The sequence below is a fragment of the Pollicipes pollicipes genome, unplaced genomic scaffold (assembly GCF_011947565.3).
Source record: "Pollicipes pollicipes isolate AB1234 unplaced genomic scaffold, Ppol_2.1 Scaffold_4295;HRSCAF=5057_pilon_pilon_pilon, whole genome shotgun sequence".
Lineage (NCBI taxonomy): Eukaryota > Metazoa > Arthropoda > Thecostraca > Pollicipedomorpha > Pollicipedidae > Pollicipes > Pollicipes pollicipes.
In genome coordinates this window covers 20,551,725-20,622,703 of record NW_023596461.1, presented here as the reverse complement: position 1 = coordinate 20,622,703, position 70,979 = coordinate 20,551,725, and the positions used below count along the sequence as shown (strand labels likewise).

The 70,979-nt window shown below is 54.5% G+C and overlaps 2 protein-coding genes across 2 annotated transcripts; one reads left to right on the top strand and one right to left on the bottom strand.

The window, feature by feature from the left end:
* Positions 1–2,900: 2,900 nt before the first annotated feature.
* LOC119097273 (uncharacterized) lies at positions 2,901–19,504 on the bottom strand. The gene is made up of 11 exons (XM_037220323.1): positions 19,490–19,504; positions 18,542–18,689; positions 17,746–17,914; positions 16,951–17,120; positions 12,845–12,936; positions 11,809–12,376; positions 11,238–11,384; positions 10,809–10,892; positions 9,949–10,081; positions 3,262–3,969; positions 2,901–2,908 (listed from the first exon to the last, which is right to left on the bottom strand). Exons 3-11 carry the CDS (start codon positions 17,909–17,911, stop codon positions 2,901–2,903), a joined length of 2,076 nt encoding a protein of 691 aa, XP_037076218.1. The 5' UTR covers positions 17,912–17,914; positions 18,542–18,689; positions 19,490–19,504.
* A 2,344-nt stretch (positions 19,505–21,848) lies between these two features.
* On the top strand, positions 21,849–59,060 carry LOC119096835 (RNA-binding protein 45-like). The gene is given in 13 exon segments (XM_037219796.1): positions 21,849–22,257; positions 24,822–24,936; positions 25,293–25,487; positions 26,068–26,225; positions 27,759–27,940; positions 28,291–28,415; positions 30,703–30,923; positions 31,244–31,409; positions 35,774–35,930; positions 36,267–36,275; positions 36,277–36,401; positions 40,555–40,619; positions 59,000–59,060. Coding segments are annotated over 11 exon segments (1,701 nt in total). The 5' UTR covers positions 21,849–21,989; the 3' UTR covers positions 36,382–36,401; positions 40,555–40,619; positions 59,000–59,060.
* Positions 59,061–70,979: the final 11,919 nt, after the last annotated feature.

Below are 70,979 nucleotides of genomic sequence, written 5' to 3'. Positions count from 1 at the left end.
CGTGTTATAGGTACATTCTTCTCTTAGTCTTCTCTTAAATGCACACCGTGTTGCAGACACACAAACAGCTTTATTGAAAAACTTCTGCGCAATCACAAAACGGTGGTATGATATGACTAGCCGCTGGCTCGCAATGACATGGGGTGAAGGCTATCACGTGACTTCTGGACCTAATGGCGAGATAGTACTAAAGCGCGGCATAGCGCAACACAACGAACAGCCACGAACGCTAACGAACAAGAGATTCGTTGGGGAGAACATCTCTTCCGAACCACAGTCTTATAATCGCCACACCGTCTTCGTTGCAGGAACTAACATTACCAACGCTAATGCTTAAGAGATCAGTTGGAGAGATCACTTCGCCTGAATCACAACTTTACAATCACCTCACCGTATTCGTTTCATGAATAAACGTTACGAAGGTTAACGCTTAAAAGATCAGTTAGAGGGAACCTCCCGTCCGAAGCACAACCTTAGAATCACCGCACCGTCTTCGTTGCATGCTCTTTTCCGACGGCTGCAGGACCCGTACAATCAGCCATACCAACCGGACATGGCGTTGTCATGGCAACCGCCATCGCGTCCCTCCCGCCTCTGCTTACTTTGGCGCGTGGGCGGCGGCGGATGGCGCGAACACGTCCGGACCGACTCACGGCCGCACTATCACTAGCCCGTGCGCGCGCGGCCAGCGGGAGCCGCCGCCCTCAGCGGGAGAGCGGCGCCACCGACGGCGAGTGCCGGTCTTCCCCGGGCAGGATCTGGAACACGGCCCGAGGAGTCACGAGACGCGCGGGGTGGCGGGGGCACCCGGCGAGCTCCCGCCCCGCCCCCATCGACAGCACGCAAACGCCGCGCTGTCAGCGAGCGCGACGAATGGACAGGGCGGGCGGGCGGGCTCCCGGCCAGTCCAGGCTGGGAGCTGGGGATTACCATGTCATCAGACAGTCGCAGCTCCACTGAAAAAATCGTCGTGCCGCAGGCGCTCCTGTGACGTCATGGGGACGTAGACAGCTCCTCGGCAAACGTCAGGTGATGAGATGTTCGGGTGCAGTGATGTTTTCCACAGCGTGCTATGCACATGAGGTCCCGTAGCCGGCCAGACCATACTCTCGCTCAGAAGACTGGGTATTCAATTCAGAGAGGAGACTTAGGTTAAAGAGCACCTTCTGCTTCGCAGACAGCGCCTTTAAAGAGTGCTTCTAACGTGGGTACTCTATGCGAGGCTGCACGCGGGCTCGTGGAACCCGGTGGTGTGCCGAGGGTGTAAGCAGAGACGAAGACAATGCCATCAAGGGAAACAACATTCAGGCACCCAAGCTGCAATGACTGAATAAGGCAAGAGATGTTCTCGAATGCTCAGTTAAATATATGCCCCTGGGCCGTTGCGAAGAGCGCTGCCATTCCACACAGCTTTCGGACAGACCTTTGAGGAGATCACTTCCACTGCGTTACACTCAAGCACTACACGAGCAAGCTCTCTTTCCGAGTAACCCCGTAACCGGAGTTAAAAGTAAAAAAGAGTACAAGTAACACGGAGTGACCGGAGCCCAAACTGGACCAGGACGTTCAGATGACGCAATGAGCCGGCCTCTTCCCAAAAAGCCGGCGGCCGGCCACCGGCCGAGGCGGGCTTGTTTACACCAGGCGAGCCCGTTCCGACACCATGTCCATGCTCGGCGGTAATGCGACACCGCAGCGTTGGCGGGACGCATCTGGGTCAGAAAGGCCGCCCTGGATCCGGCGCTGTCTCACAGCCGACTTGGGTGTCAAGGCCCCGTCCACGACGTGGCGGGGGACGCACAACACGTGCCAGCATTCTGAGATCGGCTGAGAGGCCGCCATGGAGTGAGAGAAGGCAGAGACGCTACGTTGGGGTCAGGGCCGGGACACGTTCGGACAGTTGATTATCATGAGTGTCCACATGTCATGAAACAGCAAGCCGGAAACACCGTACTGATTGACAATTACGAAAATGGTTGTCTTAGACCATTCACACTGCTTTAACTTCATGGATTGATAATGCAGAAAATGAATGTACGAAAAGAACACTTTCCCGAGGTCGCTACTGATGCAGCAGACAATTCGTGTACCAAAAGAACACTTTCTCAAGGTCACTCCTGATGCAGCAGACAACAATCCGAGAAGAAATATCGCAACGTACACACCCCAACGTTTGCAATACAATACCGGTTAAATACAGGTCAATACAGGTCAATTCAATTACAATACCGGTCAAGCTCATACATACACAAAATACGTCTGCCGACACGGGCTCTTTCCGAACTCCACTACCGTGTGGTGAGCCGGAACCACAGTACGTGTTCTACATAGCCCCATAACCGAACGGCACCTGGTACGAGCTGCCTGGCTGGCTGAAGAGGAGGGCCGCCTCGGCCACCGAGACCGCCTCGAAGCCTCCGGACGGCGTCTCGCGCACGAACTGCACCATCGTGTCGGCTCCTGTCGGGCGCCCGCCGCGGGCCGTCATCGACAGGCGCGCACAAGACGCGCAAGGCGGCGCATTGAACAGGGTGAACGCACCAAAACGTTGCAAAACGTTATTCTTCCTTGAACTGGGTTAAAATCATGGTAAGAGAACGCACTTTTAAACCAACGACAGGAATAGTGTTGCCGTTTCGTACTTCAATCAGGAGCAGTGATAACCCACCGGGACGATACGCCCAAGTCGCCATAGTTACCGTTGAGGACCCAATCTGCCTATGGATCACAATCTGACAGAATTTATCCCCGCCTGGCTGAGAAAAGTTAACAGGTTGTCCTTTTCGTCAACAGCCTGTCTTCTCCCATCTCTCGCCCGCGGTGGAAAAGGAAGGTGCGGCAATGGTCACAGCTGTACCCTGTCCAGACCGAGCCCCCTTCCCCCAACCCCGCACCGCGCGTCAGCCGGCTGTGGAGCGGCGGTCCGTGTTAAGACCGACAACAGGTCAGCTCCGTCTGACTCACTGGCCGACAGCAGGTCAGCTCCGTCTGACTCACCGGCCGACGGCAGGTCAGCTCCGTCCGATTCACCGGTCGACAGCAGGTGAGCTCCGTCCGACTCACCGGCCGACGGCAGGTCAGCTCCGTCTGACTCACCGGCCTACGGCAGGTCAGCTCCGTCTGACTCACCAGCCAATGGCAGGTCAGCACCGTCTGAATCACCGGCCGACGGCAGGTCAGCACCGTCTGACTCACCGGTCGACAGCAGGTCAGCTTCGTCTGAATCACCGGTTGACGGTAAGTCAACACCGTCTCACTCACCAGCCGACAGCAGGTCAGCTCCATCTGACTCACCGGCCGACAGCAGGCCAGCTCCATCTGACTCACCGGCCGACAGCAGGTCAGCTCCATCTGACTGCCCCTCGGCTGCTCCTGCCAGCACGGCGGCTTCCTCGGCAAGAATTGCGGATCCTCTCGGCAGCATGTCGGCTCTCAACAGCAACATGTCGGCTCCTAACGGCAGCATGTCGGGTCCGGCGGGCAGCGAATCGGCTCCCCTTCGCGGCATGTCGGCTCCTAACAGTGGCATGTCGGCTCCGGCGGGCAGCGAATCGGCCCCTCTCGGCAGCATGTCGCCTCCTAACGGCGGCATGTCGACTCCAGCGGGCAAGGCGTCGGATCCTCTCGGCAGAGCGTCGAGCTCGGTCGGCAGCTGCAGCTGGAGCCCGCCAGGCAGCAGGCCGGCTTCCTTCGGCAGGACCTCCGCGTCCGTCGGCACCACGCCGGCCTTTCCCGCCAGAGCGTCTGCGCCCCCCGCCAGAGCTCCGGTCGCTCTCGGCCGACCATCAGTCCCCGCCGTTCTGTCGGCTCCCCTCGACAGTATGTCGGCTACGCTCGGCGGCGGGACGGCCCGCCCGGGCCCGTCGTCGGCCGCGTTCGCCGGGCCGTCGGCTTCGGTGCTGAGGAGCTCGGCGCTCGTCGGCATCGAGAGAAGCTGCTCCCGTCGGCAGGAGGCCGGCGGCGGCCCGTCTGCAACGAACGGCAGCGCCGGGTGTCGACGCTGGAGAGGCCTCAAGGTTGGTGTGCCCATGAGGCCACATCACGGACGACCCAAGCTGTGTCAATGCTTATGTGCTATATCGTTAAAATTCCTCACCCTACAAATGGTCTTTAGTGTTGGAAGCACGTGCCGCGGCAGCGACGACTACGGGCAGAGAACTACTTGTGTTCTCAACAATTTCCAAGAAAGGACCATACCCTGGTCAGGGCTTTAAACCGATTTCAGAAATGTACAACCAACACCTAAGGCCCCCGGTAACAGGGAACCCAGGCACCGCCACAAGCTAGCAGCGGAACTGCATCCCAACAAACTATAAAATCGACATAGGAGTTTTTTTACTACACTGACAAAAAATCTGATCGCACGAGAGGCCGAAATTTTCGCGTCAAAAGACCGCCTACGAAAGCTGGAGAAAATGTGCGTTCCAGTCCGCCCGTGGTGATTTTCTGAACGCTTCTTACAACGAATCGCTGCACAGCACTGCCACGCGAGAGCCGCGACAGGTAAATCCGGGCACGATCACATGCTGATAATGATGCCCAGGCCTGAGCTCTTGACGACGTGCAAATCGTAGCACAAAGTGCACAGAGTACCGGTGCGCGGGTGCGAAAATCGCTGCACGCAGCTCAGATGGGAATGTTTATATTCTGAACTTTGAGAGGCAGTGAATCTCTCTGCAAAGCTTTCAGGATTTGCGTCACGCGGACTGTGTATTTGCGTAGGCATGAGTGCGGCCTCTCATGGCGCGCGGGGGGCGGGGGGGGGGGGGTGGCAGGCGACAGCTGGTAAGGCTGGGCAGCACGCATGCCGTCCACATTGATCAATCAACACACAGAACGCAGCAATAACAACTCATGCGTCCACATTTCCCCCGACGTGTTACTTCTGTCGTTATCGACGCCGCCTTTGTCTGCGGAGAACGAAGTCGGAGAGATGAAAAATGAGGTACTGATGGCTACACTGTTCAGACCACCATTTTGAAACCGAACAACACAAACTTTCTGGTGGAGGTATCACTAATACTCATCCAAGGACACCAAGCGTCCCCCCCCCCCCCCATTAGCGGTGAGATATTGACAAATAAATGGTAGATGGGTGGCTCTTTCGGCTAATGCACTACCTACTATCATCAGTAGGTTCCGGTGCTCCCCGCCCCTCATTGCCAGCATTGCACGCTGCGGAAACAGCGCATTAGCCACTTATCAGTCCCATGTGTTGCCACAGTGGCGTGATATAGGCACTCTGATTCCTGTTCATGTAGTTGCGGTACGAATGGGTCCGTTCGGTCTCCGGAATCCGTCTGGTCCCAGTGTCTGCCTGTCTGGTCTGCGAGGGTCTGCTGTACACTCCCAGTATCTACCTGTCTGGCCTGCTGTCTGCTCCCAGTGTCTGTTTGTCTTGTCTGCGAGGGTCTTCTGTCTACTCCCAGTGTCTTCCTGCATGGTATGCGAGGGTCTTCTGTCTGCTCCCAGTGTCTGCCTGTCGGGTCTGCGAGGGTCTGCTGTCTACTCACAGTGACTGCCTGTCTGGTTTGCGAGCGTCTGCTGTCTGCTCCCAGTGTCTGCCAGTCTGGTTTGCGAGCGTCTGCTGTCTGCTCCCAATGTCTATTTGTCTTGTCTGCGAGGGTCTTATGTCTGCTCCCAGTGTCTGCCTGTCTGGTTTGCGAGCGTCTGCTGTCTGCTCCCAGTAATAATACGCAGGGACAGTGCAGGGGGGAAATTGGCCGAATTTCCCCAGCACTGACCACATACCCCACTAACAGCAGTCGCAGCCCGTGACAGATCCCGAGGGGCCACAGGAAATGCCGTGAACTGGGAACTGGGAACATACCTAACAGCAGTCGCAGCCCGTGACAGATCCCGAGGGGCCACAGGAAATGCCGTGAACTGGGAACTGGGAACATACCTAACAGCAGTCGCAGCCCGTGACAGATCCCGAGGGGCCACAGGAAATGCCGTGAACTGGGAACTGGGAACATACCTAACAGCAGTCGCAGCCCGTGACAGATCCCGAGGGGCCACAGGAAATGCCGTGAACTGGGAACTGGGAACATACCTAACAGCAGTCGCAGCCCGTGACAGATCCCGAGGGGCCACAGGAAATGCCGTGAACTGGGAACTGGGAACATACCTAACAGCAGTCGCAGCCCGTGACAGATCCCGAGGGGCCACAGGAAATGCCGTGAACTGGGAACTGGGAACATACCTAACAGCAGTCGCAGCCCGTGACAGATCCCGAGGGGCCACAGGAAATGCCGTGAACTGGGAACTGGGAACATACCTAGCAGCAGTCGCAGCCCGTGACAGATCCCGAGGGGCCACAGGAAATGCCGTGAACTGGGAACTCTGCAGCCATACCGCGTGATTGCGCGCGGCTTTTAACCCAACACGTCAGTGATCGAAAGCCTTCGGTTTCCAGTCGACCAAGAAAAGCCGGAAGCAAAAGTGGAGGACCAATGAGCAGAAAAGAAAATGATGGCATGGCTGATTCATGGGCTCTTCTCATTCACCGGGGAATCTCTGTCCGCTGTGGCCTCTGGGCCCCATATGTTAACCCGCTGGGGCACTTCAATTGTTCAGGTGCCCCGACGCCTTGGTCTTGGACCCTTCTCGTTTGCCCGTGGATTCCTACGCTGCCGTGTGGGGGGGGGGGGGGCTGTTTATGTAACTGCCGCTGCACCCTCGACCGCTCAGATGCCGTCCACATTGGCGTTGGGTTTTCTCATGGTTTGGAGGGCCTACGATGTTGATAGAGACCCTAGATGTTGATCGGCCGGGGCAACCCAGGTGGCCCCGGAGTCCTTCACATCGGTCTTGGGCTCATCCCATGACCTCAGAGCAACCTTACGCCGATGCCGAAAGCCAACATGTGCTCGCGCTTACCATCACTTCGTCACTCATGGTGGTGCTAGCGCGTGCGGAGAGTTCACGACTGGGCATCACGGTCAGCATGAGGTCGTGCCCGGATTTATTAAACGTGACTTTTACTGTAGCAATGCTGTAGGCAAATTGTTCAAATCAAGCGTCCAAAGATTAATCACCGGCCGGCTAAATTACACATTTCCTCAGCTTTCGTCAATGACTTTCTGAGTCGAGACCGTTGACCTCTCGTGCGATCAGTTTTTCAAGCTCAAGACATAAATACAGTACTTCGGTACGCACATAGAATATTTTCCGCATCTTTCAGGACAGCGGTATTAAAAATGTGCCTTCACCACAACAAAACTGTGGGTGTTTTCGGGCATTTTTGGTCGGATATAGGCCTTGTCAAATCCATTCACATTTAAAAATCTGAAATCTACATGACGATTTTCCGTAAGGCCTCGAGCTCAGTTTTTCTGGGCTATCGACTTTGTGACATTAAAGTACTTGGACATCATATTCTCAACACAGCCAGAGTGTTGGTATAGTTCCTACTCCTTCATTATACATGTGCAGCAAAATCTTTCCTGCTTTCCGCCTTGCACCGACATTAAGTAATTTGTTAGCACCTTCCACAGAGTCAAGTCCATGTTTTATTGCCGCGGAAATATAAGGCCTCAAGGCCTCAAAATCGCACTGGTTTTAAGGCATTCCGTTATCACCATCCACATAATAATGCCTGTGTACGCCACGTCAGTTGAGTTCTTACAATTAAGAACTCCTGTACAAGTTACTGCAATCGGTTTCAACCATTTCCTGCAAGGTCAGGGAACTGTGTACTTCCTTTCTTTCGGCGGTTTCGCTGCGCGTAACGCTAGCTACTCATTCAGACCAGCAAGGCCGGTTTTCGGCTCGCTTGCCAGCCGTCTGGCCACTGATCCATCAGCTGACCGCCGGGCCGTCAGCTGACACGGTCAGCCGGCCGCGGTGAACGTGTCTGACAAATACATGGGCACATGCCCGAGCTGTGACTTTGGGATGGGCAAAAATGCGTACCGTTTCGGTCATGATTACAACTTTTTGCACAGGCCAAATGTGTTGCATAGGTATATGCAGCTGTCAGTTCTTGTACGCATCCCTAGCTGTTAGGTGTATTGATAACAGGTACATGCAATCCATAACGCTGTCGGAAAATCACGGGATGTAACGGGAAAATGTTTGATATCTGCGTACAAACAGCAAAAAAGGGACACAAGGCAACGATCAGTGCTGCCATGGGGAGAAGTCTGTTGTCATATAGTCTAGAAAGGTTGTTATATCAAGTCCAGAGAAAGTCATATTGTGATTTCTGGTACTGCCGCAATCCCCTTCCACTTAAAAGATCTGGATCTGCCCGGAGTCCAGGGACGGGTGGACTAGTCACCTAGCAGGCTAGTCCCCGTTCGAGCTCCGCCTTACATCGCAGCCAGTCGGCCGCATTTCTCTTGTTTTTTTTTTCTTTGCACGCAAGAACAGCGGCTTTAATCTGAGGCGAAATCGCATTTCGGGGTATGTAACATGAATCAATGCTGGGCATTGGTCATGTCGTTGGGATGCTCCCCTCCTAAATCACTCTGACCATACGGTACACATGGTCATGGAGCGTGTGTGCTTGGTCTCCGAGGATGGATCTATCAGTCTCCGAGGATGGACCAAGCTGGTCTCCGAGGATGGATCTACCAGGTCTCCGAGGATGGACCAAGCTGGTCTCCGGGGATGGACCTCTCTGGTCCCCGATGGTGGACTTATCTGGTCTCCCAGGATGGCTTTATCTGGTTCCCGAGGATGGATCTACCCGGCCCCCGTGGGGATGTGTTCCCAAGCCCGGCGCCCACACAGCAGCTTCCCAAACAAGCGCCCACATATCCGATCGCAGACATACGGTCATCATCACGGCAGACGTTCCGGGACGTAAACATAACGGCGATCCCTCCACCGAACAGGCGCACGGGCGACACCAGCGCTAAACACGCCGCTGCGGGACACTCAAGCTATCAAAATGTCACACACAAACTCACAGAAGTGACGCCGGCGTGTGTGCGCTCTGTCAAGACCGACGGTGTTCTGTTAAACGGGGTAGAGCTAGGAGTAGTAATGGGGGGGAGGGGGAGGGCTACAAGGATTTGCGACGGGAGCTATTTTTTTTTGGGGGGGGGGGGGGCGAGCCTTACCCGCCTTGCCTTACCCCATCCACGATACCCACGCGCTGCGGACAGGCTCTACGCACTGCGCGCAGACCTGCGCACAGACCCTACGCACTGCAAACACACCAAAGCACAGCAAACAGACCCTGTGCACTGCAAATAGACCCTGCAATGCCAACAGACCCTATGCACTGCGAACAGGCCCTATGCACTGCGAACAGGCCCTATGCACTGCGAACGGGCCCTATGCACTGCGGACAGGCCCTATGCACTGAGACTAGACCCAACAGTCGCCAATAAGTGCAGCACCTATTGTGTCAATGGCTGTCGATGTCGGTTTCCTCCCCTGCAGAACACGATTGTCTAAGCTCCGCACCGTACATGTCCACTTCGCCACCCGGTGACCTCGTCATGACTGTCTCTCCGTAAAGTACATGTCCACTTCGCTACTCGGTGACCTCGTCATAATTGTCTCAGCTCCGTACCATACATGTCCACTTCGCTACCCGGGACCTAGTCATGCTTGTCTCAGCTCCGTACCGTACATGTCCACTTCGCTACCCGGTGACCTCGTCATGATTGGCTCAGCTCCGTACCGTACATGTCCACTAAGCCACCCGGTGACCTCGCCACAGGTTCTTGCTGTTGAGTGTGGCATACCGTTGTCAATGTCCCATGGTGGTCAATAACATTAAAAAATACACAAATTTTCCAGAATTTGAAGCTATCAGAGCTAAAGCATATAATGCTGATCACGCTCACGTGAAATTCTTCCATTCGCCTTTAATAGGTCACCGTCTGGAGCCCGCGCCAGCAGCCGGCACCACTGAGAAGAGGCCAGCAGGTGGACACGTGACCTCAAACTGATCAGTCAGACGGTTGTCAGGACGGTTAAGTGACCTACCGTCCGTCAGCGGCACCTCGATCTGAGAGACGGCCACCTCCGAGCAGTCGGGACGCTCCGAGCTCGGCGGCTGCACGTGCAGGTGCGTGCCGTCGGAGCTGTGGTACTGCGTAACCACGGCAACCACCGGAACCTGGCGGGAAACGCCGCGTCACCCAACTGTGGTACCGCGTTACCACGACAACCATCGGCATCTGGCGGGAAACGCTGCGTCACCCAGCGGCCATTTTCCACCGGCAAAGCCCGAGGCGCTGCGCATGGTACGTCTGCCGTGCCGGGTTGCAGGAGAGGCTCGTGTGTACAGATCTGGCTCAAAGTTCATGTTAGGCGGACCTTGTTGCATGCGTTCTGAACCCGTCGGGCCCGTTAAGTGGCGCAGCTGTAGTCCGTGATTTATTTATACCGGATAATTAACCAGACAGCGTTAACCAATGCTGTTAGTGCAACACTGTCAGGCCGGCGCCCGTACCAGATAAAGTGTTCTGGTTCACTGTCAGCTGGCCCGCCTCAAGACGGTTGAGCTGTGTCTTGGAACCTTATCACAACGCCAGCCTTAAAATGGAATCATAATTCAGCGTCGCGGCACTTAAGTAAATAAGGCGACATCAGCTTCTAGGGCAGCGTCACAATCGAGACCTTCGCACCTTCCGGAGGAACGAGGTGCAAGTTAACTGGCGAAGCCCTCCTACACACCTTGCCCCGGCCGATTGTGTCATTTGTTCGAGCTGGCGCCAGGCCCTCCCAGCGATGCTGCTGCGCGGACGCGAGCTGCAGCAGCGCTTGCCTCCCAAGCGCCTCCCAACCCCCCCCCCCCCCCCTCCCTCCCCCATTTCATAGCATCTCGCCTAGCCCGTGCTTACGTCGACCCGGTCGTGCCCGGGGCCGCCGCCGCCCTGCTGCCGCTGCAGGTGCCGCAGGTCCTCCGTGGTGGCCGGGATCAGCAGCTGTCGGCGGCGGGGTCGAGGTCAACACCGGCGGCACGCCCACTCGACACCGGACAGCGACAGACACCGGCGGGACGCCGCGTAACAAAACAGACATCAATCACGCACGGGTTTGACAACCGGAAGACACGACATCAGGCCGCAGCCCGACTACCCGAGATCGCGCAGATGCTTCCAACCCCATCGCTTTCTCAGGCTGGGTCCTACGGAAGAGTCGGCGCAGTCACAGACTGGCGCAGAGTCGGACAGCTTGCGTCAGCGCGTTTGTCAGGAGAGTGCCGACGACACATGGGAGGAGCAGGCGGGGTGGGGGGTGGGGGCGTGATGAGCCGCCGCCAGGCTCACCTCTCGGCGGTCGGCAGTGCGCAGCACGCGGGCCAGGGTCGGCTCCTCGCCGTCGGCCCGCAGCAGCGCGAACGGCTGCATGTTGCGCGCGCGCGCCAGCCGCATCGAGCGCGTCTGGATCGGGCCCACCATCAGCACGCCGGAGACCTGCGGCGGTGGCCGGTGCTGAGGGCGGCGACGACACAAGGACGCCGACACTGAAGCATGAGAACTGAAACATGGACCGGCGGTGATACCAGAACAGAGGCTGCAGCCGGCTATATAAATATATAAACATATATATAAATATATATATATATATATATATATATATATATATATATATAGTTCACTTGGGTAGACTAAGTAGGCCATGACAGATTAACACTAGCCATACAGAAGCGAGCCAGGCCACGGCGCCATACTACGCGGCAGGGTCCAGTCATCACAAGTACAGATACGCGTTCTCCAATGAGTTGGTTGCTACTGGAATGCTATTACCGTTTGCGTGTCGTTTGTTACCCAAAGCAAAATATTATGTGGCATTTGACACAGGCCATCAAAGCACTCTCATCCCGCCTCCAAAGCCAACCTGTCTGAGTTTCGACATCTCCTGCTGCGCGGCGGCGGGTACGGGCGTTGGCTGTGGAGACAGCTGCACAAGCAAAGAATCGGTCTGCAGCTGCCCCAGTGCCGGACCAGTTTGCAGCTGCTTCGGACCGGTCAGCAGCTGCCCCGGACCGGTCAGCAGCTGCTCCGGACCGGTCTGCAGCTGTTCCAGCTGTTCCGGACCGACCTGCAGCTGCCCCAGCGACAGACCAGTCTGCAGCTGCTCCAGCGGCAGAGCGGCTGGCAGATGTCCCAGCGGCAGGCCAGCCTGCAGCTGTCCCAGCGGCAGAACGGCTTGCAGCTGTCCCAGCGGCAGACCAGCCTGCTGCTGCCCCAGCGGCGGACCAGTCTGTAGCCGCCCCAGCGGCAGACCAGCCTGCAGCTGCCCCAGCGGTAGACCAGTCTGCACCCGTCCGAGTGCCGGACTGGGCGGCGGCGGCGGTGGCGGCGGCGGAAGCGGTTGCAGAGCGAGCTCGGCCGCCGGACTGGCCGGTCGCCGCCCCTCCAGGCCTTCGCCGAGGCTGAGGAGCCTGCGTAGCAGCCCGCCAGGCCTGCGAGCGGAGAGCCGATGGAGAATCACCGAGGGCACCACCAGCAGCGACCTCGCCGCGCAATAGCCACGGTTTCCTCCGGTTACTTCGCAAAACATGGCCTTGGTAAACTGGTTGGTGACTTCGCCCTAGCATTGGTATCACGGAGGGCAAATCTCCGATCGCAAAAACATGTTTTATTTTTGTCAGCATCAGCAGGTCATAGGTGGCACTAATGACGCTCAATAATCCCCCCATCCCCCACTCCAATCTACCCCCACCAGTTGTGGAAGTACTCAGCTGAAGTCCCGTGTCAACGCAAGGAAAAACACGCGTAAGTGACACCGGATGGCTCTCCAGTGTTGTAAGGCAGTAGCCGTCCTTACAAATAATGCCAACTCCAATTTCTTACAGTGCGTGGATTACTAGCGCTACCTTTTCTGTTATCCTCTATCAAGCAGCTAAGTGGTACGCTATCATGACACTCACAAGTCCTCCTGTCCTCCTGAATTCAGGCAGTGGTTTGTATCCAGGGTGTTGTTCTGACTCCGAGGCGGCAGCGCCGGCAGTAAAGGGGTGCACTGAAAGCATAGCCACCGTTCTCAAATCACTCCCGCCTTCTGGGTCTGCAACAGGAAGTGAAGGCACGCATTTTCTTACTTTCCACTTTGCGCGCCACCCGTCCAAGATCGGTGAGGCTTCCCCAGCGGAACGTGGGACGGCGAGCAGGCCAGCCATCGCCAGTAATTCCCCCCGCCTAACCAAACACGACCATTAGGACGAGCGGGGCCTGGGAGCTGAATGCGGACCCGTCCGATGCTCCGGCCGATCGGTCCGCATCGTTGACCGGATCTTTAAGGAAAACAGTGTGTGTCGCCGGGCCAGGTGGGATAAGCCGCCGTTTTCCTCCCGAAACGGCCAGAACAGTGGCCTCTTCTGCCGAAATGGGCCATCGCGTCAAAGGGGAACTCCTGCCCCCACCCCCGATGGCCGATCAAGATTAATGGACGCGGAAGAGCCAGGGCACCGGCCAAACGTTACGCGCGCAGGCATGTTTGTCTGATATGAAGAGATGCGCCGCTCTGCCCGAGGACCCCGCCGCGCCTGCGCTGCCGTTAACCCAGCTGGCATCAGGAGCGCAACGCCACGTGGGAAATGGGCCAGAGGGGGACGCGTGGAGCCACGCGAGGCGACAGCGGGCGGGCCTTGCGCAGCCGCCGACGACGCGACGCCCGAGATCTGGCCTAGGGGCACATTGGGGCAGAGTCCCGGAAGAAGGTTAGACCGGCCCGGCAACACCATGGACGGAGGGGGCTTTGCGGCAAAACTATTGGTCCATGCGCAAAAGCGAGGGCGGGCCGACCCACTTGAAAGAATCACAGAAAATTACGGATCATGCAAGAGGGCTAGCAAGTGGAGTCTCCAACTGGGAGGGAGACTTGACGAAGCGCTGGAGAAAAGGAGAGTCCCGAGAAGGCGCTGGAGGCGGAGGCGATGGAGAGTGAGGAGCGCTGAGGAGAAGTGGAGGCGACATCTGGCCCCGCGAACAACAGGCCACCGGCGACAACGCACATGACGTGAGTCCACAGGCTGTTGTCCCCATTCTTACCACGCCATGGACGGCTGGCGCTCTCGTGTCCCCTAACCCCTCCCCACCGGGCGGGCTCGGATCACGGCCACCTGTACCTCCCTATCGTTAGGGAAGGGTGGGGAAGGGGGGGGGGGCACTGACCATAGGACCCTCCCGGCCGGGCAATGTTTCTCGGTCTCACTCCCGCAATTAAGGAAGGGAATGGGGGGGGGGGGGACGATGCGTCACATGGTTCGTCTAGGTCCCAGTGATTTTTGTTTTGTAAATACAGTTGGCAGTGTGCCTTTTAAATTGTTCGGCGTGAAAGTGCGGCTGGGGGTGATTCTGCCAGGCGGTGACGGTACTCGCGCCCGGCGTGGGTGGGCATGGCGTCCGAGATCCATGATGCACGCTTCGGCGCGACGGCTCGCCCGTTAGCCCGCGCCGTGGCTATCTGGGTTTTTACCGTTGGAGGCGGCCACGTGGAGGCGGCTCGTCATGTCCCACGTCACGACCAGGCGCGGCGTATCGGCCACGCCTGCACATTCCTGACGGTGTCCTCTGACCATGGTGCAAATGGGTTGGCTAGTTGGACGGCGTGTCTTTTCTGATTCTCTTAGTTCTTTTTCCATTGCTCGGGGCGGCCCAACCATCGCCGAGCCCCGTCCAGCGCACACGCACTGATTTCATCAACGAGCGCTGTCCTCTCACTCTACTTTATCTCTTGTCCGGCCCGAGTTATTAACTGATTTTGCGTACCATTCGTGCGCGTGTATTTTGTTTTCCCTGTTTTGCTGTGATTTGAATGACTGATTGCCTTGGAGCTGACCTCCCGCCAGAGTGCCAGACGTCTGTCCGGTGCGCAATATACCGCCCTTTTCCCTAAGATCAAGCCACTCGGTGATCGTGACCAGGGGGTGATAGGTGTGGAACGCGCTCGAGTAGCACGGCTCGACTACAGCAAGGCTGAGGAGCCAGACGACCGCGGTCCTGCTCTCACGCACATCAATGTGTGATGAGCAGCGCGACTTGAAGACATGGTTTCACTCTCCGTTTTGGACTAGAAGACGCCTGACTAGTTTCGTTGTCTCTCACTTGACCTCAGGCGTGACGGCATGAAGAGGCATATGCCATAGTTTGACCAGGGACCGGTGGGGACCGCCCGGGGTGCCGGACTATGCACGGCAGTAGTTGGATCTATCCGTCGGCGTACCATGCCTTAGGGGAAAACAGCGCACAGCATGCTCCCCTCCGGCGTGGTTTACGCCAGGCCTTATGAGGGCTTGATGGCGGGATGTTCGGGACGGATAGAGATCCCGCCTTCGACGCTCAAAGGAAGGGCGACAAGGAACTAGGTCGTCGGACAGGCCGGTCAGGCCGAGTCTCGAGAGCGCGCCAGCCGAGAAAACCGTACGGCGTGAACGCAGGTTAAGCCGGTCGCTCGCCGTCTGCCGAGGGGCTCCACCGTCCCATCGGGCGCGCTGTCTTTCTTCAGGCCTCTAAGGGACGCGCCGTGGGGCAGTGTCATGCAAAGCTTCCTCCGGCAGGTGGCAGGCGGAGGGCAGAGGCGCCGGAGGCGACGCTTCCGTCCTGGACGAGGCGCTGCCTCAGGCGCGTGCGCAGCAGCGGAAAGCTGCGAGCGGTGGGCGTGGCCGAAAAATGCTGGGACGCCCACCGTGAACGGAACGCGGGAAGAGTCGTTCGAATAGGGAGCCGTCACCCTGGAGGTCAGGCAGGGGAACGAGTCGTCCAGCTTCGGAAACCTAATGTCGGCCCAGTAGCTGCGTCGATGCCGAGCTGATAAATTGACATGGTATATTTTAAATAGCGCTTAAAGTTGGCTGTACTGAATGTTTGAAATGTGATAAATAAACTTAATTCATCGTAACGAGGGCTCACGCAGACTAGCCAGTTAAATGCCAAGGCGCTGGATAAAAAAGTGGGAGGCAGTTCCATCCCTGTGCGAGCCGAGAATGAGTGGGGTGACGTGGGCGCCGGCGGATGTGAATGCTTGGCGCGATTGTGGTGGGGCGCCGGATGCATGGAGTCCACGTGGATTAGTGAGGTCCGAGGGGGACTCTCAGGGTCGCCATCCAGCGGACCATTGCCAGTGTAATACGTCGGTTGCGTGTGATCCCCGCCAGTTGGGCATATTATCACTGCATCTGGTTCCGTTCGTGCCCCGTTTAAATATTATTATCAACTAAAAAGGTGGAAGTGGGATACCGTGGTTAAGGGTGCACAGTTATGTACGGGGAGACAGCCGTTCATGGTGCCTGACCGGACCTACCATCACGCCAAAGCCCCGGTCACCCGTTTTACCCTAGCTACGTGGCCCACAAGAGTGTGTGTTGATGTCGGGTATACCAGAGTCACAACGTGCCGAGTCGTGCGCTAACATCATCTGGCCAGTATGCTGACCAACGGGCTCCTCAGTATAAATTCGCTCTTGTGGAGAGGTGTGACGGCCGCAGCCGGCGGCGCACACACCCAGCGACAGCCCGGCAGCAGCGCAGCGCAGGCACCCCGCCACAGCATCCCCCCTTCCCCACAGAAGCAGCACAATGTGGGGAGGACAACGTCTGTAATTTCTCCTCGGCATTCGACAATTAATGCTCGTGGACGCCCCGGACTTTCCTTCCTCTTCTAACTTGATATCCAATTTGTTTTCTAATTTGATTTTTAATTCGATAACAACTGACGTCTGTGCGTGACCAATAATATCTGCGCTTAAAAAGACTTTAATGTTCCAAAGACGGAGCATTTCATCACACATCTAAGTCCACGAAGACGACACGCTAAGGCACCCAACGGCGTCATACGAAGCAAAGTGGCCCCTATCACTCCCGCACCAGTTGCAACAGACCTACAGCGCGGGGACCCCCCCCCCCCCCCCCCAGTTGTGGTGTCCAGCCCGCAACTGGGGGGGGGGGGGGGTCTACCACAGCCCGGCTACCTACCCCTGCTGGTGATCTCGGAAGGCCTGCAGCGAGCCCAGGTAACCTGCCACAGCCCAGTCACGTACCCTCTGCTGGTGATCCCGGAAGGCCTGCAGTGAGTCCAGTTCACTGTCGCAGTTGAAACATTTGAAGATCGGATGGTGTGGCGGCGAGGCTGGGCGCGAGCTCGCCAGTTTGCTTGCCGCGGACATCTTGCTCAAGTTTTGGTGCGTCCGCTGATGGACTACCAAGTTCGCTGGGAACACAGGCACCGCGACACATTGAACGCCCCGCAATACCTCCCGCGCAACACTGATTTTACAGTTTTCGCAGTTTTCATGTCTTTGACACTTAAATTTGTGATATTCTGAAGCTATTTTTCTTTGTTCTGATTTTTTACAGACAAGAATTCATGGAAAATATGCTCAGAACAGCCACGCTTTACACCTACACCTGAACAGCGAAGTGATGCAGCACAGTGGCATCATATGAAATGAAAAATGCCAACTTGTGAGTCCAAATTTGACTTAACACATCTGCAGCTATTTAGACTGGACTCGTTCTTCTTGGGCTGCGGAGGTAGTCTTCTCCAATCGTTCCTTAAAAGCCCAGATTTTGCATTGTCGCTAGCATTTGGGAGGGCTTCTCGTAAAAGCCCAGGTCCGCTCCGTACCACCAGCCCAGGTCCGCCTCGTACCATCAGCCCCATACCATCAGCCCAGGTCCGCCTCGTACCATCAGCCCCATACCATCAGCCCAGGTGCGCCCTGTACCACCAGCTCAGGTGCGCCCCATACCATCACCCTAGGTACGCTCCGTACGATCAGCCCAAATCCGCCTCGTGCCACCAGCCCAGGCCTGCCCGTACCGGCGCCACTCACCCTTCTGGTGGAAGCGCTTGCCGCAGTGGCAGGCGAAGCGCTTGTGTGCCGAGTGCACGGGCCCGTGCTGGACGAGCGCCGTTGCCCGGCTGAAGCGCTTCTGGCAGACGCCGCAGACGTACGGCCGCAGGGTCGAGTGGCAGGCGCAGTGGCGCATCAGCACCATCCTCTGCCGACGCAACGGCCAAGGGTCAACGGAGGTCCCGCCGACAGCGGTGGCGGCGGCGGCGGCGGCGGCAGCGGCGGCGACGCACCGGTCAATGGGCCCGTGTGCCCATCGGCGCCAGCGTGGCGGCGGCGTCAACACCCACCGTCTTGAACGCCTTGTCGCACGTGCTGCACCGGAACAGCCGCACGTTGAGGTGGCGCATCCGCAGATGCCGCATCAGAGCGTACTGCTTGGGGAACTCTTTACCACCTGGTGCAAACAGAGATCGGGAAGGATACACCGGGCACAGGATTGTGTGGAAGAGGTCACCGTCCATAAATGCCACTGCAACAATCGGACGATGGTTTTCACGTACCAGTACATACAATATTGCTGGATTAAATGTGGTATAACAATGCACGCAAATGTAACAGAAAAATTGCATGTAATAAAGTGAGTTCAAACCTGACCGTTTTCATCAGGGCATAACTTGAAGACCAGCAACAATGAAGCATTGACTTTTCTCATCACAGACGACTTGAAGTTGCAAAGGTGATGCATCAGTAGCCTAAAAATAGTCATTTCCCATAATTTGATATGCTTAAAAGCCACAACCAATACTGACTGTGTTGCTAGCCTGCCACTCACAGATCCCACACATCCAGCTTTTGGTGACCCTGCCAGCGCTGTTGGTGAAGAGCATGTAGTGGCGCCTGCAGTCGGCCTCGGGCAGCACCAGACTGCTGGCGTCGGGCGGCAGCTCCAGCGGCGGCGGGTTGGTGCTCTGGTCCACCACCTGACGGCGACCGGTGACGGTGACACGTCTCCGTCCACCGAGCTAACCAAGGACGGGGGGAGGAGCTGGCAGAGGGCGAGCTAGCACAGCTGATAACGCCGCTTTCCAATTCAATGGTGTGGCACGAACGCACTGGGTCCAGTGCCGTGGGGTCTGCCAACTCACAGGGTTAGAGCAACTCTGGCATCTCCTTTATATTACCGCTGAGCAGCCTACGGGGCGCAACACTTGCTTCCACACGACAGCACTGGTTACTGGAGCAACAGACAAACGTGACGGACAAAAAAGGAACAAAAACGGACAAAAAAGGAACACTTCCATCCCAGCACAACAGCGAGTATAACTCCTACAGCAGGCGCGCCTGGAAGCCCGGTTTCGGTAAAAACCTGGTGTGGAGCCACGGATGCATGACAGCGCGCCGCGCAACACTGACCCTGAACCGGTGCTCGTGACCGTGACCCAGCACTGACCCTGAAGCAGTGTGTGTGGCCACAGCCCAGGCACTGACCCTGAAGCGGTGTTTGTGGCCACAGCCCAGCACTGACCCTGAAGCAGTGTTTGTGGCCACAGCCCAGCACTGACCCTGAAGCGGTGTTTGTGGCTACAGCCCAGCACTGACCTTGAAGCGGTGTTTGTGGCCACAGCCCAGCACCGATCCTGAAGCGTGTTTGGCCACAGCCCAGCACTGACCTGAAGCGGTGTTTGTGGCTACAGCCCAGCACTGACCTTGAAGCGGTGTTTGTGGCCACAGCCCAGCACCGATCCTGAAGCGATGCTTGTGGCCACAGCCCAGCACCGACCTTGAAGCGGTGTTTGTGGCCACAGCCCAGCACCGACCCTGAAGCGATGCTTGTGGCCACAGCCCAGCACTGACCCTGAAGCAGTGTTTGTGGCCACAGCCCAGCACTGACCTTCTGAAAGCGGTGTTTGTGGCCACAGGCCCACGCACTGACCTTGAAGCGTGTGTTGTGGCCGCGTGCGCAGCACGCGATCCGCCCGCCGACGATCCACCGTCAGTCGGAGCACGACCGTCCCCGTGCGGCGGCCGCGGCCAGTCGGCGGCCCTAGCACCGGCTGCCGCTGGCGGCAGCGGGGCCCGCCTGCCGCCGCCCCACCGGCGGCCGGACGCCGCACGTCCTTGATGATTTGAACCTGCGATGTCAAGATCAGGCATCAAGTCACGGATCTTATGGCTGTGGATGCAGTGCAGCAAATATTGATGGCCTTGTAGGTTGAGAGCATGGTGTGCAGCCATACAATGACACAATGTTGTGATATCCCAGCACTGGAATGTATCATAGTATATGCTGCAGAGCAGCAGACATCATGACCACTGCAAGTTGGGGTGACACAAGGTTCACAGTGCAGTTGGTGATTATGTTGAAATCACAATATCACAAATTTTGGGTAACATGTTTTTGAGTATATCCCCTGCAGGTACTTACCTGTATTTTATTGATTCCCATGTCTGTTTGTGGCAACTCTGAGGTATGACTATTGGTACATCTTCCAAATTGTTTCACTGCTGAGGTCTTACATGATAGAATATTATCCTGCTTCAGGGATGTCATATTTGCTTATGAGAATCATCTAACCTCTGCTGAGTCCTGAAGTTTGAATGCATATTATGCAATGCAGTAACAGACCAGCACAAACTGATAACCCAGAGCCAGCTCAACTCATTTTTGGGTATCTCCTAAATTCAATCAAGTAGTGTGATGTAATGCCATTCCTAGCACATCAGAAATCTTGTACCAATCACCAACCAAGAACTAACATACATACCCAAGTGCCAAGCAATGGTACAGGCAGACAAAAGCAGATGCAATTTTGGCAGATGCAAGCTTGTAATATTTGGAGACATATTGCTTATGGAAAATATGCCCAACTGGCCTAAATGGTAGCCATAGATTGTACTGGTAATGTTCTGTTCAGCCAAGTATAAGTGCATGACAAACAGGCTATCCTATTGCTCAGCAAAAACAAGTGAGAGAGAACATCATGGGTCCCTTGATTTAATTCTTATGAGGAAGTTTTCTATCATTTGAATAACATTTGCATTCTAAAAAATACTTTAACACAAGAAATGACCTTGTAACTGAACACTCTCAGTGGAAAACATAGTCATGTAGTAGCCATGCAGAAAACCAGAGCTCCCATGGTTAACCCTCCCTTTTCTAACAATAGGTGATATGAAGAATGTTGAAATATCTGTCTCCTGGTGGCACAAGATCCTTGTTTCTTGTTTTTGGATTTGTCATGGCATCACTGCATGCCAAAATATTTTGTAGCCTGGTTGAGAAGACATAATACTTTGGAGCAGCATCAATGCACATCCACAGGAGATTGCATGGTCACTGCATGGCTATGCCATTCACTGTTGATATAGACCCTGGACCCAGAACCCATATGCCCCATGATCAGAATGTGATTTCTGTATGCTGCTGACATTTACTTCTATTAAAAATGCACTGGGGGTGGGGCACATTTTCCAGTCTGTATTGTTTGCCAAAATTTTAGGGTATAATTTATTGAACTAGTAAGGATATCCTGTGCTACATTATACACAAAACTGATGGGACCACAGACAATTATCAAACCTGCTGGCAAGTGTTTTGGGTTAACACGAGTTAAAAAATTCCCCGAAATGGGACAGGCCTACAATCCCCACCCTGGGACAGAATCCCGTCTGCCCCAAACGTCTCATCGGCATGGTTATCAGAGTTTGTAGACTTGAGGACATGCTTTAACGCTTCCCGACGTAACGAGGCGCATTGGAGCGAGGCATACAACGCGTACATGCGAGGAAAATACTGGTGATGACCTCCCAAAAGTCAACAGGCCAGAGATAATGGCGCCGGCGCGCGCTTTTCCAGGCATGCGTTGCTCAGTTAAATCTCGCGGCTAGCAACGGATCAAAACAAGATGTTCCAAATATGTAACAGTGCGCTGTATTGCGTGACAGCTTTCTTTTAGAGATGTTCCAAATGATACACGCTATTCTTGTACTTGATACTTGATGCAAGTGAAAGTGATCGGCTGGGAAATTGATGTTACCGATAATCTAAAGGAGCTTTTGTCATAAGATCAATTCTGTATTATTCCAGGACTGTTATCAGAAAAATACTGGTCATTTAATTCAATATTGTTAGTGATCGACTCTTATCTAATTGGGCTCAGTGATCTTTGACAAATGGCTTCGGGATTGTCGCATTGCCGCTGAGGATTTGCCAAAGTAGATAGTGTGCCTCATTTTGTGCAGGGTTTTCATTAGGGCATCCATCGTCCTCATTATTCAAGATGGCTGATTCAAGGGGTGATTCTGGAAGCACGAGTAGTTATAGAAGTGGAAGTTCGCGGCGAACGAATGGTGAGATGAGAGACTTCATGGGTTCAGATGGTGGAAGATTCAACAAGGAAGGAAAATATGGTGATCCACCCAATTCTAGACTCTTCATCGTTTGTGGGAAGTCAATCACAGAAGATGATTTCAGAGAGTGTTTTTCCAAATATGGAACTGTCTCGGAAGTATGGGTTGTGAAGGACAGAGCAACAGGTGAACCTAAGGGTAAGTACATGTTTTTATTAAGTATAATGTGATTATCATAAGCTGTGTCATGATGTACAGGTCAGTGAAGTGCTAGTAAAATTGGATGCACCATACCAAATTGAGATGCTTAAATTTGATCCTGCATATCAGCCTGACCAATAAGGCACAGTATTGTATAATCTGCAAACCATGACACATATTCCAACACAATTCTTTTGTCAGACAATCCTGCCTAAAGAGAGTAGTGTCCTCTTCTATTTAGGTTAGATTTTGTGAAATTTGCTTTCAAAATATGATTCACCATGATATTTGTCCATTTTCTGTGAACTAGTCATATTTGTATGCTATAAAACAGAATATGATACCCTCAGTGCTTCAAATCAACAATTTTGGACACCAAATTTTGACATGCAGCCCCAAGTTAAAGGTTAAATCCTAGCTTTGCCCTAGCAAGATCTTGTCAAGATATCCAGTGATTGGTAGGCTGCATCAGTGCCTTGCACCATATGAAACATCCAGCTCTATTTTTTTATGTGATGTATTTTGAGATCTGTAAGTATACCTGCCAGGGCTTACATTTCTCAAGGATCTGAACACATATATGGTAGTTCTGGTGATTTCTGCATAAGAGTTAAAGAAATAGCTATTGCTGATATGCACAGTGTATGTTGGAATGAGAGAGCCTGTCATGTTTTGACAGGAACTTTTTAAACTCTACCCAGCCCAACAGGCAAAATAGTCTCTCTAGAGATAAACACTTATACAATGTTGGTATACTTAACCTTGAGCTTGTGTGCCTCAGTCATATGGCAGGTGAACTTGAACAAAATTTTGACAACATTTGCTTGCCAAAAGCAGCTTGGACTATCTGTGTCTGATATTGTCATTGCAGCATCACACTTCTTGAACTTTAGCTCACTACCCACTCAGAGCAGAGCTGGCTGTGTACCAACAGTTCTGAGCACTCAGATTTACTAGAATTGTGAGCTGAAATTGCTGTAATGTCACAGCTATGTTGGACATGTTCAGCACAGCATGCATGCATTGCATTCTGGTATATAGTGCTGTGATCAGTTAACCATCTTCCATGGATGGCCTCAAAGGCAGTGAGGTGCTTCTAACAGGAACAAGTCAAAGGTTGTTATACTTGGCTTTTCAAGATTTAGTGCAGATTTCAGTGGAAGTGACCACATAGATGACACACCCAGCCACTACATACATTTGTTGGCTGCTGTCAAAGTCACCACTTAGTGGCCATCATGAATGTGGAAATGCATTGCAGTTAATAGCAGATATGCATGAAGATATCTGACTGGCATGTATAGAATTTATACCTGGTGAGCATGGCACAGAGCAAAGTTGGCTCCTTCCATGCTGTGTACCTGTTCTCCTGCTGTGTACCTGTTCCAGATGTATACCTGTTCTCAAGTTGCATTATCAATCCAAGCGGACTATTACTTTTCAAAAATTCAACTACGTCATTTTACAATGAATCTTAGATGGATGTCATTTTAATAAAGGCTCAAAGCTATTTATCCCTTTGAGGGCAAACATGGCAGGTACAACAACAAGATATGTGGCACCAGCCATATGCTGAATTGCCTAAAAGCATCTTGCCTTTGACCATGCTATGAACCAAAAGTGTGCCATAAATTCAGAACCTCTGCTGTGTAGTTGGCTCCATCCAGGTCCAGGCCAGGTCAAAAGTTTTCCTCATTATAACAGCACAAAGTAAAACTTTAAGTGAAGGGAAAGGCATTAACTAAGCTCTGAAGAGTATCCCATGGTAGTATGCAATCAAGTACAAGGCTTTTTTGTTGTAGCCATAATCCCACTAGTTTTGGAATTTGCCAATATGCTTTGGATTCAGGACCAAACCATTTCATAGGCAGGTGGTCAGCAACCTGGTGTGACATATATCATAGCCAAAGTATATATGGCAGTACATGGCAGTAATAATAATGATAGTTTTACTGCACATTGTTGCAAAATTTGGCTTTTAAAGGCAGCTGTTAATTTCATTTCATGTATGGTGAGCAAGGCTAGTCACTGATTCAGCACACATCAGTTATGTGTAGTCATAGGCCATAGGCAAAGGCAAAAACAGACTGTGGCAACCAATCAGCCCCAGCCTCTAGCAGCTGGCCATAGAGGCACGCCCAGGCGCACATACTAGTAGCGCACTACACTACACTACACTATCCAGTCCCCAGCTTGCAGGTCCGTCGGCATCCACCTCCACATACACCCCACACCATGCACTTGGTCCATTTGCTGTATCGCTCCAGAAGGCGGCCTCGCCTCTGTCTGCGCCGGCGGTGGGGGATTACTCGCGCTTCAGTGGAGTGATCAGTCATCACCTCTGTGTCTTCGGCATGCCTCTTGGGATTTTCAGACTGAGTCATTATGGTCTTGACCCTATCTGATCATGGAATTCTAGGTCAACTGCAAAATTAAGTGGTGAAGGTTCAACCAAGTTTCTTGTGGGACCTGAAAGAGGTTGGCTTGTCGTGTTTGGCATGGCAGATTTCTGTCTTGTTTCAATTCCTGCGTGGCCATAACTTGTTCCTGATCCGTTGCAGGTGTCACTTACATCAAATTCAGCAAGACATCTGAGGCAGCTTTGGCCATGGAGGAAATGAACGGCAGGTGCATCGGTAATCACCCACGGCCACTTAAGGTCCTCATCGCACACAGGTACATACGCGGGGTCTCCGGGTCACTGTGTGAACGTGGTCCCTTGTGTTACATGCCTCGCAGCTGGAGGCATATCCAGGTGCCATGGATTGTCCGAACAACACAATAGTTGCTTTTATGCACTTTGAGGTAGATCATGGACGCACGGTGCAGCCAACACCCACTGCTGTTGGGCCGCCGCTAGCACTGAAGCTTGGTCCGGCGGCGCTAGCGCTGGCCCCAGCCCTAGTGCTGTGCTCTCCCCGCTGTTGCGCACCGGGCGCCATTCCGCCATTCCTCTAGCCGTCGCTGTGTCCGTGCGGCCCGCCGCCGCCGACGGAGCGGCGCGCTCACGACCGCGCCCGGTGTGGCCGCAGCCGAGAGCAGGGGTCGCGGCGCGAGCAGAACGAGGAGGAGCGTCTGCTGCGGCTGTTCGTCGTCGTGCCGCGCGCCATGACAGAGGCGGAGCTCAGGGAACACTTCCAGACGTTCGGCGACATCGACTACGTGTCCATCGTCAAGGACCGCACCACAAAGGAGAGCAAGGGCTTCGGCTACGTCAAATATCACAGGTAGGCGGGCTCGGGCATGGCGAGTGATGTGACTGTGTCAACCTGTGATTAGGAATTGCATCCAACGTGTGTTTTATGTTTCCATGTTTCAATTTCTTGAATATGACCAGATTATCCTTTAATGACCAGATTCATATATATGACCAGATAGGACCAGACCAGATATGACCAGGTTGTCTGTGAAATCTCAGAACAATTTTGCAAGTGTGGTGTTTTTTTTAGTATGAAAACCACTGTGGAAACTTGAACACTATAGTTCAGAATGTGGGACGTATTATGCCTCTTTTCAGCACAGTCTTACATATGTTTAATGATCACGGAAGGCAACACGATCCGGTGCCACTGATATTCTACTATCTTGTGCCACTAGTATTCTACTATCTGGTGCACTGATATTCTACTATCCTATGCCTCCCATGTTCTACTCTCTGGTGCCACCGAAATTCTGCTATCCCGTCTCGCCGACAAGTGAATAAGGATTTTCCTAAAGAGCAGCTGAGACAGCAGAGCTCCCTAATGGTGGCACCAGCTTAACATATCCTGTGGTATCACTCCTGGTCACCTGTTCCCCGTCTTCCAGGATGTCGCACGCGGCCAAGGCGTACGAGAACTGCGACCGCTCGTTCAAGCCCATGTTTGCCGACCCAAAACCGCAGAAGGACATGCGGAACGACGGCATGATGCTCTCGGGCCCGGGCAGCTCCGTGTCGTCCTCCGGCTTCGACATGATGGCCTACAGTCAGTGCAGGCCCGCTGGCGGCCGCGGCCCGACCGGGCGGGGCTGGGAGCGGTCGCAGAGGCCGCTGTACCAGGGGCAAGCTGGTAACTCATTCAGCGTTGCGGCTCGCGCTCTGCGGGCTTGATGTGGGCTTGATGTGTACCTACTGTATCGCCGTCACTGTGGGCTTGATGAGGGGTCACCTACAGTTTGTCTCATCATCTGCCGTGCGCTTGGTCGCGCTTTGACATTCGTTAGTCAGCTTTTCATGCACTCACGAAACAATTTGCATCCAGGTGACGGTGTCGTGATGGTGCCGACCACTGACTCGTTCCGTGACGGTGCTGGTGACTTGTTTCGTGACGGTGCTGGTGACCTGTCCCGTGATGGTGCTGGTGACCTGTCCCGTGACGGTGCTGGTGACTTGTTTCGTGACGGTGCTGGTGACCTGTCCCGTGATGGTGCTGGTGACTTGTCCCGTGACGGTGCTGGTGACCTGTCCCGTGATCAAGCTTGTGACTTGTCCCATGACGGTGCTGGCCACTGACTCGTTCCGTGACGGTGCTGGTGACTTGTCCCGTGACGGTGCTGGTGGCCTGTCCCGTGATCAAGCTTGTGACTTGTCCCATGACGGTGCTGGCCACTGACTCGTTCCGTGACGGTGGTGGTGACTCGTCCCGTGATGGTGCTGGTGACTTGTCCCGTGATGGCGGTGGTGATTTGTCTCGTGACGGTGGTGGTGACTCGTCCTGTGACGGTGCTGGTGACTTGTCTCGTAATGGTGCTGGCCACTGACTCGTTCCGTGACGGTGCTGGTGACCTGTCCCGTGATGGTGCTGGTGACTTGTCCTGTAATGGTGCTGGCAACTGACTGGTTCTGCGATGGTGCTGGTGACCTGTCCCGTGACGGTGCTGGTGACTTGTTCCGTGACGGTGCAGGCCACTGACTTGTTCTGTGACGGTGCTGGTGACCTGTCCCGTGATGGTGCTGGCCACTGGCTCGTTCTGTGACGGTGCTGGTGACCTGTCCCGTGATGGTGCTGGCGACTTGTCCCGTGACGGTGCTGGTGACCCGTCCCGTGACCAAGCTGGTGACTCGTCCCGCGTCGCCGGCAGAATTTTGGTGGTGCCGCCGCCACTCGTTCACCCTGTCTCCAGTCTGTGTCGTATCTCCCTACGTTGTCCCTCAGTCACCATTCCCCCTGTCTTCAGATTTTGTCCCTGTTCCTCCACTCCTGGCCCTCCATACCTGTCCCTTCATTCCTGTCCCTTTATCCCGGTCCCTCCATTGACCCGCCGTCTGACCTGACCCGCAACCGCTGACCCGCCGTCTGACCTGACCCCCGACCGCAGACCCACCGTCTGACCTCATCCCCGACCGCTGACCCGTCGTCTGACCTGACCCATAACGGCTGACCCGCCGTCTGACCTGACCCCCGACCGCAGATCTGCCGTGTGACCTGATCCCCGACCGCTGACCCGCCGTCTTACCTGACCCATAACTGCTGACCCGTCGGCTGACCTGACCCCTGACCGCTGACCCGTCGCCGCAGCGCCGCCGTCCGGCAAGATGGCGCCGCTGCCGCCAATGGAGGCCACGCCGCCAGCCGAGGCGTGCACGCGGCTAGGCGTGGTGGCCTCACCCACACTCAACCAGGACCAGCTCTGGAAGCTGTTCGACCTGGTGCCCGGCCTGGACTTCATCGACCTGCGGCGCGACAGGAAGTCGGGGCAGGTGAGCGGCGCGGGCCGTTGCCGAGCGGCGCCTCCACTGGCGCCCAGTCCCCCGCCGTCTGCTGTTACACGGCCGGGAATCGCTCGTGCGGTTGCTAATTGCCGTTCTCTTTTGGAGGTGCCCGCCGTATGGCATGACGTACGCCGCTGGTTTTGTGCCGTTCGGTTGGTGTTGGCGGTTGGTGCGGCAGGCATTTGGACGTGAAAGTCCTTCGATGCTATGGCTCTCCGAGTGGTACGCCGTCGGAGTGCCGGCCCCGGCTGTGCAGCGCCGTCGGTAGGCGCGTGCCGCCGGTCCAGCCAGACCGCGCTCCCCGGCCCCGCCTGACGCCCCGCCCCGTCCGCGCCCAGGGCTTCGCGTCCGTGCAGTTCAGCAGCATCCAGTCGGCGGCGTACGCCAAAGAGAAGCTACACGGCTTCGAGTACCCGCCCGGTCACCGGCTGATCGTCAAGTTCGACCCCGGCCACGACATAATGTGAGGTCCCCGCTGGTGGGCAGCGGGTGGTGGGGCGGGGAGTCCCGGTGTCGCGCGCTAGCCCAGGCTGAGTGTAGGGAATTCCCACCAGAACCTGTGCGTGCCAATCCCTTACCGATAACTTGGTGCTGCTGTGAGGTGAACAGTCTTCTTATATTATAGGAATGACGTTTACGAAAATGTATGCACTGATAAATTATGTCCTGCCAGGAACGGCGCAATGGTTTGAGGAACTGAGCAGACGTAGTCAGACCACGCCACATTACCGCACGGGGAGCGCAGTCAGACCCGAGCGGGTTGGCGGACCGGCCGACATCACCCGGCTCGTCAGGAGGCGCCGCTTTCACCGCCAGCCCCCCAGCGTACGCCCGGGTCGGCGGGCTGCAGCGCCGCACTCTGGCATAATGAGACCCCGGAGCGGCATGCAAATGTGGCCGTTTGCAGGCGTCGCCGCGCCGCCAGACGGAACCACGCGTGCCGCGTCCCCAATCCGACGTTGCATTCCGTTCCTGTGACGCGCTCCGAGCGGGCGGGACGCTACCTGAGCCGGCTCCCCGGTCCTCTGTGACCCCCGGCCTCCGCGGGCGTAGCGGACGCCGGTCCTCTGTGACCCCCGGCCTCCGCGGGCGTAGCGGACGCCGGTCCTCTGTGACCCCCGGCCTCCGCGGGCGTAGCGGACGCCGGTCCTCTGTGACCCCCGGCCTCCGCGGGCGTAGCGGACGCCGGTCCCCTGTGACCTCCGGTCTGCCGGGCGGGCTGGACGCCACCTGAGCCGGCTCCCCGGTCCCCTGTGACCCCCGGCCTGCCGAGCGGGTGGGACGCCACCTGAGCCGGCTTACTGGTCCCCTGTGACCCCCGGCCTGCCGAGCGGGTGGGACGCCACCTGAGCTGGCATCCTTGTCCTCTGTGACCCCCGGCCTCCGCGGGCGTAGCGGACGCCGGTCCCCTGTGACCCCCGACCTACCGAGCGGGTGCGACGCCACCTGAGCCGGCTTACCGGTCCCCTGTGACCCCTGACCTCCGCCGGTTGTGACGCCTCGGTTGATCGCGCTGCATCGCCTGCACGGTTCATAGGCGAGTCGAAGATTGCTACGACTTACACTGCAGTTGTGACGTCAACGGGCGTGCCGAGCCCTCCAACGCGAATCTATCGTATGGCGAAAAGTGTAGTGGGTGCGCGTTTTGGAACGCACAGGGGGAAATCTGGGCCTCGTGACAGCTGCCCGCGGAGGAGAGGATGAAATGGACCCCGGAGTTTGATCAGAGGCTCCTGCAGCCTCTTGCCCACCTATATCACGCTGCCAAGACTACGTACTCGAGAGGTCTGCTCAGCTGCCCGCGCTTTTGTGTGGAGGGTTTGTTGCTCCGCGCGTCGCTCTGCGACAGACAGCGTCAGGTGTGAAGAGCAAAACGGTCGGTCGCCTGTGTCAGTGGTGGGCGGAGAGACGTCTGCATATCATATAGGAGCAGAACGAGGCGGCCCTTGCTGGGACTGGAAGTCCGGGTCTTTGCGTGCCAGAAGGGCCGAGTCCATTGACATGCGTGCTGATTGGGGTGCTGGTGCGATGGTGCGTCACGCACGGGTACAGCCGAGTGATTGGTAACCGAATGGGGGTGTAATTCATCCATGGACGATGGTGCATTGCCGATGTTAGTGCGAATTGTGCGAACGCATATAAGCAGTTGTCTCAGCTCTCAACCTGCCATGTACCTATCGCGTGGTGTTTCTGTCGCCACTCAACGACACAATGGGTTAGTAATATTGGTAGGATCAGCTCCATTGTCGTTGGGTATGCCCTGCCCTCGGTGTCAGAGGCGATTCATATCACATGATATATATATATATATATATATATATATATATATATATATATATATATATATATATATATATATTGGAGGTGACCACAACCCAAGAACTACGTTCCAGTGTCGTCGACCAGTGTGCTTGTCCTGGCACTGTAACTGCGGTATTCCGCGGCACACCTATTCGTTCTGGAGGCCGACGGCCATACCGCCCCGTAGGCAGTGCCCCGTAGTCGGTGCCTGTGCATCGTGAAGTTTTGTATCGCCCTGGGTTGTCCCACTGTTGAAATTTGCGTCCATGGGAAGATAAACCGCCCAAAACTTGCTGACAACACTCACAACAGTAAAAGCCATGTCCAGCGAAAATCCCACTCCCCCAAGGGATTTCACTAAGTTCTACGGTTCGGCCCTTGCTCCCGGTGCCCGCTGCGGCCGCGTGCGCTGCTGTGCGCGGCGCTGACGCCGCCCGGCCGCGCCGCAGGATGGGCCAGCACTCGATGATGCCGCCGCCGCCGATGATGCCGCGCATGCCGATGATGCCGCCGCCGCAGCAGCCGGGCGGCGTCGGAAACGGCTCGTCGGCGCTGTCGCCGGCTGGCGCGGCGCGGCCGTCCGGCAACCTGCAGACGGACCTGGCGCACCTGGCCGAGACGATCGCGCAGGCTACCTCGCTCATCCAGGCCGCCGGCATCAACCCGCACGGTCAGTTGGCGCGCCCGACGCGGCCGCTCCCCTCGCGCCGGGGGCTTGTGACGGCTGTCGCGCCGCTCAATTGTCGTGTTGGTGCGTGTGCGGGTTATCGTCTGGGTCGGTGGGCGAGCGAGGGGCGGTGCTGTTGGGAGGTGTGGGGTGTGGTGAGTCGGTTTTCGCGTCTCACTCAAGGTTGGGCGTCGGCGCGTGTTCGGCGAGGCCGGCGGCGGCGGCGGAGCCCGCCCCGCCCGCCTGGCCTCGCCTCCGCCCGGGCGACTCCGCGCGGCCCGAGCGTCGGCGGCGCCGACTGATGGCGCTGCCGTGTGCCGCAGGCGCCGGCGCCGACGCGAACGCCGGCTCGCCCATGTCCGGCGCGTCGGCCCTGCCGCCCGGCCCGACCGGCATGGTGATGTTCGAGCACTACGACCCGACCTACTGCTCGGCCAAGCTGCCGGCGGCGCAGCCGCTCGCAGCGCTCGACTCCACCGTGGCAGAGAGGTGAGACGAGCCGCGCTCCAGGCGGCGCTGCCGCGCCCCGCGAGCCGGCCGGTGGCGGCCCAGCCGACTGGCTGTGACCGGGATTGATAAGGGGATTCGCTGGTGTCCCTCCACGGTCGTGCTGCGATGTCTTCAGGGTGGTTTGTATACGGAGCAGCGGACCTGGGTGTGGTATGGTAGTTTTGCCTGTGGGAAGTGATTGAAGAAGGTGATTGGAACCGTGGCAAGTAGTGTATCGTCTTGTTCGCAGGACGGACATCAGGGTGGGAAATTTAGTTGTTTTTTTTTTTTTTTTGCTGGTGGCGGAGTACAAAAATTTTCGCGGTTGGAGTGCAAACTTGTCTGCAAGCAGAAGTCTGTCTAATGTGGAATGAGTGTCTGCACAATGGGCCTTGGTTGGAGTACACTACACACTGCGTTTAATGCATCAACATTTTCCCAGTGTTTTTCAGACAAAAATTAGTCAGCATGCCATTTTGCATTTCAGTGGAACAGAACACTTCCTGTGAGTGAGGGTGCCATGCTGATCCCATCCATATCCGGGTAGTGCTACTAGCTCGCCTAAACATGCAAAGATTGATTAAGGGTATGTGTTAAGAAGTATACAGTTAGAGGGGTTAACAACAAAATTTTATACATATACATTCACAGGTGCATCATACAAAACTCATTTACATATCATTACCTATCTACATGCAAACTTATACACTGTCGAAATGATAAACCAGATGCATCCTCTGCTTACTGACAAACTGAATTGTGGACAGACACTTTGCATGACACCCTGTTTTTTTTATAACTCTTAGGCAGCTGCAGCTGACTATGAAAGCCTTATGTATGTGACATCACTAACATGAAGTCCTTGAAGCCTTAGCAGAATTAATATAAACATACCAAAAGTGTTCCTCTTCCCATTCTTCTCTTTCTGCTCTTCTCCTCTTTCAGTTCCTTCCCTGCTCTTTCTGTCACTCTTCTCCTTCCACTCCTCCTCCACTTCTGCTCCTCCTCTCTTCATGCACCTCCTCTATGCCTCTCCACTCCTCCTCCACTTCTGCTCCTCCTCTCTTCATGCACCTCCTCTATGCCTCTCCATTTCTCCAAGTCCCCGATGATCCTATGCAGGGAGAATTTTAATAGTGTCACTGCAGGACCTAATGTCTGACAGCAAGGAACATGGCAGCATTGCCACCTGTCAGGTTACAGCAATTATAACCACAGGCTGAAAACAGGTCAGCCTTATATTTGATCCCACATGGGAAACCCAAACCTAGCATTAATGTTGTATATAGATACCTTAGTACCTATGTACCTACCCACCATGCTGTAGGTAGAGCAGGTTATAACAAGGTAATTTTACATCGGTCTGCAGTGGTAAACATTTGTAGATCAGCTTCCAGGCACTTATTTACCTTTTTTGGAATGACTTAATAGCGGTCCAAAACTAAATCCCAACCAACTTTAGAAGTGTGTATGCATGCTGTGTGAAAATTGAAGACAACAAATTCCATTTTGCCTCACTGAGTAACTCAAACTCGCAACCACGATGCACATAATCCCAAGCAGCTACACTCCCGCTCCGCCCTCCTCACTCCCACCATAGCCCTGCTCCCACCACATCAAGACAAACAACCAAACCACGCACAGGAGTTCTGGCGCATTCCCAGACATTGTGATGGCATTCTAGCACTCGTCAAGGGGCCAACCAAGTACAAGTACCACGGGTCGTTCCTGAAATGACAGGCTGTGATGAATAGTCTAAGAAAAGCCATTTATCCAGTTGCACCAACACAAATTGTTAAGTTTGTGGTAGAAAAATCATAGGGCCTTACAGCCATGCATTTCAAGTTGTAATTTGCCACCTACAAATATATCTTATCTTCTGGTGGCGCAAGACAACGCCGAGATAATGCAGTACCTGTACTACAAATCGATTGATATTTATTATTCTAAGGCATCTCACGTCATTTTAACACCCTCTAAGGAAGGCCGTGGCTGGGCGATACCAAAACACGTAAATTTTTCAATAAAATTTGGCTAACCTTGCCAAAAACTTGCTGTTCTCCGGCTTGTACTCCGGCTCGTTCTCTCCGGGTCTTCCCGTAGTCCCCATTGTGAGGAGGGCAACCAAGTACTGCGATTTTTTCCCACCGGGTTATGGACCGTCTCTATCTTACGAGTACAGGTACTGGTTGAGCCCGGAGACGTGACACCGTTGTTAAATAAGTAAGATATCCTCGAATCTTCAAAGGCCGGCATTTACCGATTTCTTAACAAGTGGTTGACTTACTATCATTTACACAATAGTAATGATAAGTTTTGGAATGCTGCATGCCACAAGCTCCCATTTTGGGAACGTAATTCCCGATGACATTTCATAACCCAAAAGAAGCCGTTACCACCAAAAGTGCCGCCCACAAACGTGATATTTGGATGTCATTTAATGTCATGATTCTTAAAAGTGCCGATATGTGGTGTGTTTGAATGCTATGCTTTTCAATTGAATTGCAAGTTGGGTGATGATTGGTGGTTGGTATGGCAGGGGCAGGAATGAAACAAGCGCTTTGAAAATGATGTTCAATCTGCAACATTTTGGAATTTTCCCACCAAACTGCGAAATGCACGCCCTTTGGTAAAATCGCTAACATGTTTTCTTAACATGAGGTAAGTTAAGAGCATAGTTGGCATCCTGGACTTCTTGCTCTGCGAGTCTTTGAATGATCTAGTTGAAATAGATGCGCCGTTGGTGATTTTCGTGCTGCTAGTGGTTTTCCGGTCGAACGAACATTGTTTTAGGTGTCCCTTTCTTCCGACGCGGGCCTTCACTACGCGAGAATGCACTCGTCAGTTGCAGGACGGTGGGCTGCCATAAGTTTCGGGTACGGGAGGCGATGGGTTCGTCGCGTGGTGGGAGCCGGCGCCGTGATGTGTTTGTCCGTTTCTTGAGAGAGGTATCGGCAGGTGTGTGCGTCGTGGAGAATGCGGTCTTACTCAGGTGCGCCATATATTTTCGCCACAGGTGACATCTGAGGTATGTGGCAGCGGTAGGTACTTAAAACAATCACATTTCATATTCCAGTTTACTTCATTTCCACAGAAGTAGCTCACATGAGTCGTCATCACCCTTCGGGAGTTGCATAGGCTTGTACAAGTGCATCTAACCCATGTAATACAATGATGAAGGACATTGACATGAACACCCTGGATTGGCCAGCTCCTGCTGGATTGCAGATGCTTGTTTCCATTTCTCGGGGCTCCATATGTTTGGTCCCTGGAAATAAATAAACTTTATGACTCACTTTCTGACAACGAAGTTCATGCACCCTCCTGGCTATCAAGAAAGCAAAACCTGTCTGCCTTGGTACTTATACTCAGGCTCATACATTTGCAATGGTGCCTTTGCTTTGTGGGGCGGACTGCAGCGTTTGGAGTACAAAAATTGTCGTTCTTGCCGGTCAAGAGCCTGGAGTACAAAATTTCCTGGTGCCACATCCACCAGAAAACGGAGGCTTTTTCCCACACTGATGGACATGGAGTTCGTTTCCGTATTTTGTGTCACATGCATCACATTGCGCATTCGCGTAGTTCGAACATCGTTCGGTACGACAGCAACTGCGACCGACGTCAAACCCCTTTTGTGTTGCTTTTTATGTGTGTGGGGGGGGGGGGGGGGGGAGGAGATAATCACTGAAGCTTGCCGTGTATAAAACGTTAACCATAGTATGATTCGTCCCGGGTTTTGAAAATGCCCGACCCAAATCGAAGTCAGCAAAGACCCACTCCGCGGACCGTTCTACAGTGTTTCAAACGGGACCCGGGTGCATGCTCTGCTGATGAGTGGTCCGATATCACAAGCCCCCCCCCCCCTCTCCCCTTTGACGATGTGCCTGCGAGTTGAATTGATTACCCCGACTTCTGAAGACTGCTGCGGTACTGGAGGGGAGGGGGGGGGGGGGGCGAAAATTGACTAAGCTGCAACCTTTAGTAAGTTCCCTTCAAACGATTAGAGTGCGGTCTGGGCAGAAAACTGCATTTTCCGTCTGGTAACTACTGGATTGTTTTTTTTCAAATTGCCGCAGACTGTGGGTTTATCGCCCTGAAGTTGACTGTGATTAAGTCGACCTTCCAACTTAAGCATAACGCTGTGAATGTTGCGTTGGTAGTGTGTCGATCTCCCCGCTGTGATTTAGTAAGTGACGACGAACAGACTGGGTGCCCACGGCAGAAGCCAGGCCGTTCGGTCACGCCGTGCAGCTGCAAACCGTCGCATGTCACGCACATATGACCGTGGCTGACGACTGGCGAGTAGCCGGCGAGCCGCGAACGCGTGGCGGCACCCCGACTGACCGCGCGTGCGCCCGGCCCAGGCTATTCATCGTCTGTCATCCGGCGCCGCCGCCGCCGTACGCGCTGAAGGATGTGTTCGCCCGCTTCGGCAACCTCATCGACATCTACATCCTGAACGGCAAGACGTGCGGCTACGCCAAGTACGCGTGCAAGGAGTCGGCCGACAAGGCGATCCAGGTGGGTCTCGGCCGGCGGCCTGGCGGGGACGCGGCGATGGTGGCGGGCGGCCGCACAGGGCCGCCGCTTCAGCGTGTGCAGCGGCGTCCCTGGCCGCAGCTGACGCTCGATACACGCAAAAGATGCGCTCGTGGACGCTCGTTGTTGTCCGTGACCAGTCCGGTGGAAAGCTCGCTCTCCTTGCTGCATGGCCGTGATCAGGCCGGTTTGACGAGCACCCCCGGTGTGTAGGCGGCAGCACGTCTGCTGGCTGTGGGCCGGCGGCCGTGCCGTGCTCCCCGCGCCGCCTCTGCCGGGCGGGCTGTGACGGACGCGGCGTGCGCTCCCTCGCCGCAGACGCTGCACGGGCCAGGAGCTGTGCGGCGCCAGGCTGAAGGTGATGCCCGCCGAGCCGCAGGACAAGGTCGACACCGGCCGGAAGCGCATCAAAATCGACGACCAGCAGTTCTGAGGAAATCAAACGCTGGACAGGTCAGTCGACGGCGCCGCCGCTTCTCGCCCCGCCCGGCCGCCGCTCCCCGCGTCCCGTCTGCCCGACTGGGGAGGGCTGGGCTGGGTGGGCCGCTCCGCTGACGCCGTGCCGACCCCGGCACTGACCCGGACGCGACTTGGCCGTCGGACCAGGCTCACGAGCGACGCGCCGGGCGCCTTGTGTGTTCACGTTGTATTCCCGCCCCGACCCGAGGCTGATTTGGTGGTCGGATCAGGTCTGCTCGTCGCTCGCCGGCCGTGACCTCGCGGCACGCGAGAGCAGGTCGGAGGCGGGCGGCCGTCCCCGCGCGGGCCTGGCCGCGGCGCCGGCGTCGTAGCCGCCGGCACCGCCCCGGCCGCGCGCGGCGCCGGTGTCGCAGCCGCCCGGCGCGGCGGCCCGGCGCCGGACGGAGCCGAGCGGGCGTCGGGCGGACGCCAGCTGACGCGTGTGTGTGCCCGCAGGCTCTGACAGACTCACGCCACCGACGGACTCGGCTCCGGGACCGGCTGACTCGTGACGACAACCATCATGCGCGCCGCGCCACACACTACACGCACCTAGTTACACGGCCTAGCTGTAGAGATGTTCGTATGATCGCTCGACGTTTCTGTTCTCCCTCTTTTTGTCTACTTTCCCGCGACGGTCGTCGGACGCGTGACCGCCTCGACCGCGCTCGTGCCGCGCGAAGACGGGACACTTGTGTGTATAGACTGGTCGGCCCGGCCCGGGCCGGCACTAGCTGTAAGATGATCGGAGACGGACCTGCGGACAGGACGAAGATGAGCCCCTCCCTCGCGGCCTCCCATGTGCGGAGCGTAGGTTAAGTTGTACGACAAACGTCGGAGCGCCTGAATAAACGGTCGAGCCTGCGTCGACACGGGTGTGTGCGTGTGCGCGTGACCTCTCGCAAACGACAATGCACGATGGACGCACGGTCGACGCTGGCACATGGCGACCACCCGACCGTCCGGAGCCGGTAGCAGTGCTGCGAGTGCCGTCTGCTGTCTGCTGGACTGCCGGACGTGACGAGCGCCGCTGCGAATGACACATGCGACTGCCGCCGGTCAGTACAGCGGACTGCCAAACGCGACGCGCTATGAGGGAATGGTGCGGTTCGTGCGAACAAATTGGCGTCCTGAACGTTTCTGCTGTCCGTTACTGTCGGCTAGGCTGCCGGCCGCCCCTGGCGCTCATGTGTCGGACCATTAGCCACGACTGGCGCCCGTGTGTCGGACCATTAACAACAACTGGCGCCCATGTGTCGGACCAGTAGCCACAACTCGCGCCCGTGTGCCGGACCGTCAGCCCCGACTGGCGCCCGTATGTCGGACCACCAGCCACGACTGCCACCCATGTGTCGGATCATCAGCCACAACTGGTGCCCATGTGTCGGACCATGAGCCACGACTGGCGCCCATGTGTCGGACCATCAGCCACGACTCGCGCCCGTGTGTCGGATCATCAGCCCCGACTCGCGCCCATGTGTCGGACCATGAGCCACGACTGGCGCCCATGTGTGGGACCATGAGCCACGACTGGCGCCCACGTGTCGGACCATCAGCCGCGACTGGCGCCCATGTGTCGGACCATCAGTCACGACTGGCGCCCGTTATCACGATTAGTTCCGATGTGTCGGATAGGCGAGACAAACATCGGACTGGCGCCGGTGTGTCGGATTACCGTCAGCGACGTGCGCTGGTATGTCGGATAGGTGAGATAAACATAGGACTGACGCTGGTGTGTCGGATAGGTGAGACAAACATCGGACTGGCGCCAGTATGTCGGACTACCGGCAGCGACGGGCGCTGCTGTGTCGGATAGGCGAGACAAACATCGGACTGGCGCCGGTGTGTCGGACTACCGACAGCGACGGGCGCTGGTGCGTCGGATAGGTCAGACAAACGTCGGACTGGCGCTGGCGTGTCGGATAGGTCAGACAAACATCGGATGGGTTCTGTTGTGTCGGACTACCGACGGCGACGGGCGCTGGTGTATCGGATAGGTAAGACAAACATCGGACTGGCGCCGCTATGTTGGACTACCGACAGCCGCGGACACTGGTGTGTCGAATTGGCAAGACAAACATTGGACTGGCGCCGTTCTGTCGGACTACCGACAGCCACGGGCGCTGGTTTGTCGGATAGGCCAGACAAACATCGGACTGGCGCCGTTCTGTCGGACTACCGACGGCGACGGGCGCTGGTGTGTCGGATAGGTGAGACAAACATCGGATGGGTTTTGTTGTGTCGGACTACCGGCAGCGACGGGCGCTGGTGTGTCGGATAGGCGAGACAAACATCGGACTGGCGCCGGTATGTCGGACTACGGACAGCGACGGGCGCTGGTGTGTCGGATAGGCGAGACAAACATCGGACTGGCGCCGTTCTGTCGGACTACCGACGGCGACGGGCGCTGGTGGGTCGGATAGGCTAGAAAACATCGGACTGGCGCCGGTGTGCCAGGCGAATGGGACAAACCTCGGGCTGATGTCAGGGCTTTGGGATAGGTAAGACAATCGCTGGATGAACGCACACGCATGGGCTTGGTGAGACTTGCTGAGGGCGTTGCGTCATGCGTGCCAAACGTTCATCTGTCCTCGATGTTCTGCACTGATAATGCGAACGTTCGACTGGCCTTTGCGGCACTGGTGGTGCAAACGTTGGACTGGCCTCATGTGCTGCACTGGTAGGGCAAACGTTGGACTGGCCTCGTGTGCGGTACTGGTGATGCGAACGTTGGACTGGCCTCCTGCGCTGCACTGTTGAGACAAACGTTGGGCTGGCCTCCCGTGCTGCGCTGGTGATGCGAACGTTGGACTGGCTTGTGCTGCACTGGTGGTGCAAGCTTGGGACTGGCCTCGTGTGCCGCACTGGTTGCACAAACGACACACCAAACGTTGGACTGGCCCCAGTATACTGGACAGGTGAGACAAACGTCACACCGCCCACGGTAACCAAGGCGCGTGTTCGTGCCGTCCCACCCGACCCAGCGGCAGGTAAGACCGCCGGCCGCCGGCGCCACTGCGGGCTGATGGACTGCCGACCAGGTCCGACGGACACGTGACGTCAGTGGACGAGCGTCGGACGTGGGAAGGGGCGTTTAGGAGCTGAGATCGAGCCGACAGCGTCGAACTGCAGCTGTTTTTCACAGTCCGCGCTGACGGGTCGCGCCGTAATGCGCTGCGGAAGCGCTGATGTGACAGCGCGTTTGCCGTGTGTGGGTGTTTATTGGCTCCATTGGACAGACTCGTGGCTCTTGTCCAAATGCTCGGTAAACAGTCCCAGGTAAGGAATGACTCAAGATATTCCTGACGACGTGGTGCGAAAGAGCAAATGTGGACCATATCGGCGACATTTTTTCAAGACTCGCCACGTTATAATGCACGTAAGATAGCATTACTTGTCGAACATGCCCATAACTGGCTCGTCCTCGAACAATACAAAAACACCAAGTCTCCTGCAGTCCATGGCTAAGACGTGTACAAGGTGACCCAGAAGCTTGGTTTCTTGTACAATTACGATTTTTGGAGGGTTAGATCAAGTTTGGCAAATTTTGTGTTTGAGCGGGGCTGGTTTCTTTCGTATCTATGCCAGTTGGCTTGGCTTTGCCCGGGTTCATTTCATTACCTGTGTGGGAACAAAGTATTACCTGTGGTGCGTGGTATTTATGTGTTCAGTTCATGTTGGTATTGCTCCTTAACTCAGCCTAACCACTTACTAATATTACGCCCTCGTGTGAACAATGTACATAATAAACACGAGAAAAGTTGTAAAGTGAACCAGGTCTCTGCGGTGAGTCCAGCGCTCCCCGCAACTTGTGCGGCATACAGACGTGGACAGGCGGGGACGCCGCGCGCGGACTGGACAGCGAGGCTGCGGCCTGTGAGCAGGACAGGGAGCGACGCCGGCCTCCGATGACCTGGCCTCGCCGACAGACCAGCCGGGACAGCCTATTTCGCACGGCGCTGAAAATGGCGCCGGAACTACGGGTTGGGGACAACTGCATGCCGGCATGCGGTGCACTGTGACAACGTAACTCTGGGTCTGCCGAGTCTGCGGAACCCAGCTCATTGTCGGCCCTGTGGTTGGTGGTGGTGCCTGCGAGGGGGCGGCGGCCGAGTTCGCAACCATCAGTTCTTCTATCGTCCACCAGGTGTCTCGTGAGCAGGCGCGGTCGGCTGGCGCCAAGGTGACCCGCTCGATGGAAACCAGGAAACGGTGAGAGGGGTCTGAGTCCGTGCGGACTGTGCGGAAGTACGCTTCGCCTGAGTTTGGCAATAACCCTTATACGCCCCTCATACCCTGCATGCTGTACGCTACGTGCAAATGCCCAACAGCACAGTGAGCTTTCTCCCGAAACCGTTGCGCTTTAGGTCGGTTACCAGGCGCCTTCTCCACCACGGCATTGTTTCGCCCTTGTCAGGCTTGAGGCATTCTCTCGCCGGGTCTCCTTGCTGAGCTGTATTGCGTTTTAGTTGTTGGCTCTTCACTGGGGCTTCACGTGAGGCGTCGCAAGCAATTCTGCTTTGATTCGGAGATATGGAAGCTCTTGCAGAAAGCAGCTAATTACGATGGAGTCTTATTAGAGCGGGCACCCTCTCTTGGGCTTTGTTTTATGCGTGCATGGAGTGATCAAACGTTCCTTGTCAGAACGCTGCCAGTTCTTGTTATTTCCCTTACGAGATGTGCGTCAGGTCTCGCCATCAGCCCTTCCTAATCATGTGTGTCCGTTCTTTTCATAAGCGTGGGGTACTTTGGGGTTGAGAGGAAAATAAAGGCGCTTGGCGAAAAGCATGTGCGTGCGCTTGGTGATGGCTGGGGTCTGACAAACCTGTGTGGCGTGGTTTTTGCGGTTGCAGTGCCTTCCTCTTCTGTGAAGTGTCTATGCATGGGATGCCGCCGGCTCATAGTCTGAAACTGAACGTTAACTGTACGGCTCAAGAGATGCTAGCCAATGATCTCGTTATTCGTGGTGGAAAAGACATGGACTTAGCCCATCTCGTCTAATAGGAATATAGAAAAAAATATAGCGGAAATAGAGAAGAACATTTTTGGGAGTTCCTCTATAGCGTTCTTTGTGTCACTGCTCGCAAAAGGCGTCTCCATAGATCAAAATGGTCTTGGTTTTGTCTTCCTGCGGCCAAAGGCTTAGTTCAGTAAACCTGGTTATAATTGACTCATCGAATAGCTAAAGCATGGAAAGCCTGTCGGAAAGTATGGAAGCAAGAAAAAGGCGCAGCTTGGAAAAGCGTATTGGTCATTTGCAAGTGCAGTATGATAGGCGCATATACTTCTCTGCCGTGTGAGGTCTTACAATAGGTTATTTTGCCTTTTTTGTTATTTTGTTTTGAAACGTCAGAATTTCAGCAAAAACCCAGCGGCTTTAGACCAATGCGGGCCTGTCTTTGGACTGTTTCATTTTAGCAGAAACAGAATGTGTCTAATTTTGCCCTTGGACAATTGGTCCATGAGTGTGCTGGAGGTGTTCGTCCGAAATTATTATTTGTCGCTGAAAGTTCCATGGAACAGTGGCATGGTCTTGAGGAAGCAGCAGGGAATCTTCCCTGTTTGTGCTCAATTTTTACTTCGCAGACGGCCCTTAAAAAAACTGAAAATGTGCTCCTACGTGTTTTACGTTAACGAAAAGTCCAAGCGGACATGTGGTCGTTTTGCTTCAGGCTTGGAATCAGATCAAGGGTAAGAGATGGGATATTCCCAATTGTCTGTGATTAACTCGGATTTGAATCCCCGGGATTTGACGTCATGCAGAAGTAGATTTGATTGGACTCTTGGAATCAAATGAATCAACACTGACTCACCTCCAGGGAGTTGCGATCACCGCCGTACTTCAGGTGAAAACGTGCTTCAACATACATGTTTGTACTTGAAATTAAACCACAATGACAAGCAAGCTTATTTACATGATGTAAGTGGCCTGGGAGGTTTTGCTGTCGTTAATTTCAGTGACGACTGGCACTGTGCATGGAGAAATTGTGGAGTGTTTTTATGACATGTGTGTTTGAAATTTCGGAGTGTTTTTATGCCCGCATAAGTGAATGACTCCAGTGAAAGCATTTTGGATGACCGGAAGTTTTACGTTGGCTTTTTTCAAACTAGCGAAAAATTGGTTTTCCAGATGCAAGTTTCAACCCCAGAGAATCTAAGACGCCACAAATATTACTACTTCTTTGCTGCTTCTGAAATCGTTTAGCTGGTAGCTGGAAGACCCGACCAGAATGAAGGCACTGTCACGTGGCACTGACCTCCCATCGGGTCCGTGCGACGACCAAAAGTTTTCAGCATGTTACACCGTAAAGAGGAAACTTACTAAAACCGAAAATGTCACGTGGATGAGGAAGTGTGCCGCACTTGTCAACATATGTAGCTATTTTGGGGTTGGCCCTTCCGTCGAAAGTCATGACCAGTGTCTGAAACTTGGGTGTTTCTTGGTGTTTTTAGCCCCAAGACATTTTGTTCTCCACAAATATACACTGGAAAGAATGTAAAAAATTGTTCTCTGTGAGCGACGCCAGATGGAGGCAAGCTGTTCCTGCAACTTCGACGGCATCGCGCGTCACACTCACGACTGAACGGGGGATACTGCCTGCGGGTTACAGCCGAATCTCTCTCCATATCACACATAATCTTTCCTTGCAATGTATTCGGTGCTCAGGTCTGTTGCTGCTCACCAGCACATGTTTAACTCACCTACCATCCAACGACACCAACGCGCCCATACACCGGGCCCGAGCCTTCACCCAAAACAACAGTGTCTCTTGACGGACCACGGGAAAGCACAGAGAATATCTCGTACACAGCACGATTCAACGTTTCTGGATTGCACGTAGAAATCATAGAAACACAAGAAAAATTGATACGAAAATATGTTATGTCACAGTTACATGTACCTTAAAAACTATCAAAAATGGATATTGTATTGAGCGTATAATGGTGACGTCAAACATCATCCCAAATACTCGCTCGGGCACGTGGAAAACCACGGCGCCGCGAGTCTCCGGCTCTTGGGGAGGATTTAGCATTGGAGAGAAGGCATGTTCTCCACTGAAAACTCCGAGCTGAATACATGATGAAAATGCATACAAGAGTCATCAAACAAAAGTGTGAAATTTTTTATATCGATCTTCAAAGCGTCCCCGCAGAATCATGATCCGAGTATAAAGCTAAAGCAGGGTTTCTCATTCTCCGTTAAGGAGAGCCTTAACTAGTGTATTTATATAATTATTTATGTTTTTTAGATCTACATTTTGTTTTAGTCGGGTTTTGCCAACCAATATTTTTTACAAAAGCAATAAGGAGCCAAAAAGGAATATCAGAACCGATAAATAACCTGCAGAGGCTCTGTCTTTGAAGACTGCTATTGCGTGCGCGCCATTAATGTACCCCACCGACCTTGTTCTGGAGGAGCCGCGCGAGGGGCGGTGGTAGCGCGACTGGTCGGTAGTGCAGATAAAGCCAATATATAAATTTAGCTCAGTGTCATGCACTGAGGAAAGTATTGTATTAGACTCAACGCCGGTGAGAAGGTGTAGTGATGCTAACCTTATGCGACTGGATTGCTCTGTGAGGATGAAATAATTCCTCCGCCCCTGCTGCGTTGGCCTCCGAGCCCCGATAACGCAGCAGCCTGACGTCCCAGATGGTGTAGTTTTGTACATAACTTGATGGAGCGGGTGAGCAGAGAAATATTTTGTCCCCCAGAAATGGTGCAAACCATGTTTTCCCTTATTTTGACCAAGCTTTTTTCTCAATGTTGGGGAGCAGCTGGCATCCTATCCAACTAAATGGGGAACTACACACTTGCTCCCGAATTAAGTACAGCTAGGTCAGTAAAAGCCTAGGCGAGTATCACATTGCCCCATAATAGAACCTCTGGGTGAGAAAGATTGCGCCTGGGCCAGAATGTAGCTGAACTAACTACAATGCCCCAGATGCTCCTATTTATGTTGTGGCTTGCATGACATTTCAATCATAAACTTAGCATTATGTGCTCCGGGGAATGGTGCAACAGGTGCACAACATTTTAAGCATCTGCTTCTATCAGCCTTTATTGAGACTGACACCTTTATAATAGAATTATCAATATTAACAACTTCCTATCACCTCCATAGCTTAAAAAATACAGTAGGTGCAAGCATAGACTTAGGAAGGAAGCATTTACTTCGGAAGCTAGGTTTAAGAATTGCAAGAAAAAAAAGACCATTAGACAATTTCTAATGGTCTTTGGCAATCACTGAGACCAGCTAGAGCATGGTGTTCACTGTCATCTGCTGCCAAAGAAGGTCCTTTAGCGCCAGCTTTGAATGCAGTGCAAATTCACATGGGCTATTTTGTTCTCACTACAAGCCGTGACTTCAATATTTATATTCTCTCCCCCAAGAGCCAAACCCAATTTCAGGTGCTGGTCATAACACAGCTCAGTGGATAACCGATATGCTGCCCCGGATCTGTGTTCAGGCGAGGTCGCTCGCAGTTGGCTCCGCGCCAGCCACGGCACATTCAAGACCGGAACGCCCGTTCGAGCCCAGTTCGCCAGCTGGTTCGGGAAGCCGACAGACGACGGCTTCAGCGGGAGGTCATTTTCCTCGGGTGTGCACAGGTACGATGCGAACCCGAACGCGAGTTCGTCGGCTAGGATTGGCGGGCCTATGACGACTCTGGCGCAGCTGAGGCGCGTCCATATGGTGCCCCTGTCCTGGCGTCGCCATGTTGGAATGACGTCACGGAGCGTGACTGATCGCGCTTCAGCGCCGCTCGCTGCATCACCAAGCATCGCGGCGTTACACCACCTTTCGTTGCTTCACAAAACACCGCAAAGCGAGAGATCGACAAGGTCTCTGGTGTACCGATTTGGCATGCCGGAAACGAAGTTAACGGTTCACGCTCCCGTTCCGTGGCCGCCTTTCTGGGCGTTATAACGGTGCTGGTTTCCCAGCGTCTGTTTGTGTGCAATGACCTCTGCCTCACATCGCTGTTTCGAACGCGTGCCGTGCTCACTCCGCAGTAAACGGTTGTGCGATCGGCTGAAATTTCGTTCGCCGCGCTCGCTCGGCGCTGACGTGCGTCACGCTCTTGTTTGCAACACTCTGCACGGACGTGCCCCAGGGTCACGCCGCCAGCCGCCGGGGGGCAGCTCGTTAGACCCAGGGTGTATTCGCTGCGCACAAGTGTTCTGTTCTATGTGGCGTCGCGTATAATTTTTGTCCGCCGTGTTTGCAGCGTAACTCGTGTTTTGTGTACATCTTCGGAACTGTCGTGACAATTACTGCGCATGCGGAGACCCAATATTTTCGTTTGCAAGCGCGTTGGGTGCTACTTAGTATGGAAATTGCAAATTATGCTCTTTGTTACACATAAAACACGTTTTCATCATTCGTGGTCGGCACTGGACACGCAAAATAGCCTCCTTATAACACAATTTGTGCGCCGTTTCTGTCCCGCTCCGATCGAGTCACAGGCAAAGATTATGCGCGTCCGTCACTTCACGTGGAATCTTTGTCGCCCGGGTCGCTGCGAACACCAAATGACGCAGAATCCGTGGGATATTCTTCAATCAGTAGTATGTGTTCCCAGCTACCCAGCTGACGCACAATCTTTGCTGTCGACGTCACTCATGACGTCATGCCCCTTAGATTATGCACCATTTGGCGTGCGCAGCTACCCGGACGGAAGAAAGGCACATTCTTGGTGCGCTGCGAATAGACCTCTTGTGTCGGTCCGCGGAGCTGCCGTCTGGCCCGGCCGCCCCGCCGCCTGCTCGCCGAGCGGGGCTCCTAAATCGCGTATAGCTGATATACCTTTGCGGGAGTTGCACCGTGGTCTACGTAGTTAAGCTCGACGGCCATTCGACAGTTTGGCGTGGTTGGTTTGATTTTATTCAAAAGCCGCACTTTGATTTTCAGTAGACTTATTCGCCTCTTGCTTCTCAGTATGTTAATAAACCCTGTATCGATGATATGCATCCGCCGTTGGTCGTCGCGGTGACGTGGCGGCGCGCCCGGACGGTCCGGTTAGTTGCCCCCGCGTCGCAGTGCAGTGCGGCGCAGAGGTCACGTCTGAAGGTCACCGTCTGACCGCGACGCCTGGTCGATACAGCTGTCTGGTCTGGGGCCCGGCGACCGTGGGCGAGCGTGGAGCCTGAACCGGCCCCCGGCACGGGAGGAGCTGGCCGGGCCGCCCGACCCACCCACGCGAACACGGCACCTTGAGGGCGTGGAACTTCTCGGCGCTTGTGGATTACCAGCTCAGACGGGTGCGAATACCGCGACGAGGGCGCGGGAGAGCCTTGCGGCCCTCGCGGTTTGGCAGGAAAAACCTATTCGAACGCGGCGCCGAGGGAGCGGAGATCAACAGGCCAACTGTTGTGTTTAGGAGGCCCCTTTGCTGGCTCCGGAGGCCCTGTTCCGGTTTAGAAGGCACCTTCTATGTTCAGAAGAGCCTATTTCCGGAGTAGGAAGCCCCTTCGATGCATCAGATAGGCGCAGTTGCGGATCAGTATGCCTTGTGTTGACAAAGGATGGCCTTTTGGCTAGACTTGGTGGTTCACTTTGTGTATGGTAAGCATCCTGTCCTGCTTTAGGTGGCCCCTCTATGCATCGGGAGGCCCTTTTCGGGAACAGGAAGTCCTGTTTTAGGCTAGTGAGACCATTTGTTGGATAATTAGGAATGTCTGATTTTAGATTTTTCAACTGTTGACATTTATTTACATGGATGTGATATATGTAACAGTTTGATTAAGGGCACATACCCTCGGTGCCCCCCCCCCCCCCTTGAATACAACGCTGCGCAGGAGATCCTCTGTGACGAGGTCCTGTTGTGTCCAGGAGGCCCCTAGAAAATCCTGCCCCTCTCATCGTAACCCAAACCCCGTGGCACCGCACCTGCCTCCAGTTAGTTAATTATCGCATTCGTATGTTACACAATCGTAAGCTTTCGTCGGAAAATCGGTCCTTTTGGTATGCCGTTTGGAATTAAAAAAAAATGGTTGAGTGTCTTAAAGTAACTACAAATACTAATTTTGTCTCTTGCGTTCTGAAAACCTGCCAAAACCCACCACGCTGCTAGCATTGCGGAGTGTCCTATCTTTAGAGCATAGTTCAAAGCATGCTCTAGTGAAACCTCTGGAGATGTTTCGTCATATAACAATACTGGGAATAGCTGTAAAGATATAATGAATATGTCAACTTCTATTATTTCCAAGCCCAAATTATGCTGTCAACGCTGTGTAACAGCACTGCGCTTTATCCCCGCAGTCACGACCACGGTCGTCATGGGGACCACCATGGGCAAGAGAAATGAAAGATGTGTATTACTTTCATAGTGTTCAGCAGGGAGTCCAATGGGATTCTTCCCGCGGGTCGGCTACTTCAAATAAAAATTCTGAGCTTTTCCGGATGATACAAAATCGAGAAAATTAGTATTACTGATCAAATTGTACGCGGGTAATGTAATAATAAGTGAAAAACATAAAAATGTGAGATGTTCCCATTGAAGCACTGCTCTTCGTTAGCGCGCGCTTTTCGGGCCCGCAGCTTTGAGGAGGCCGCCCTTATCCAGGCCTCAGCACCATCGGGCTGGCCGGATGTGGGTTTGTGCAGGATCTCTCGGCATAATTTTAGACGGATCTTGGTTCTTCCGGTTCTGGCCGTATACCAAGCCGGATGCTAGATTCCAGGCATATCCTGGACTTCGGTTCTTGCTAGATCCTTAGGCATAAATGCAGGTTGGGCCTCAGTTCGTTATGGATCTGTCATGTTAGTGAAAGACCGGATTCTGGTCCTCGCTTACTCCCTCGGCGTAGCGCAGTGCTGGATCCTGGTTCATGCTGAATCCCCCAGCTTGATTCCTCACTGGCGCTTGGGTTCCTCCTGGTCCAGGAGCCGGGAAGCGGTTCCTGGGAAGAAACTTGAGAGCCAGACACACGTCTGTACATTGCATTCCGGCAGGGGTCGTTGTCCCGATGTGGCAACCGACGGTCATTCTCCCTGGTACTTATGTGGAGAAAGCGCTCCGGCACGGCAGACACTGCTGGGGTATGTGCACAGACTGGAGATGCAACTTTTGGACCGGCGTACCCACACGTCTGGATCGGCAGAAATGCGGCTTTTTGCTGGGCTCTCGGTCGACTTTTGGGTGTTTTTGCGAGTGACATATTTCAGGATCCACCTAGCGCCATTTCTTGGTCTACCTTCTCGTTTTCAAACGTCACAAACGTTAAAGCAAATAGGCAAGCATAGTTGGGAATCGCAAGGCACTAGTTTTTTTTAATTTCCATAGCGGCAGCTTCCCTTAAAGCAGCATTAAAAACCACAGGATGCCAATACAGGACGGCACACATAAGTAGAGTAGCGCGAACAAAATGGGCTGCTCTTTATAATCGTCTCTTAGTAAACGTTTGGAAAAGATACCCAGACTACCAAAGCCCGACCTGATTCGATTGGACAATAGTTCGGTGGATACTGGAGACAAAGGGAGCACCAAACAACTTTCTGACGACTTATGGGACTGTGAGGTGCATCCTAGTATTGACATTTCGTGCGGCAGCCATACCGTGTGATCAATATCAATGATCGATGAAATGACCACGAACTATATTGACCTAGTACGCGATGTTCAACAGTTGACGTGTCTGTATAGCATGTGCCTTCGTTGTGAAATGCTATTGCAGCGTCAGACGGGGACCGCTCTCGAAATACGTTTGCGTTTCCTCTATTGCGATGAAGAAACCTCGCAAACTCAACAAAACTGTCTTGAAAGTGGGTACAGCCAAACGCTTCCAGAATCGGACGACGGTCGTGCAGGCCATTGTGATTTGGGGCTCAATGATTGCTCCTACATTTAAATCAGCGTGCAATGGAGTGGGCGCGAAACATCGGTATGACGAAGTCTGTGCATAAGTGAGAAAATGTGATCACCGCGTTGCTTCCATTGCGTGGTCCAGGGCTGCATGTTTACGGCACGGGTTATACGGATCGAACTTAGCGAAAAAGTTATCCTAAATTCGTGGGGATGTATTCAGGTTGACCGAAAGTCAGGGGGCAAAAGGCCGAAATGGAAGATTCAGAAGATCCAGCTGGCAAGAGGTTAAGATCGGCAGGGAAGTGGTGGAGATCCCTGTAGCCTTTTGTTCCTTTTGTCTGTCTTTTTTATCTCCTGAATTTCACCCACCTCCATTTTCCCTTCATCCAGACACCGTTTGAACGATGCTGGCATCTCTCCCTGCACCTCTCCCGCTCTGCCGGCATCTCTCCCCGCACCCCTCCCTACACCTCTCCCACTCTGCCGGCACCCCTCTCTGCAGCTGCGTGAACGGCTTTTACCGGCGCCAGCTGCGCCAAGAGTGAATCCACGTGAGGTGGCAACCGGGTGATAGCCCCCCCCCCCCGCCCCCCTCTGTAGATCACCAAAGTCGGCCAACAATGACTAAAGAAGATCACTCTTGAGTAAGGGAGGGTTGTTTTCTAACACCCGTCCAGGGAAAAAGGAAACAAAATGCAATAGGCTGTTCTTCAAAATGCAAAATGCAAAGCAAGATACCTGATAAGACTTTGCCCCGAAACCCACCTTTGGCTTGCCCCCCCCCCCCCCTTCCTTCTAAGGTGACATTCTGGATCCCACCTTGAATTGCGGAAATGCACGAGACGGCGACAGGATCAGCCGCGTGTTGTTAGCAAATCTAAGATGGCGGCAGGTGGCGTGCTGGGTAGTTTCCCCAGTCTGCCAGGTCTAATTGTTCGACCGGGGCCTGATTTATAAACTATCCCACGTAGGAGCATACTTCTCAGGTATTGCTTATAACTTGGCGGCTCCTAAGCGCCATCTGATTCAAATTGCATGTAATGTGCTTGCGACAGAGCCAGTTGAAGCCGACCTGTAATTCAAGCTCTGCATTTTGAGGCCTGTGATGCCCGCCCGCACCTGATCCGGACCTGGCCGTAGGTGTACTGTACAGCTGGTTGTGTGATATTGGCCTCTCCGGGTCCGGCGCGGACGCGGCCTCCCTGACTGCCTGCGCCGTCATGTGCTGGCCGGCAGCGGCACCGCTGCCCCGGCGCCGACTCCCCTCCCCGCGCGGCGGCGGTGGGGAGGGAGGGGGGGGGGGGGGGAGCGCGGCCCGCCTCGCGGCAGGTGACGGCCGGCTGGCGGCATTCCGGCCCGCACCGGATCGGGCCGAGCGCGGCGGCGGCGTCGGCGTCGGCCGGCCGAGGCCGGGAGGCCCTGCGCGGGGGGTGGGGGAGGGGCGCCCGCTGGCCTGACGCCATGATAAGCACGGCGCGGCGCCACCAGCGAGCACGCAGCGCGGATGGAAAATAACAGAGCCTCGGCGTTCCGTTCTGTCGGGCCGTTCCCGGTGCGGCGGCATGTGGAGGTAAAATAGAGTCGGCTGGTGGCTGGGCCCAGTATTTTGACCGGTTTGTTGGTGCTCACCTGTGCGGACAGCCCCTTTTTCAGTTCCTTGTGTTCCAACTCAACGACAAACTGGCCTGTCCTGTTTGTATAATGCAATGGTAGGGCATTCATGAAGGCTGGAACTTGCAGGTCATACATGTTGCTTGCCCTCCTAGTACAATTTAGTAAGATGTTTACTGTACACCACATGAGTGGCAACCTCATTTTGGTTGTATGGATCCAAAGTATGGGGACACCAGGTCCAGACTTAGTAGGCACAGGACTCAGTTTCGTAGCATTTTATTTTGATGACTGGCCCATTATTGGTTTCCATTTTCGCATACGCGGATTCCGCGCCGCTGGTTCAGTGGCCATGGCATTGGCCTCCATTAGGGGTCGCTACATTGTGTATAACTTTGGACGGACTAAATATTTTCCATGCACCGATGCGTGTACTTGGCTAATATTCTTGTTTGATTAGCCAGCTGCATGGCATAGGCTGACATCTGCAATCATACACTTGTCTAGTTTTTTTTTTTAAACGAGCACAAAAAGCGAAATAATTGCAGCGTTATAACTAAAACTCCAATCGAAGAGAAAAAAGTAAATGACTCGGTAAATTATGACGTTGCTTTGGAATGGCTTGTTTAACCGAGGAAGTATTTGGTAAAAAGCGTTGTAATTTATTGCTCGTGAAGTTAAAGAAACATTAGTTTTCACAATTTGTGCAAAAAGTCATATTTTTAACGCCAGCAAGCTCAGATCAACTTAAATATTGGCACCTGCGCTTCCAACTCGGTCGTGACGCTTTTGAATAGAGCACAGCTGAAGTAATGACGCTCCAACGCGTGCCCGGCTCCTTTTGAGCCTATGCGAAGGCCAAAAGGCATTCCCATAACTGCCACACAGTTAACGGAATGCACTCGGGAGGAGGGGAGGCAAATGAATCCGCTAATTAGTTGTCACACTTTTTGCACATTTAGCTCAGAAAACGACCCTCCTGTAGCTAATGCAGCGATTTGTTGTCATCGTGGGTGCTTTGCCCGTGGCAGCAATGCCACAGTAAGTTTGGGGCCAGATTTGATTAGACTGTGTGATATTCGGTCCACTGGTAAGGATATTTCCTCCCTCTAGCCCCCCCCCCCCCCCATAGTTAGACAAGGCGTGAATCGTCACACAATTTTCCGCATTTTTCGCAAATGTATGCATTGGTTTGATCTACCAGCCTGTTCGGGGATGTGCTTTCGTATTCAGTTGGAAAGACTGCAGCTTCCTTTCTTATTGTTCCGTCATTTACCCTTCTTCGAAAGGGAATGGCTTAATTTCATGGAGAAATTCGGCTTGTCATGAGAATGGAGGCTCTTGCAACCATGTTCCACTTTCCCAATCTCCCAACGTATTTTTCAAAACGACACCCTACCTGCCCCAGAAGCGGGCGAAAAATTGACTTAATAGTTACGTGCCCTAAAACCCAAATAATCTTCCTTTGATATTAGAGCGGTAAGTGATAAACCAGGTATCACTCAACGCTACGACTATCAAAACAAACGTCAGGAACTGAGCCATGGTGTAGTATTGTGTTGAGGGTCGGTGGGCCTGTCACCCGAAGGTGAGCGTCTTGTCCCGATTTCCCTAGTTAACAAGGATTTTTTGGAGGACGCCGCAACTTGCTCCACATTTCGTCACTGCTTTATGTGTTTCAGATCGCAAAATCATTTTGGGACTGTTTCACAGCACATGGAGTTACTTGCTTTCCTTTGTTGTGTGTGATGAGCAGCAACCGTCGGCCATGGCAGGCGCCGGGGCGTGCTTATCGGCGAGACCCGGCGGCGTGGGCTGACGCGCGTCACATCTGTGGACCGCGTCCGGTTCAAGGCTATATTTGTCCACACTCGGCCGGACTTGTGCACCGCAGATCACCGGCTGCCCTGACGCGCCGCGGCGTCCGTAGGCGCGGTCCGAGAGATACGCCGCTATCAGCCGAGACGGCAGCCATTTTGGAACGTGCACGGACGCTGGCCAGTTGGCCGCGGTTCAACATCAGCTGGCTCGACTACGTGCTGCATTGATCGAAGGCACAGCCGACTGGTCCAGCTAAAATCGCCTGACCCCATGGGCGGCCGGTCCTGGATGAGATTACAGGCTCGAATGCTGACCGGCTCCTGGAGAAGACACCCGTCTGATGTTTGCACATTTGGAATGGCGTTTCACATCCGATATTTCGCAGATAGGGATTGGCAGTGTGCGCCTGTGTGTGAGGTTTTTTTTTGGGGGGGGGGGGCGATGTGATGACGATTGAACAGTCTGCGGAAGAAGGGGAATGACAGGATGTTCGGGATTACGGGCTTTGCGACCGTGATTTCAGAGGGCACTCCACTCCGGTGTACGCAACATGTGCGTTTTAGGAGGAATGCGCAGCGTTATGGCTGCGTGTTCCTTGCCTTCGGCTCTGCCAATACCAATGGTTTTCTCCGTCCCACGCTGTCCGCAGCCACGGTTGAACGATACTGAGAAGAAATAATGTGGGAGAGAGAGAGAGGGCCGCAGGCTTGAAATATCTTAACGACCAACGCACAAAGGTTGCTAATGTCGATGAAAGCTGTCGCGCCTCCCGGGTACCATGTTGTACTCTCCAGCTCCACCCATGGCCGCAGCCAGTTCAACGCCCTCAGACTTTCCACTGGTGACGCGTGCAATCCCAGCGGTGAAACTTTCTGGTGGCTGTTTCGCGGCGGCTTTGTCCGACCCCCGCCTCGCCGGCGTCCGCAGCGGACGTGCCGGCGCCTGCCGCCGCCCGCGGCGCGTGACGTCACGGGCCGACGCCGGTCTCTCGCCGGTGTTGCGTCAGCTGGCGTCCGCGTGCCGGGGCCGGCCGGGGCGTGTCGGGGCCTGAGCGGGCCGGTGCCGAGCCTGTGCCGGGACATGTCGGGGTCTGAACGAGCCTGCGCCAGGGGCCGGCCGGGACGTGTCGGGGACTGAGCGAGTCGGTGAGCCGGCAGGCGTCCAGAACCGCGGCTCGAATGGTCAATGCTTGAGCGGCGGGTGAAAAACGGCCCTCGATTATTTTCAACAATAAATAAGATCCAGCACAGCCAAGGATTGGAACCGGGGTAGGTAGGGTGGCAGCGGCGCTGACCTGGATGCAACCAAACATCTGCCCATCCAAGCCGCGGAAACGAAAATGGCAACAGCCCGGTGTCGCCGCATCTTCAAAGACGCATTCAGACAGAGGTTGTTTGTACCAGTGCCTCCACAAATTTGTGATTCCTGTTTAAAATCCTTCATCCACAACTTTGAAGGCGTCATAAAAGTAGGGAAAATCGCCATTAGTAGCCGTGGGCGCTGGTTTTTGTGACGCTGTGATAACGTGGAGCCCTTAGTTTGATGTTATGCCAGCTCAGTAGATAAACGCCCTTCAAATCAGGAGCGAGGGGTGCGACGTTGATACCGACTTATCGTCATCCGCTTGGCCTTGACAGTCATGAGCACGAGAGCGATGCTGAGGTGGGAAGCGGACAACTTGGGGGGCAGCCTGCACTCAAAGACTGTACTTGGCCTGAACTCAAAGTCCCATCTCTTGTTGCATGCTGAATGCTGGAGTTTTGTGATCTATAAAATCGGTAGATATTCGGTATGTCAATGAACTTCTGTACATCGTTATGAACGCGACTCAAACAGTCGTTGATGTTCCTATGTGCGGGTAAACCTTTTCACCTGAAGTACTGGAGTGACGCGCTTATGCACTGGAGTGACACAAGTCACCACGTTTCCCGCACCACTGCTCTCAGCGGATCAGCGATGTTCGAATATTGCAGGGGCCTTCATCCCGCGTCATCCACTGCCTTGAGTGATAACTCGGGCCTTAGACATATCCGAACTAGGGCAGCGGCAGTCCTAAAACGAGACACTGCCACCGGACTAAGCACGCGTGTGCAGGCGCGGAGTCGTCGCGGTTTGGTAAGTGCCGCTTTGCATTACATTTATTGCGCGCTGGCATATCATGGTACAAGCATAGCGACGCATTTCGAGGGATCGTTTGGCAGCGGGACAGAAATGTGGGATTTTACGACTACGTCATCTGGGCGCAAAATGACCATTGCAGTCGACGCGTCCGGAAACACCAATGAACGACTACGTCATCTCTAGAGGAATCTAGAGCGCTGAGGTAAATGTATGACAATAACCTGAGACCGAGGTTTTGCAGAATAAGTGGGAGGAGGTACGAATAACAGAATCTAAAGCAGCCTCCCCCCCCCCCCCCCATAATGCGCCAACAACGGATTTCTGCCTGGATTTGGCCCACTTTTTTCTCAAACTGCGGGAGCGGGAGGCTGGAGCCCAGGTCGGGGTGGAGGCTTCCCATCTGAAAACCTCACCCCTGAAATAACTTTTGAACGTTCGCCTCCAAAGCGACGAAAAACGCGACAAATAAATGTCGAAATGAGATGGAAGAAAAGGATGCATACCGACATGGGACTGCAACCATGTCTTCTTATCTTCATGCGGTCTTCATGCAGTCTTCATATCTTCATGCAGTATGCAGTCATGGTGGACCCTTGAAGAGATGGGATGCGATGGGGCTGGGAGGTGACGGAACACGGTTTTCACGTCGTTAAGGTGGCAGATCTTGTCCTCGTCGATGCCATTTGACTGGCTTAAAAGCAATCTGGTGCATACATCGTTTTCTTAACGAAAACACTCCAGTCTTGTATGATATGCGCAGGCGTCGGCAAGTGTAGGGGCGGGGGTACAACAGGGCAGCTTCCGCCCTCAACCTCAAAAGAAGCCTCCTCTATCCGGGGGCTGTCCTGACGATGGGAAAAATGGGATAGACAGTGGGGCTTCTCTTGCTTGATGCTCTTCCCCTAACACCCCTCCCCTACCCCACCATTTCTGCTTCCTTGACCTAGAAATCCTGGCGACGTCACTGGCTCTTATGCTGATGTTATCATGCTTCCTCTCCAAGATAGTTCAGATTCAACGAGTTGGCGTAACAACTTTGTTTTCGCAGCATTTAGATGCCACCTTTGCAAGCAAGCACGTCCATGTTCTTTGTCAGCTAGAGCGGGTAACACCGCTAAGGGTGGATCCAACACTTTCTTCAAAGTCCAAGATATGTTGCTCAAGTAGGCCAATCCTAGGAAGAGGGGGGGGGGGGGCAAGTCCCGGTCGCGCAACCTTTCCATGGGTCCCCACGAATGTCGCGCGAGTAGCAAGTCAACATTGACGAAAGGATTTTTTCGCATTACTGGTCCCTTAAACAAAGCTTAGCATTACCACAAACAGCATAAATTTGATGAATTAGAATAGGACCGTCAGTTCCGTTTTAATGGAGCGGATCACTGTCTTGTACTTGAGAAGTGGCTTGATAATAACATCGGGGACATATTTCTCGCAACTCGGCAATTGGGCAGAGACCGTAAGCCAACCTATTAAAATACCTGGACGATACTCAAATGTGTTTACCAGCGCCATGTGCACGGGGACATTATTGGGGTTTGCTTGGAAGTTGCCTGAGCCGAAGAGCACGTGATGTGTGGCATGTGTTTTTGGGCGAGTGGTATTGTTGCAAAAATATTCTCGCGCTCCATTTTCTGAGGAAAATAGCGATGAGCTTCAGTTGTGACAGAGCATCTGGTTTTCGTGAATGGTTTAAGACCACGGGGTATCTGGCTTAAGTTCACTGAAGGTCGGTGATGTGTCTCGAGAAGTGATGTGAAGTCTACACTACTGTCCCACATCCGGTTTCCGAGGGCGTTCCCTTCAGAAACAGTGGGGCCTCAAATGGAGCCTTCAGCGAGGATGCCAGCAAAGGAGTTCATGGGGTCAAGACGAACTTCGGTGGCGAGGGTAAGTGCGAGAAATTCGCCAGGCTATATATGTATATATATGGGTATATCTATAACGCATAGAACGTTGCGGCATTCCTTCCTATATGTTGATGTAGGCACGTACCGACGTAGCTATCCTTTTTGTTGGCATCTGTTCGCAGCATTGAGACTGCAATATTTATATGGTGTTCTCTTTAGCATGCTCCTGTGAATGTAAGATATCCAAGTGATGCGCATTGTCCAACATGTTAAAACAAACTGCCACGTTAGACGTAGGGGCGGTGTAAGATGTGCACGACGTAATTTTAAGCGGTTCCTAATCAGGAACTTCAGCTGCATGTGTTTGCCCAACTCGTGTAAGATACCTGCAGAAAAAGTTCATGGAAAAAAGGACCTTGGAGCACGCTGAAATATTGTTGGATATTTCCATGTATGTTGGAATGGAATGCCTTGCGCTGGAAGTAGTATCGGACCGTTCAGATGTCTTCCAATTAGGCGGGAGGATAAGACAGGAAACGCGAATGTCGATGTTCTTGTCCCGGTGACCATTGGGGGTATGCCTACGTAACTCGTAAACAGGGATTCTCATTTCGTCACATGCTTTCATGTCAAACTCTGTCAAATACAATTTTTCAATACCGGCACATATATATTATTGTTCCTTGTGTCGGGTGATGGCGCGGCGTGCCGGCATGGCTACGGCGCCGAGCTGCACCGGCCGGCGCCATATGTTGGGTGGACGGACCGAACTGCGCCGGCCGCCGTCTGGTGAAAGCGGGACACGCCGTCGGCCGATCAGCTGACTGCCCTTGGCCGGCGGCGGAGGTCGGCAGCGGTGGTGGCCTCGGCCGAAGCGGAGCGTGCGGCTGGGGCCTGGGCGCAGCGCACCAGCTGACTGGCGTTCGTCGCACATGGGGAGATTCGGAGCTATCGTGGGCGGGATCTCACTTGGCGGCATCCACTGCCGCGGAGATTCAGATGTCTGTTTTGAAGTCTTTAATCGAATCCTTGCTCACTGTCATAGCGCCCCGTCAGCTGCTGTGGTTGCTTATGGCGGCTCCTTTGCTCCACAGATAATTAATCCCAGTCAGCACCATGCTATTGGCGGCAAGAGTCGAGCTTGGTCCAATTCGTTTTAATGCAGAACGTTGAAGTTCGGTGCATCCTGTATGCATTGGTCCACATGCGCGGTAGATCATCGCGTGGCTTTTGGTCCGTTTATGTACATCTATACTGGTGGGCCTGTAAATCTGGAAGTGCACGTGCTTGATATTAAGGAGGAGGGTCAGAAGGACTAATCTTGCTTTAATACATAGTCATTTGTCGTATGGCCGTTGCATGTGGTACACGAATTTCTTCGCACTGCGGATTGGCCAAGTCGTTTCAATTTCATGGGCAATGCTTGTGTGCCATGCCCATCCGTGGAGAGCACATATTGGGATTGGGAGCGGATTGGATCCTGAAGGGACAGGTTGCTGATGTGGCCTTATGTTGTGGTGAAGTGCAAATCAGTAAAGTTGTAGGTTATTGCCATCAGGACTGCAATTGTGAGTACCTTGAGCAGGTCAAGGAGAAAAACTTTGTGGGGGAAGTATGAAGAACCACAGTATCAAGTCATGTACTGGAACTACTTGAATACCCTTACTTTCAAGTTCGGGCGTCGTTGAAAAAAAAAACATACTGGCCGAATATCCTCGCAGCGAGGACAAAAAATGCGGAAATATCTGCGAGCAGCAGGCCTACTCAGTTTTCCCCAGAATACTTTGGCCTTGAAACTGGGCAATATCAGTTTTTGTTGCCGAAACACTAAATAAACCCAAGCACCATGCAAAGCTTATCCGGCCAGGGTATGTTCAGAAGTAACGAAGGCGGCCGCCGCCCTGCTCAGTTTTCGCACCTCCATCGCTCTCTCCAACGCATCCACCGTGTTGGCCTTCGACAACTCAGCAAAAGAACGTAGATGGAACGGTTGAACTGAGTGGATGATTCCGTAAAAGTGGGCAGTGGCTAGAATTGACCAGGAACGTTATCAAAAATGAATACCTCGCCCGCGATCTGAGCTGGCTCTGTGTGGATTCACAAGCGTTCTGCATCGGTGAAATTAACGTTTTTTTACATCTTGCGACCGATTTTGTCGGGGCTTTAATCACGTCTGAGGAATACTGGTGAGGCCTGGTGCCCTGAACTGCTTCTGAGATCGTTGTAGAAAACAGTAAATGTTGATAATTAATGCAGCGCTTGTGGCTTGCTTTTGCGCCCCTGTACTATGTGTCTGATATAGGAACAAGTTACCTCTGGTTTAAGTGCAGCCCCGTGCGCACATTTTGTAAAGTTTGTATCTGTAACTTCTCTCTTCCACAGATCAATACGGCGGCAAGATGGCGGCGACAGACGCCCTCGGTCGGATGACGTCACTGCTGGCGTGGGCTGCCATCACGGGGGCTCTCAATGCGTCACGCGGCTCGACTGGGCTCTGGAATTTTCCTGCCCGGCTTGAGAACTCCTGGTCCGCTATTGCGACGCTCACCAGCCTTGTTGTTGCGCCATTTCAGGGGCCTTGGCAGCCGCCCTGGTGGCGGTCTCTGGAAACGGCACCTACGCAGCAGGCTTTCACCAATCACCGGCCTTGGCTGGGGCGATGGCACATTGTGATTGGTGGAAAGGTCTAGACGGCGTCCCCCTGGCTCGGTATCGAAGTCCGGAACCCTCGGCGTCTGAAGCCTCATTCCTGCTCCAGAGCTCCCGCGTGGTGGTGGTGCTGTTCTCTCTCCTCTGATAGGGTCCAAGAGCCGTATGGTTTCCAAGATCTTTATTTTGAGTCTGAGAGTCTCTTTGCAAAATGCGAAGTGTGCTGGTGGTGCTGAGGTGTCCGATTTGTGAAACCTAAGAGCTGTGCTGCCGGTTTGCAGTGATAGTGCTGTGGTTCAAGCTTAATCTGACTAGGACCTTGTGCCCGCATCAGGGCCTTGTCAGAAATCGCCGTCGGTAGGTTCTGCTGATCGGGGCTTGTTGACTCCCGGAGGTCGTTTGCATTCCTCCTAGGTTGGTGGTCGGGGCGGCGCCCACCAGCTGCCACGGCGGCGATGACCTACTTTCTTTGTGACGTCATTCTACTCGGCGGCCATGTTGGCCGGGAGGAAGCTGTTTCCGTGACGCGGAGTGGCGGAATAAAGTGAGTGGGGCAGGGCGGTGACAGTAGCCTCAGCTGCCTCTGTCACCGTAGGGGTTTGGCGACCCCTCCCCGGACCCGAGCTACATTTGTTTCAGCAGCTTTTGGCGAAGCTTGACCGGATTATCGAGTTACGCTTTGTAACCAGATCTGATTTGAGTAGTAAGGCTGAACCGAGGCAGAGCGGAGGGAAAGGATGAGACGGAATATTGGTCGAGATTGATGCTGGAAAGTGAAACGAGTACACAGCTCCAAAATACCCTTCACGAGGCCCAATTCGCTGGCGGTTCCCCAGGTCTGTGACAATAAAACTTTCCCGCCCCTGGGGTGCTGTGCATTGGTTACCGGTGGTCTATCTGTGGTGTTTTATTAGGCGCAAGCACTGTGCATTGACACTAAATCTCTGCTTTTGACTTGTGATGTGTGTTGAGGCCGGTGTTTGGGTGGTGCCGCTGTTGTGCCGTGCTGCATGCTGTGCCGATCTGGTTGTGCGTGGGTGCGCGCGTGGGCGGACGTGTGATTCACAGCCTGCGTAGAAGTTGGCTTGCGTCATGCACCCTGCGGTGACGTCACCCACGGCGGCTGCGCGTCGCTTAAGGACAGACTGTCCGGGGTTCCCGCCCGAAGCGCTGGTGTTCCCTCGGCTGCAAGGACGCTCTCCGGCGCGTCGTCCGCTTGTGAGTGGTGCTATGGCCTGTCGCCAGAATGCGGAGACTGCGGAAAGTTCTTGGCTGTGCGCATTGTGATACTCTCGCTGCTTCTCTAATGTTAGGCTCCATTAGTTGGGTTGGTTGGTTTGTATACTCGGGTACGTGGTTGGTCGTGTTGGTTCACCGCTCGCCTGCCTGTACTTACCGCACAGAGGTCATACTCGCCCACTCGCTACTTCGTCTGTAGCCCTGCACTACCTTACCCACACTGCGCGCTGCGACCGCCGCCCCCGCCGCCCGTAACGCTGCTTGCAGAAAGAAGCGCCGCTCCCCGCGCCGGACTCGCCACTCCCGGCTGTCCCGGATCGCACCGGACCGCACCGGGCCGAACACCCCCGCCGCAGCTTGCACGCCCGCCCGTCGACCGTCGACCGATCCGGAGGCTACCGACCGGACGCTGCGGCCGAGGTCACCCGGCCGTCGGAGGCGCCCGGCCCCGTATGGTCAGCTGACGGATCGGACACGCACGGGCTACCACAGCCGCAGCCGCACGCCCGAGGCGCCGGATACCGGCTCGCAGCCGCCGGCCACACGTGAGCGGATCAGGCCACCCCGCTGGGGAAGCGCCTTGAGCGAACGCTATCACACGCAGTCCGACTCGATTCAGTATTGTCCGATGGCGATGGGACTACGGTCACTGCCCTCCGAGATCACATGCTTCGCCCCCCCCCCCCCCGAAACAGAAGCGTGCTCCTGTTTCAGGGTACATTTAATCACACTGCACTCAGACCTGCGACCTGGGGGCACCAAGGCGCCTGCGTGTCACGGCACGACGTCGTTGTCGAAGCTCAACACATTCCATCTCATAGTTAAGTCGGATCACTCCAATTCGTCGTTGCGTCATTGTCTGTTAGAACGCTTAGTCAAACGTTGAGTCAATCAGCCAGCCTATCTCGAGCAGAACGTTGAGCCATTATTAAGTTCATTGTAAGAACACTGGAGTCGATTGCAGGCGCTGGGGTGCACCGGTTGCCGGGTGGGGTTGCGCGGCCGGCTGGCCACCGGTCCGTCCGGCGCCGCTCGGTCGCCGGTGTGTCCCAGCTGCCTAGTACACAGCGTCCGTGCGCCGCGCGTCGCGCCGTCTCGTTACAGACCTCCGATCACATCGGCAGAGCAGACATGCCGTCGGGCGAGAAGAGGAGCGATACAGTGAAACTATAACAGATTCGCACGGTCCCGTACGTACACGCTGGAAGTGATGTTGATCACGCGTATAAGTACATCCGCCGCAGCGGAACGGTAAAGACGAAGTACGTTTCCAGGTAGATACGTCAGTTGACTTCAGAACACTGAACGAACGGCGGCACTGCATATTATACTGAACGCGATTAGATAGAGCACTTGAGTGGCGTCAAATCGCACGAGGCTTGTTCGGCTTCCTATCCTGGGTCCTGCCCCTCCCGGTGTGCAGGTGCTCTGTTGCAGGGTTGAATGACTGAGCCAAGGCTTGCCTGTCGGCGGATGCGCTCCGGAAGTCCTGCGGACGACTCATTTGCCATCCAGTCACGCTGCTTCGGACGAATTAATACACGCGAGGTTGGAAAACGTTTCCGATGGTCTTTACTGCCAGCAGATGGTGAAAGTAAGATGCAAGGTTGAAAGAGAGGGGCTATGGTACGAGATGGTGAAACGCCTTGACATGGTTGTCCAATGAGAACTCGGTCGGTGGTGTCGTCGTTCCGAAATGTGCGTTCTTGGTTATCACGCTCCTTTGATCAGTTATATAGTGAGTTCAACAAATTTGGTGTGAAATTATGGCGAAAATTATGCGGTTTTTATTCCGTGCGGATGCCTGACAAAAAAACTATTATGTAGCATGGAATTTTTTTCTCCTATGGCTTATGCACGAAGGGCTATGTATCTACGTGACCATTGGGATGTGTGTCTAGGGCAGGCGGAAGAAAGTCTGCGCGTGTGGCGTGCCTTTGAAATAACTATTTGCGGCAATATACTCGGAGTTCGCGGATGTTGTACCAGGGTGGGTGAGGGGGATCGTGGACGACTGACTTTAGTGTTCCAGGACGATGATTGGCGGTGATTGTGCCTGGGAGGAAATGATGCCTCGAAGAATGTAATGTGGTTGCAATTTATCCTCCTTAAAGGTATGACTTACTACGCTGGTGTTTACGATGGCTGGTGTGGAAATACGTACATTGTCGATATATTTTTGATTATGCGTAGGGTGGTTATGGTTGTTCGGCTTGGCCGGGAGCGGGCATAATGTTATCCGTCTACCGAGATGTTGAGTTGGTCCGGCGAAGTAAAAAATGTAAGTGGACGCGGGTATTAATCCTCGTTATATGAACTGTGTGGGGCGTTGCGACGTATCCCGTTTTGCAGGGCCAAGGGCAGCGATTCTTCCTCCGGAATTGGGTAGCCAGCTCCAAGGGCTTTAACTCGGTGAGCTAGCCAGGGCTCCTGTTGCCTGGATGGTGTTGCTGGATGCGGTAAGATGTGATCACATTTGGGAATGGCATAATGTCGAATGCAACAAACGTATAAATTTCACAGATTTTGTGACATTTGATGTGCGATCCCGGTCATATCTTGTACTGCGTGGCAGAGGCATGGAATGGGGATGTGATTTTGCCTATTAGTGAACAAGAAGAGTGAAAGCTTTCGTTCGTTGAGTGATGTAAATGCACTTTTTAGTTGTCCACGGAGTAGGTAGGACGCAGACCGCTTCTTTATTTCAGAGTAGACATGACCCAAACCTCCCCTCGGAAATGGACGCGTGGAAGTCCTCGCACAGCAGTCCGGATGCTGGTAATCCACTGGTAAACATGAACTTGGCGCTGAGCCGAGATCGGAACTTCGTGAGTGCGTCGTTGCTTTGACCTCTGCGCTCTATGTGCAGTTAATTGGAAACTTTTAATAGCGTTTGGATGGTTGTTCATGTCTCACCATGAAATGCAATTAGGTCTGCAGTTTTATTTTGTCACCTGCGTGTGCAATCCTTTCATGCCGTTTGATCTGCGCAGTTCTCGCTATATTCTGGGTTGGCATTGGTGGCCGTGGGTCCTTGTCGTGCGATCGTCTGTTTCAGATGTAGGGCGATAGTCCCATTGAACCAACGAGCGGCAGTTGCACAGCTGAACTAAATGAACACTCGGACGTACACTGGGAGGGAGGCCGCCTTGCCAGCGGACTCGCCGCGAAAGCGTCGGCCGGGCATCGTAGAGCGTCGCGCAGTCTTGTTTGGTGGGAAGGGTCGTGCCATAGTACACCTGCGGGTGTGGGCAAGCACATGTACGGTCCTATATACGTCCTCCAAACCAGCTACGCGTGAGTCCAGGCGAAGCGTCATGCTTCAGTAACTTTGCAATGTGCGTCGATGGCGGTTTCGTAATGAACATTTGCGGTTATTACGCTGAGAATGTAGTGTAGTGCGTAATTCAATTTTGAGCTTTGTGGTCGGATGGCGAGTTCGAGTGAGTGTTTGTGTCTGTGTGTGTGTGTGCGTGGGTGGGTGGGTGGGTGCGGGCTGTGTGCTATTGCAGATAACCCCGCGGACCTAGACCCGGCCTCGGCATTGGCATGAGAATGCAACACCTGGACTAAAATCGGATGGCTTGCGTGGGCGTGGTGGCTAAATCGCCAATGGATTACCCCTTCAGCACGAGTGAGTGTGCGGAAAGCAGCTCTATTCGCGCGTAAGTAGTTTTGCATGTAGTGCATCAATGCAAATGTGAACACTTCACGCTTAGCGGTACCGGATATTTACACTCCTACCAGCGAAGCTCAGCATGCAAGAGGTCTTGGCATTTTGTAATTGAAATTTCATGTTGCAAGTTTGTAAGGTACGTTCGTCCTAAATTGAGTGTAATGTAGCTTGCCATCGCGGGCTTGTGTGCGCGCAACCGCATTAGTATTCCAGAATTTGTCGTGGAAGTAAACGCGCCATTGGGCACCAAAGGAAAACAGGAAGCGAAGCGGTCACCCGGCACGCGAAAGTATCAAGCCCAGCTGCGGATCTGCTGTGTAGAAGCGGAAGTGGAGGTATTCCAGCCGAAGGCTTAAAGTTGCGTTAAAAGACTTCGCGTACTTTTTAAAAGTTTTGACCGTTGCATTTTTTGAGTGAAAGCGACGTAGTGTGGAAGACCGACTCGAGGAAATTGGGCATGGTGCTTTGTTGTACAACGAAGTGGTTAACAAAATTTTGCGAGATTGATTGACAATCCAGTCCAAAAAAGGATGCTCAAAGATTGCGTGAACTGTCGTCGCGTGTCGGTGTGTGCGGGACAAGGAGATGGCTGCCGCAGCTGCAGCTGGCGATGAGAGAAGGTTCGTCTCGTCGAGGCGTGTGCTAGGCGTACCATCAAGTGTCGGCGCTCGATCCTCCATGGAGAATGTTCTTTTCTCGCTCCCTCGCCACATCTCAGACGCATCTCCGCCGCGATCGCCGCCGCCGCTTCCAGCCACCGCGTTGCCGGTCCTCGCCGGGTAAGACGCAGTTCATCTGCGCAGTCAATCTTCCTCGCTTCGACTTTTCTATTCATTCGGTGTAGCCACCAGTAAGGTTCACTGAAGTGGTGCGAGTACGGTTTGGAAGGCCTTCTGACCTAGATCTTAGAAGCGGGTTGCCATCCTAGATGGCCTGTTGTTTGGCGTCCAGGTTCCCATCTATGTGGTGTGTAGTCTACTCGCTCTGGCATGCGTCTGCCCCGCTGAGGGCGTGTGGGGGGTGCGGCTCTGCCCTTATTTCAGTCGGCTCTTGCCTCCAATCGGCATCGCGACGGCGCCTGAGATGTGACGCTCCCTGACCAGCGGCGTGATCCTGATCCCAGCTTGCGCGACAGCACCGGTGCCTCAGCAAAGACCGGCCCTCGAGCCGTCGACGCGGTACCCGTAACGCATTTGGCTGCTCATGTCATTAATATGTCTTGCAAGTACATCACGCAATTTAGACACACAGCACGCGGATGGCGTCATTAACGTCTTACGAGTCTGTCGCGTAATGTATATATACATAGCACGCACGTTTTATGTCATGTCCTTGGGCTGTGGGTGGGCTGCGCTTGGTGGTCTTTTTTGGCAGGTGTATGCGCGCGGGAACGTTGTGATGCAGCATTGGAGATGCTCGACCGACGACGCATGGGTCGAATTTGCAAGTACACATCAGAGCTGAATGTGCTGAATTTACATCATGCTGGATGCATCCGGCGCGCGGCAACTTCGCAGCACTTGGTGTAGATAAGTTTTCGGGTCTGTCCGAGTTTTTACTACCGTTCTTTCGGTGAATGTTCTATTGCTCGCGCTAGGGCCCTATCATTGCGGAGTTTTGCTATTGTGCGCTCGAAAATTAACTGACCTGTGCCTATCTTTGGCTTGGTTGTGCTTGATGCTCTCTAGATTAACCAATGTGCTCCTTCCCCGCCCCGCCCTTTCATACGTAAAGCGTGCAGAATCGCTGGAAATGCGGGCTACCCATTAAAATAAGGGCGCGGTAGCGTCGTGGGTGGGTAATTGAAGAATATTGGCCGAAGTGGCATCTCGCAGCGTATGCAAATGCATTTAGAGGTGAGATTTAAGAGAAAAATTAGTGTTATCTGCATAGCTGAGTCATGCTAAGGAACATGGCAGGCTGCCGAATTGTATTAAATCTGTTCTGTGATCCATGCAAATAGTTCGTCGCGAACATGACATTGGAACCGCGGTGTTCGGCGAGGCAGCTACATTGATCAGAAAGACGTGTGTTCTGAGTTGTGATTTTGGGCGAACGGTTGATTTGAAGGGCATAGGCAGGAATTACTACTTGCGAGTGTTATTTCGATTGTGTGTCAGCCGTTTGGCCCTCTGGGCATGTCGAAACCCTGGTCGAGTTTGTCCATAGGTACATGCGCCAGAGGCGGGGATCGCAGGCTACGGAGGCACTTCGTACACGGGAACTCATCTGCCGCCTGCATTCATGAAAGAAGTTGTTAAGGCACACTGCTGCTCCAGCTGGCAGATGGAACGCAGGCGCATTATATTTGGGTAGCGAAGAATTGTGGTGTTTCGGCGGAAAACCTTAGTAAGCCATTTTATCATACAGTGAAAAGAAGCATCCAATGTCGAGGTCAGTTGTCTGGTCTGTGTTGGAATGTGGAGGAGTTTGGTCCGCAGGTCCTGATATTGTTCTTCGCCGACTGGGGGAGGTTGTGATGGAGTTATTTGGAACCTGTAAGCGGCTGAACTCGATCTTCCGTCCCTTCGTCATGGGAAGCAACCGTCTCTCAACTGTAGGAAGTTCAGAGTAAACTGCAGATTTATCTACAAGACGAGAAAACTTGTACAAGTTGCGCAAGGCGTGCCGCAGTGGCGGATCAGGTGAAATAAGTCATACATATGTGGGTGGATGATGGAGCAAAGTATTTTGCGCTACAATGCCTGCGCCGTCCCCCCAAAAGCACGGGATTCGTTTCCTGCGAAAGCGATTATGCATGAGGTGCTCGTACTTTCAGTGACCACCTTTCGGGCCTGAATCGTCCACATTAGGGTTCGCGTGAGCGTGAGCACTGCGTCCATTGAGAGCTTGCACCCCTATGGGGTTGTTGTCCCGTCGTCGTCGTCGTCGTCGAAGGATCTTCCCTCAGGGTCGCCGGATGAACCGACCGCGGTGCCATGAGTGAGAGCAGCAGTCTGCGTGTTTCCGCGCCGAATCCGCCACCTTCAGGTCGCAGCCCGGCCAACCAGCAGCTGCCCTGTCTCCTGTGACGAGCCGGCCACGCCCAGGCCGCAGCTCCAGCCAGCAGCCGACCTCATCCTCCGCGGGTCCCAGGTACCGCTGTTGTCTGCTCTCCCCACAGAGTCCACCGCGCCCACGGCTCGCCGACCCGCGGCCAGATCATCAGGGACCATCCCCGAGCTCAGCATCAACCCACCACCATCGCCCACCATAGGCTCGCCACGGGTTCCTGGTCCGGTCAGATCACCACAGGCCACAGCGTCCCAGCGCCCGACTCTCCAAGGGCTCCCGATCCGGTCGCCATTCAGCTCCCTGCTGGCTCCTGGTGCGGTCACCTATCTCATCAGGCCCTGCCGGTCCGACATCAGCTCTCCGAGGGCTCCCGATCCGGTCACCATCAGGTCTTTGGGGCTCCCGGTGCGGTCACCCGTCTCAGCAGGCCCTGCCGGCCCGACATCAGCTCTCCGAGGGCTCCCGATCCGGTCACCAACAGGTCATGGGCTCCCGACGCAGTCACCCGTCTCAACAGGCCCTGCCGGCCCGACACGCGGTTCTCAGAGAGCTCCCGATCCGGTCAGCCGTCGCTGCGAGTCCCGCGATCCTGGCCTGCTGCTTTTTGCAGCTCAACTCGATTCAAACGTCCTCCTAGAGCGCGCGCGCATGGCGAGCACCTCTTCCATGGCCGGCCAGCCCCAGTCGGCAGCAGCCATCGCGGATCAGCTGCACCGTGAGTTAATACTCTGCAACATTACCTCCACAGGGCCCTCCATCCAGGTCACTACACAGCCCGTCAACGTCACGTTAAGATCTCCGCCTACCGTGGGAGTTCAAGGCACGTCTGTTTTGGAACACGTCTCTGTGGCTGTCACATCTACCAGGTTAAACTCCGGGGACGCTTTCATCCGCCTTCAAGACGATCAGATACCGCCCGTCACTCCTGTTCCTCTTCAGGTTCTCATGACCACCCTAGGCCGCCGCCCCGTGCGGGCGTCACCGTAGGATCATGGACACCCGTCTCTCCCCCGCAGGGCAGCCTCATCTCATGGCACTACTGAACGGTCATCTAGTGACAACGCCCCGAAAAATGGACTGTCCCGAATGGAAGCGAAATGTTCAGCAATATTTACAGCGCGAGAGGACACCGCAAACTTTCCCACAGAAAACATGATACGGAAAGTGGGACCATCGGGAGGAAGTGTTGAATTATCCCCACCAGTATTCTGCGTCCCCTTTTGCAGATTGTGAGGGAAGTTTTGGAGGCATGGAGAGAATCTGCGCGTAGGCGACTGAGGATAATTTGACGTTGAGGTTGCGGGGAGATACGGCGGTTTTGCTTCAGAATGGGGAGATGCTCATCAGATTGGAACGTGGACGGTTCATACAAGTTGGCCAGGTGTCGCAATGCATATCAAGCAGCAAGCTCAGTATATTGCAACATGTAGCGCTTCTTGGGGGACTGTGGGATGGGACGGCGGTGAGGTGGAAGTTTCGGGTTGGTTCCTCGCATGAGGAGGACGGAGTGAGTTGGATGGGCTGCGGAACGTGGCGCGACCTCGTCAGAGAGGCGCTTGGATGGGTCACTCCCTCCTCCTCACAGAGGTGTGTGAATGGACAAGATTTTAAGAAACCCGAGTCAACACTCGAAGGTCATTCTGGTTGTGTCTGCGGCCCGGTGTCCTGAAGATGGTTGCAGCTCGTGAAACCTGTGGGAAGTCGCTCACCCAAGGCGGAGCACCGTGGGTGGTGTGTGATCACCGATACAGGGAGGACGGAGCGGCTGAGACGTCTGGACACAACTTGTTCCTGTCCGTGTCAAAGGCGCTGGTTACAATCAACGCTCCCTCCTCCTCGCCCGCGAGTGCGCGGTTGTGCGGGATGTCGCACGCCTGTGCTCTAGACTCGTGACGTGCCCACCTGGGACGGGACGGGAGCGGAGCGTCGGCCCCTCGATCCGTGCCTGCTGCCATTCGGCACGCGCTTCAGCGCCGTGGGGGAAGTCCGTCCGCCGCGTTACGCGACCTGCTCCTGGCAAATACAAGGCGAAGCTAACTACCATCTTTAAGCGGCGAGGAAGGAGGAACGGAGGCGCAGCGGCTGAATATGCCCGACTGGAAGGCGACACATGACGCGGCACGCCCACTCGGCACAGACGGGACCTGTCTCGGTGATCCATGTCCGGCGCGATGGCGGCGTTCTCGGCAGGACCTCTACGGCCTCGCTCACTGACCGCGGCGGGACCCGGTCCGAGGCGCGACTGCGCACTAGCGCGCACATCTCGCAGCGGATGCGGCCAGTCGTGTGTGCCGGGATGCACGCGTTAACCACGTGAGCGCCAGTGCTGCCTCCAGCCAGCGGAACTGACCGTGGCCAAAAACTAGCGAGGACCGACCCAGCGCGCAGCTGCATCGCGTCCGGCAATGAGCTGCGCGCTCCGCAGTCTCAGAATAGGCGACGCGAGCCCCGAGGATCGAGGGTAAACTGCGCAAGTCGCAGCGGTAGGTAGGCTGGTCGGACCCGTCCGGTGCTGGTCTGTCAATTGTGGACCAGCGCCGAGTCGCAGCCTAACCAGCCGGCGGCGGACATGGATCACTGAGAGCCGAAGGTCACAGCACAGCACTGAACAAGGTGCGCGGAATACTGCGCAGGTGACGACGGGCTCTGTGTCGGCGGAGGCCTCAACAGCCCACTTATCACGCACCGCATGGTCCCAGCGCCGTAGCGGACCTGGACACTGGGCGGAGCGCACGGTCATCAGCCACAGCTCACACCATGGATTATCAAGTTGCTGCATTCTTCGAAGTCATGTGATACCTAGCTGGCCGGCCACCTATCGGCAGCCGCCGCAAGTCAACCTTGCAATCCCTAAGGTCCTAACCCAATGCCAAACGCGTTCCGAATTTAAAACCCCATACGATAGTCCTCACATACTTTCCTCACAAGCTCTCCTTTTTATCTTCAACGAGAAATATTGACCCCGGCAATGGTGGGACTTTGTCCCTGCCTGCTTAGCTAAGCCCTTGTAAGGCAGCACCACATGGAACAGCCGATAGCGGGCGTCGCGGAGACAAGCACACTGAAGGTGGTGGACGCGGCAGCCGCCGCTGACATCGCATCGCAGTAGACCACCGCCAAGCAGCGCGTCGGCCAGCTACGACATTGAGCACGGGCTGTAGTCATACGCCAGTGCCCGGCAAAGGCGCGGAAAACCAAATCGGCGCAGCGGAGGGAACGGGTGGGGCGGCAGGCAACAACTGCAGCGTCCAGGCGGCCGGCTCCAGTCAGGATCAACATGGACTACCAAAGGTAGGTGGATCGTCTCGTATGTTACCAGACTGGCGGGTTTCACCACAGTGCGTCCGCCAACGTATATGTCCGAGGGCGAAAGCTGCGCTCGGGCTGAGTGATACTAGGCTGTGGATCGTCACAGGCTGAGAACAGCGCAATATGCGAGTGATGCGCCGCGTGTGGGCGACAAGAGCTGTCAAGACCGGGAATACGACGGTGCTCGGTAGGATACCGACCAACCTCTTCTATCAAGAAGGCGGTGCAGAGCGATCAAGCCCAGTAGATGGAGCGAGACAGCACTGCTAGGGCCGCTCCTTATGACGGCCGTCGGAGTTGTTCCCAGTGCGGCCGGGAGGCACGTGGGTGGCCCGGTGAAGCACGAACAGGAGTGGAAGTGTCTTCCGATCCGAGTCTTCAGCAGCCTAGCTCGATGTCTGCGAGTGGACAGAGGCCTGGGCGTCCGGGCACACATGCAGGCACCTGAGTCAGCACTCCCTGGACCAGTGGCAT

What these genes read in the sequence shown, in the direction of transcription:
- LOC119097273 (XM_037220323.1), bottom strand. Translation starts at nt 17,911, where the DNA reads ATGGTGCTGATGCGCCACTGCGCCTGCCACTCGACCCTGCGGCCGTAC. An exon ending in TCCGGGATCACCAGCAGAGG is followed by an intron (nt 12,937 to 16,950) that starts GTACGTGACTGG and finishes CTATGCTTTCAG; the next exon opens with TGCACCCCTTTACTGCCGGC. An exon ending in TCAGGAGGACAGGAGGACTT is followed by an intron (nt 12,377 to 12,844) that starts GTGAGTGTCATG and finishes CTCCGCTCGCAG; the next exon opens with GCCTGGCGGGCTGCTACGCA.